We start from the raw sequence: 65,644 nt of genomic DNA, 5'->3' as shown, positions 1-65,644 counted from the left end.
GTATCGATTTGCATTCTTTTGGGTAGGCCACTATCTCCTTCCCCTTTACCAAGTTAAATTCCCCAACCGTGAGGTTACCCCCAAATTTTCTGGGAGGTTTAGTATGCACAAGCAGCACATTCAAAGTAAGAGTTAAATATCAAATGCATTTTAATGGTTTCTAATAATTGTGTCACAAAGGAGACAAAGGAAGTGCAGACCGCGATGCGCTGTTTAACAGAGTTGAGCTGATCGCGCTGTTTAAACTTAACAGCTGCTTTGCTGCATCATGTATATTTTGTTGACACAATTGGGATGCCTTGTTCTGTGTTATCGCCTGAATATTTTGGAACCATTCACCAATATGTCAAGTTCTATAGAACGCAACATGCTGTATTCGATGTGTATTTTCGGCCCCGACGTGTTACCGGAGAACCAAAACATACCGGTCGAATATCAGCTCTCAGAAAGTTGGCCAATTTACTAGCCGCCACGTTCGGGAGAATCCTTTACATGCGCCGACCTCCACATAGACGAGAATATCCAACAGAACAGCACGAACACGTGGCGATCGACACGACACGAATAAACCGATGATGCTGGTCGTCCGAAACTGATCAGCAAAACAGCATAAGGGGTTTCGGACATGTCTATTGCGAATGGTGCGCTGTAGTTTGAATCCCTCCGTGTGACTTCTGCCGGGGGTTTCCGTGGCAACCTGCAGTACTCGCGCCAACTTACACCCTCTATTTCTAAAGCAACATTTATTTCCAAAGCATCTATTACCCGTCCAGCAACATCTAAAGCTACATGACATCGACCCTCCGTCAGGCGCCCCTCTCGTCGTGCGCTGAAGGCTCTGTCATGCAGTTTTAACACGCGGTCAGGTGGGGGTCAAACTGACCCCAGAGTTTTTTCCGAAATTGTTTCCAAATTTTGATTAGCTGTAGATTAGTAGCCTAATTTTGACTAGTTGTAGAAAATTTAATAACGGATCGTCTGGCACCAAAAACTTACATGTGCTTTGTAAGGTCGCTGACCTATGGTAGGTCAAAGTCAGGCCATGGTTTCAGCGAAGGCAATGCCTAGGAAATCGCTCAATCTCATCCAACAAGAGAGTGTTAGACGAATCCATACATCAATGAGACACTTTCTTTGGCAGTGCAACAATGGACGAACAAATAGCATTGACTTAATGTCAGGTATAAAGGTCTGACCAAGGTCAAAACCAACCTGCTTTATTTCTCAAGAGCCGCCTGTATGGGGTAGTTCTTGGTGTTTATTTCGAATTTCTTGAGAACAGGAACCGCATTATACACCTTTCATAGACCACCTAAAGGTAAGAAAAGGTCACTGACCTAGAATGACCTAGGTCAACATTTTCTTTTTAGGAGCATGCTGCCTCCCGCAATCTTTGTCGCTTATCCAAATGCAAAACTCAAAGCGGTCTTGTATGATTTCGGTAACCATAACCTTTAAAAGGCCAAACAAGGTCAATGACCTTAGATGAGCATGCGAACTTTTGCTTGGAACACTTATCTAGGTTCTAAGGGCCCTTCGGAAACCAGGGTGGGATTTGACCTTGTTTGACATTATTTGACACGAAGTTGATGACCTAGGGACCTCAAACTTTGATCTAAATGAGTTCACGTAAAGGCCGGAGATCTCACAATCGCTGAAGGGTCGGCGATTCCCCCGCCGGGCCTACATTTTGCTGAGGCGTAGGCGCTGAACGCCCAGTCGCCGGCTCGCCAGACCGATGTGATCTCCCCTCCCCGTGTCTGTGTCTATGTCCCCCGACAACCGACTCTCACTGTTACGGTACTGTCTAAACGTGCCATGTACTGTTTGAACATGCCCCACTCCGACGGGGTCGGTGTTTTAAAGATCCGCCCCCTCCCCCTCCCACTGATCGTCCTGGCGCACATGTCCGGGGCGAGCACCCGGGCCAAACGTAGCAAACAAAAACCGTACTCGAACATTGCGAGTGGGAACAGCCTGTGGCCCGCGGTTGACAAATACGCCGCGCACTACGTCTGAAGCTAACCTGTTCTATCCCATCCATGGGAATGCAAAGAAAAACAAGTCGAAAGAACAACCTGCTAGGCAAGCTAGGCAAAAAGCAGCATGTGGCCCGCGACGGATAGATAAGCCACGTGCCACATTTGGATGGTTGAAACAATGTACTACCAGCCCACCATAGGCGTAGGAACGCTTCAGAAAGTGGAAGGGGGGGGGGGAGAAGCTCAGGGCATACTTCAGAATTTTTCTGGGAAGCAAGCCCGAAGACCGGGGGGGGGGGAGGGGTTAGAGATGGAGGTTGTTATCGCTTTTCATTCAGATGTCATGTTGCTATGCTAGATATACATCCAGAGCTGTTCCTCACTGGTGTGCAATCTTGCCCACTCGACTGATCTATGTCATTCGTCAAATAAGGCTATCCAGCTTCCCAGGATTATTCGTCCATTTTAACACTGACTTTTCTGGGGACTCAAAATCCAACGAGCGGGTAGGCATTTTGGGCCATTGAGGGGGCATCTGCTTTCACAGGGTAGATGCCAAAATATGGCCTGGACATACACTGTTGAGAATTTTGAACGTGAGGCAATGGCTCACAGCGCGAAATATTTTTCATGGGTCTTCATTTCGCTGGCTGTCCTTCAAGAGATAAGGCTTGTCGTAGCATTTTAGGCGGAAACAAAGTCGGAAACTTTAAACTGCCAAAAACACTGTCACAAAAGCCATGAAACCGGAGATCCTGCTTTAACAACCAAGCCACGGAATGAGGGCTCTTCTGTCATATATTGCTTATGTGAGCCCTGCTCCCTTCCGCCATCGGTGGCCACTGCCCAGGCTCGGCTGTCTCCCTCATGACTAATGGCTGCTTTGTTGCATATTTCTGGATCAGCATTGCTACTAATTGGTGTATCAAACATTTTGAACACCTGCAGCAGTATCTTTTTCCGAACCATTTTCCCTATAAATAGTCTCCGGGAAGTTGTCTCCCTTAGGTATAAATTGGACCAAGGGATATTTAATTGCCCATCCATCAACGTAGACGACTTGATCTGCTTCTTGGTGTAGGCAGGTGCGCAGCCAGAGCTTTGCTAAGGGGAGCACGGGGTTGACAAAAGCCCCTTTTATGGCGACCCCACCCCCCCCCGAAAAAATCCCCGGATATAATTTACCTGTTAACAAGGGTTGCGGTTTTCTTCGTTTCATTGCTATTTTTTACTTGCCACCAGAGCAGAAACCAGAAGCTGCCGTGACATTAAATCTGTTTGTATTTTAAAGGTCAATAAACTGCAGTAATCAGGCGTTGAACGACCTCATGGAATAAATCACCGGTGCTATAAATTTACAAGGGTTTAGTGGGCTCTTTAGAAGCCGACAGAATTCAGAAGATTTGTCAGAGTGTTTTGCTTGGGTTTTACAAACAATGAGGACATCGCGAAGGTCGATTGCAGATCGATATGTTGATCGAAATTTGAAGATGCAAATTTGGTTGTAGATCGAGTGGTCGACAATGTGTTTTACGACGGCCAAGCCGTGTTTGTCTAGAAGTGTTCAACATCCAGTCAGAATCGATTAGTGATACAATTTATGTAACGTGTTTTTTAACACGCGCACTCGCAAATCTTCGCAACAAAAACCTCGACACCAGGCGTTGCAGTCTCCATAGTCGGCGGAGCGTTAGTCTAGCGCATAACTTTTTGGCGTGGCCTACCGGTGAACGAAAATGATGACGTCTCTGAAACAAATAACCTTCAGCACTTGTGCCAATTAGTAATACAAGTTGTGTGATGTAATTTTGAGCATGCGCACTCGCAGGTCTTGGTAACAAAAGCCCCGATGTCAGGTGTTGCAGCCTCCGCAGGCCGCGTAGCGTTGGCCCAGCTGCTTATACTAAGTCGTGCCCAACGTGCGGACGAAAATGAAAGGAAGCACTTTGAACGCTTCAGGACGTCAAATCTTACATGCAAAAGGAAGTCTGGGTGCATACTTGATGCGTGCGATTGTTAGACTGATGATAACAACGGATTGACCCTTAAAGCATCGCGGAGTGGTGCTGGAATCTGGTGGTAGAACTAGAAGAGTTAGGATAGAATCTCTATTTTCGTGTTTCTACAACTATTAATCTGTCCAGAAGACAGATTAACACGGCGCTCCCAGTCTGGTGGCATGTGCAGTGACCGCCGCCGTTCGGTTTTACGGAAGCTGCAACTCAAGCCATCGCTGTCCTGTCTCTCGAGGCTGCGGGCGGGCATGTTCAAACCTTTTGATGTAATTTTTTCACTAATCCATTCTGAAAAATAAACATTCTCAAGCAAGCATGTGATGACCCTATTCGTTTTTTAACAATTTGTTTCGACCCACTCTAGTCAACAATAATGATAACTCTACTCACCAATAATCAGATCCCTTTTTTCTCCCGGTCAAGGGGCCCTTAAGTAGGATGCAAGGGGCACATTACCGGCTCCGGTCAAGGGCTGCAGGGCCAATCCGTCCCATCGCGAAGTGTCTTCTGGCTGTCATTCCAGCGACACGGGGCGGGATCTCCTGGTCGATCCGGAGACCATGAGAAGGATGCATCATATTCACATTGTTCTCCTCTCTGACACGGGAGGTCTTCTGACCCGCACACTTGGCCCCGGATCAGCATGGGAACCCTCACTGACGCAACAACATGCCCGATTGTCGCAGGTGGTCAAATAATTTCACATAGACTACCGCTCCATATTTTTCTTCTGTGTTCTTCAGAGATATTGAAGACTCCCTGAACGTAGATTGCAGATAGAATGGGGTCCCATGGTTAACCCATGTTCGCCTTAAGATGCTCAAGATTCATTCAGACTTGATTACTGATAAAAAACTACGCAATATGGTTCTGAAGATGCGCCCTCGCGAGTCATAGCAACAACAGCCTCGACGCCCGGCGTTGCAGTCTCCATGGCCCGCACGATCTCGGCCTGTGGCCGTGACACAAAGCGATCGCCAATAAGCAAACGGAAAAGATGACACATCTTGATGAACTAGGCAAATCGGCATGTATATTGAACATAGTGCAAAAGAAAGCTAAACGCAACCTTAATCTGAAAATTGGGGGAGAGGGTCAGTTAACACTGCTGGCCCCACCTTGGAAAATGGGGGGCCATGCCCCCCCCCCCCTGGCCCTCCTGTTCCTACGCTCATGCAGCTCACCATCGGTGAGAGCACATACTAGCTTCCGTCGTAGAGTTCGGACCTCTCTAGGTCACCCTTCAAGGTCAAATCTCGACTCAACGGATGAGAACACTCTCCAATATCGCCCAAATGCTGCCAGCCGAGTTCAGATTTGTAAGGATCGGAAGATGTGCCAGCGCGTGAACTACCGCCATGCAAAAAGTTTCATGACCTCTCAAGGCAACACTTCAAATATCTAATGCAGGTTGAATGGACGGGGAGCAGAATACCAATTAAAAACTACAGACTGGTTTCAGATTTTTTGGCACCAAAATATTCACTAGTGTATGAACTAGAGCACGTCAATCAGTCCTGCCAACTCCAGATCACTCTTCAAATCAAAATTAAGAATATCCCTGTACTTAGCGATTTACTGTATGGGGTATTCCGATTTAGCTACAATACCGGTAAGGTGGTCAATAATTGAACGAAAACAACTCGAGCCTGACACGTTTTTTGGATTGCCATGCAACCAAGGGCAAATACATGGTGAAATAGAATGCCCCACATTTAAAGATAAAACGAGCGTAATATATGATGGAATCAGCTAACTTCTAACCATGCAAGAAAACATAGCGTGTGTCCGCCTGGGCCCGTCCACAAACCGACGGTCGCCTGCGGGCGTCGGGTCCCTGCCGCCGCCTCAGCGGCCGACCCTTGACCTCCGGAGAATCGGGAGACCCGCTGTCACGTGACGCCCCCCGGCACCCAGTCAGATGTAGAGCTCGGAAGACAGCCAGGGCGAGGGCGCACACCCCGCACAATTGCCCCCACCAGCCAACTGCCCGCACCACGCAAACACTGCACGCCGGGCGAGCTCGGTCGGCGTTGGAGGCACATTACTGTCTCGACACCACCGCAGCTGATCCTCCCGAGCCTCGACTCGAAGGCCGAGCATTCGTGCTCCATCCGCGACGCGCTCCGGCGGCTTGCAGGCCAGCCCGTGCCTCGCAAAGAGCTCCACCATCTTGCCGGCACTGACCACGTCTTCGTCGGCGAGCAGGTCGTCTGCACAGGCGAGCTCTCCCCGGCAGATCTCCTCGTTCTCCCCGGCAGATCTCCTCGTTCTGCCCGGCAGATCTCTTCGTTCTCACGCAGCACCGCCTGAACAACGGCCTTCATAATCAACGGCGCCATATTGAGGCCGAATCCGAGCCACATGAGGCTGTAGGTGCGGCCCTTAATCTGCACCGTCTAATACGGCCACAGTCGGCGCTCCAGACGCAGCTGCGAGTACGCTTTTCGCAGGTCGACCATGGCCAACCGGGCACCATGCTGGCGCCAGCGGCGCAGCTGCTCGGCGCACACGTCGGCATACGTGGCGTGCGCGGTCACATGTCGGTTGAGTTCGCGGTCGTCCAATACCGGCCTGACCTTCCTCTTGTGCGGTTGTTGAGCTGCCATCAAGGAAATCAGGCCCCGAGCGGGCCCGTCCTCTTGCTCGTCATAGGGCCGGGGCCATCCGTTTGCCACCCATTCAGCTAACTCGCGCTCGTGGGCCTCTCGTGCTTCAGCCGGTAGAGCGCATTCACTCACGGTGTTCGCCAGACGTTCGGGACCACGTCCGTGCGCCCACTTCCACGCCACACTCCAGTGAGCGCTGTCGAACCGAGCTGTGATCTGAGACCACCAGCGCCGCGAGCATTACTCGCTTGCCTCTGTAGTCGAACGTCACTTGGGCGGTTCCCACGCGCCGCAGCACTCCATCGTTCACCGTTCGCATCTTGACCGCGCACGGGCGCCACGTGCGGCAGCAGCTCACGTGATCCAGGGTGTACGTACATTCCGTGTCGAGCAGGGCACGCTGGGGGCCCTGGTCCACCAGCAGTATCACGACTGGTAGAGCGCGCGCTACTGCTCGGGAGACTGCGCTGGCGCCAACGCAGCGCCTGGCCGTTTTGGGCATGCCGCTGCCAGGTGACCCGTCTGTTCACCGGTCCAGCACTTCCGGACGGGTCGCCTTGCCGGTCGCGCCTGTTGGGTTCCTCGTTCTTCGTGCGCTCTAGCCGCTGCCGCTGCCGCTGCCGCACGTTCGTCGCTCAGCACTGCGCGGGCTCGCACCAGGATGTCCGCCAGACTCAAAGCCTCCACCTGGGAGCCTGTGCGGACAGTCCTTCGCACCTCGTCGGGCAGGCCGGCGACAAAAGCGCACGTGAGCACGTTCTCCGGAACCCCACAGTGCAGAGCTGCGAGACGCTGTAGGTCCGCCAGGAACACGTCAGGCGACTCACCAGGCAGCAGCCGTCGGCTGGTATATGCGTCGTACTCGGCAAACCGAATCATCGCAAAGACGTCATAGAGAGCGTCACGCACGGCGTCACTCGATGCGCGCGCCTGCCCCGGCATCTACAGCCAGACGGCAAACGCGCCACCCGTGAGTCGCGCCGGCAGAATGCTGGGCAAGTCCGCTCCACGATGACGGCAGAGCACGGCCGCCCTTGTGAAGCACTCTACGACGTCGGCCGTGCCATCGCACTCGGGGATGACTCGCGCGTCGAATGGACCTCCACCAGTCACCGCGGCCCCTCTGTCCACTCCGGCCGTAGTAATCGACATCACTGGCGCTGGGACACTCGCAGCAGTCATTGTCACAGCGTGGCAACTGGCCGCGGCGATTTCGGGCATGATGGCCGAAATAGCTTGTAATAGAACGTAGCATGTATCCGCCTGGAGTTGTCAAAAAACCGACTGGCGCCTGCGAGCGTCGGGTTCCTGCCGCCGCCTCAGCGGCCGACCCTTGACCCCCGGCGAATCAGGAAATCCGCGGCTACGTGACGCCTCCTGGCACCCCGTCAGATGTAGAGCTCGGAAAACAGCGAGGGCGAGGGCGCACACCCTGCACAATCACATCACAAACCATTTGCATATTTTGAGTGGAAAAGACTGCTCTGCACAACACTTTTTCTCTGGCTAGCAAATGTGCTTCTCGACGCGTTATTATTTGATTACGGGACCGTGCCTTGCACAACATTGATTGGGAACCAATTGACGGCCGTTTTATCTGTAAACCACGCTCACGAACGCCGGATATGAGTGGCTCGACAATTTATTTTTTGGCCTGGATCGCATGGCCTAAGAAATGCCAGGGTCTAATGACGTTATAATGACGTCTTGGATGCCTAGGTTACCTTTAAATAGTCTCCCCGAAATAGTCTGCACATCTTAGTTCAGAAACTAGAGCGATTTAGGTCTTAAGAGGGGCAGGGCTGCGAACTGCACCGAATGATCTCCGTGATCACTATCCATTTCGAAGCCCCATACAAATGTCGAACACTCCCTTTAAATGTTACCCTTTAAAAGCTACAGGCTGATTTTGGATTTTGAAGCCCCAGAATGTCCACCAGCGCACGACCCAGCGTCCGTCAAAATGCACCACCCTTTTTAGGCTATCCTTCGATAAAGTTCAGGACCAAAGGTCGGGGAGCTCAAAATCAATCACTTCCTGGACAACCTCGGATTCGTAAACAGAACATTCCCTATCGTATGGCCTATTGTCCGTCAGGGTCCTGGCCTTCCAGCGTCACCATGCGAGGTTGACTTCCGGCAAGACAAGGACGGGAAGCTCCACTGCGCATGCAGTTCCACGTACGTCAACCGAGCCGTAATTTGACCTTGAAGGATGACTGCGAGGTCAGGGCTTCTTTACAGACGCACCTATACGCGCGGAAGACGATCTGATGCTAAGGATGAAAATCTACTGGTAACTTTGGAGTGATAAGAAGTTCACGTCCTTTGCGTGATATGCAGTTTTTGGTCCATTTGAGTCATTTAAGCCCGAATCTGACCTTAATGTGATCTTGAGAGGCCAGGAATAGAACTTGTTGACGGACCCCAGTTCATGCGCTGGTGAATATTCCGATGCACAGCCCGTCTTCCCAAAAATAATCTTCCTAGTCCTCGCTTGCCACATATATTGCTGTTCATGCGCACACTGACAGCGGCAACTGTACTTCCATCCCCAAGTGAAGGCCGCACTCCATTCATATACGAGACAACTAGCAGAGGTGCAATGCGACGTCAGTAAGTGAAAGGGCACCCCAACAGGAAAGATGGCCCTCCCGGCAGTGTTTCGGCGAAAGAGCCACCGTCGTTCTACAGATTTATTACCGAACACGGCGGGAGCTCCATGTCGACTGTAATGCACGAGCAAGTCCGTGGCAGCCAGGACACACACACACACACACGAGGCAATAACAACATGCGTATGGATTAGTCGACCCCGCACTAGCCGATCGGCAGCTGGCACCAATCCTTATTCGAGGCTTGCCGAGCAGTTCGGGCGCAGATACTGCCGCAGCCCCACTGCCGTCGCCCTGCCCAGCGGCAAATCGATGCAGAATGCCAATGAGCGATTACAACGAGCACAGGTTGTCTCTCACAGAGGAACACCACATAACATACGTCAGCTGACAACACTGTCGGCAAGTCGACACTGTGTGATCTATGTCGCGGTCGACCGAGAACGCGTAAAACGCAGACGAGACACAGTTCGTGGGAGCACCACACGACGGGGCGCTCGCCGTGCCGTGCGCTGCGCACAGCGCCGCGAGGGCGCCAGGCCCCTGGCGCGTCACTACGACTTGGGCTGCAAGTACTGTGTCGTGTAGCCCAGCCCGAAGCCCTTCTGCGTGTGCGTGGTGACGCGCGCCTGCTCGTATTGCTGCTCCATGTCCTGGAACATCTTCTTCTGTTTCTCCACCACCTCGGACGCCTCTGTGTTCTGGGAGGCCACCTCTGTCCGGGAGAGAGAGAGGCCGTCAGCACGGTGCCCAGGCAGCACCACTGTCCAGTGACGTCATAGCGCCCGGAGGCAGCGCCACTGTCCAGTGACGTCATAACGCCCACAGGCAGCGCCACTGTCCAGTGACGCCACGGCGCCCACAAACAGCGCCGCCATCCAGTGATTTCACAGCGCCTATAGCCAGCGCCCACAGGCAGCGCCACTGTCCAGTGACGCCACGGCGCCCACAAACAGCGCCGCCATCCAGTGATTTCACAGCGCCTATAGCCAGCGCCCACAGGCAGCGCCACTGTCCTGTGACGTCACGGCGCCCAGAAAACGGCGCCGCAATCCAATGACGTCACAGCGCCCACAGGCAGCGCCGCCAGCCAGTGACGTCACGGCACACACTGTCCTCAACTCTGAAGAACTCAGGATTTTCCCCATGATTTTGTCACTGTGCAAAGCAGGGATAAATAAAGACCCAAATGTGGCCACCTGATGGCCGTTCGGTAGCCTTGCCGCCGTTGGCCTCTCACCGAGCTCCGCGCAGACTGATCGGAGCGAGACAGCCATGATGCGCAGCTTGTCCCTGTCGTCCGTGATTCATACGTTCTTTACACCATTAATATGACGCGGCTCCGTGACAATTTGATGAAGTCGGGAAGAAAAGTCAGTGAGCTCATGTTGCAACCCACTGTCCGCTATTGACTGCCGCTATAACGGATCAGTGACCTATGTGCTTGGTGTAAAGTGTGTTGCCCTTAAGCTCACGTCAGGCGGCGAAATGCTCAACGGAAGGCGGATATGAACGGTTCAAAGTCCTAAAACACTGAACACGACAGTGTGTATAGGGTTATGACTATTTTGATTGGGTCGCGATGTCAGACATATTATTTTTTACAGAAAAGGGAACATAGCCTGACATACGCGCCAAGCTAGTTGCGAGTGTTTTTAACTGCTAAGTTAATACCAGTCACACATGCAAGATGGATCTTTTGAACATGTGACTGGAACATCGAAATCAGGACCTCCACCTTGCCCTCGGGCGCCAACAGGCGACACGTACCCTCGGCGTTCTTTACACCCATCAGCCGGAGGAACTTGGTGGCCACCTTGCCGTCCTTGTCCTGCTCGAACGCGGCCGTTTTCCACACGCCGGCCGCGCAGGCGCCGGGAGCGACCTCCGCCGCCGTAGCTGCCTGCTGCTGGTCCAGCTCCGCCTTCTGCCGAGGCGCCAATGCCCGAGGGCAGGTCAGCCGCGAGAACGGCTGAAGCTCGACCGCACTGACTGGATGACAAATAGCATGTGTCTGCTAGAATCCAGGGCAGTGGGCGTGGCCAAATGAGGAGCACGTCATGTTCGCGACGGTGGTCAGACAGACAGCATGCAACCAGAGTTCCGAAAAATAAAAGCTGAATGCAAACACAAAATTTCACACACAAATATATCACATATATATATATATATATATATATATATATATATATATATATATATATATATACACATCTATTCATATGAACTACACATCTACAGCCAACAAACGCCTCCGTTTTCACAGGGTGTTTTGTATTCGTTGCGCATTCAGTGCACTCCGGGCACATCCCACGCGGTGGCGGCGACCCCGCGCCTCACCTTGTTTCCCCAGAGCAGCTTCTTCTTGCGCTCCTGGTCGGCGAACTTGGCGGCGTTGAGCGCCGTCTGATTGTAGTAACGCGGCAGCATGGAGCCGACCGGCGGCTGCGCTATCCCGCTCATGATCTGCTGGTACGTCTGCAGGCCTCCTGCCAGCGCCCGGCGCCAGCCAGTGTCAGGCACGAACCAGAGGCGGACACGGACTCGAGCAGGCCACGAACCAGAGTCGGACACGGACCCCAGTAGGCCACGAACCCGAGTCGGACAAGGATCAGAGCAGGACAAGGACCAGAGTAGGGCACGGGCTGCGGGCGAACACGAACCGGCGCCGGACACGGGCCAGATTCGGACACGGGCCAGCGTCAGACACCGACCAGAGTCGGACACGGACCACGAGCGGACAAGGGCCAGAGTAGTCACACACAGGGGGCGGACACAGACCGGAGACGGACACGGACCGAGGGCGGACAAGGAGCAGAATCGGACACGGACCGGGGGCGGGCAAAGACCAGACTCAGACATGGACCAGGGTTGGAACGGACCAAGGGCGGACACGGACCAGGTGGATACGGACCGGCACTGGGCATGGACAGAGTCGGACACAAGGCAAGGTGGGACTCGAAACAGCGCCAAAAGAACGGAGGGAGGAGCCATAGACATGTTAACACAAGACAGCGCTAGAACCGAGGGGATGGACCATAGACATGATGCTGACACAAGACAGCGCCGGAAGAAAAGGGGGGGGGGGGATGGGCCATAGACAGGATGACAAGACGGCACCTGGCATTAACTCGTCGAAATAAAAAAAAAACAATGCGTGGCGAAAAGAACACGCGCCACATATTTGCACAGCAATGGAAGCTAGCAAAGGAATCTGACCAGAAAACGTCACCGCGATGCTCGAAACGGAATTGTCGCAAACTTATCTTGCACAATGGACCGCTGCCCGGTTCACCTAAACTGGTGATGATAGTGATTTGGGCTTTGGGCACGCCGACTACCACGGTCATATGGCGCCCATGCACTCGAACCAGTAATGCGTGACTATTGCACACGCCGCGAACATACCTTGCTTCCGCAGCTTCTCCAGCCTTTCTCTGACTTTGTCTTTGTCTGGTCCGGGACTTTTCTTTTTATAAGGGAAGGGGTTTAGCATGGAGGGTGCCGGCAAGGCCGGCCCCGGCGCCACCGGAAGGGGCCGCTTTCTGTCTCCACCCTCCTCGGAGCTGAAACACGTCCAGCACACAAACATCATACCTTACACATGGATGACGTGTCATTCTGAAGTGATTCTGACGTTCTGATGTACCATTCCAACACAACCCAAAAGCATCCATATTAGTGCAGGCACATATCGTGTCTGAAAAGGCAAGCACGGCAGTACACCACTCCAATCGCAGATTGATGAAATGTTGAACCGACACCACAGAACGAATCACGGGTGCGTGCCCAAACTGCGGTCGCCACACACCTGGCGTGCCGTTTGCGGTCGGGGCTGCGCGAGCTCTTCTTATCGGAGCGTCGGTCCCGGCTGCGCCGGTCCCGGTCCCGGTCCCGGTCCCGGCTGGAGTGTCGGTCCCGGTCTCGCCGGTCATCATCCCGGCTGCCGCGCCGGTCATGCACGCTCTTCTTGTCCCGATCCCGCCTGTCCCGCCGGTCCTTGTCGCTGTCCCGCTTGTCCCGCCGGTCCCGGTCCCCGTCCCGCTTATCTCGGTCGCCGTCCCGACGGTCGGTCTTGCCGCGATCAGACTCGCGCTTGCTGTCCCCCTTGTGGCGGTCGCTGTCGCCTTTGTGACGATCGCTGTCTTTCCTGTGACGGTCGCCGTCCTTCTTGTGGTGATCACTGTCGCGCTTATCACGATCGCTGTCCCGCCTGCCACGCTCGCTATCCTTAACACGATCAGAATCCCTGCCACGCTCTTTGTCTCGACTGTTGCCATGCCTGCTCTTCTCCTCTTCCCGTTTCTCCCGCGTGCTCTCCCGCTTGTCCTTTCCACTATCCCGTCTATCTTTTTCACCGTCACGCTTGTCCTTCTCAGCGTCCCGTTTGGGCCTTTCACCGTCCCGTTTGTCCCTATCACTGTCCCGTTTGTCGCGTTGCTCGCGGCGGGCGCCGTCTCTGTCGTGACTAGCGCCGGGGCCGGCCGCCGCGCCCGGAACCGGCTCCCTCCGGCTGGAGTCCGCCGGGGCCGTGGTGGTCGTGGTAGGCAGCGGTGGCGCGGTGGTGGTGGCAGTGATGGTGGAAGCGGCTGCGTCAGGTGCCATCCCACTGCCAGTGCCGGATCCACAGACCCTGAAAACAGCACAGGCTACCGTAACGGGAGCCGTGTCAGTGGGTGGTCCGGACGGGGCACACGACACGTCCATAGTCCGGACGGGGCACACGACACGTCTATGGTCCGGACGGGGCACACAACACATCCATAGTCCGGACGGGGCACACGACACATCCATAGTCCGGACGGAGCACACGACACATCCATAGTCCGGACGGGGCACACAACACATCCATAGTCCGGACGGGGCACACAACACATCCATAGTCCGGACGGGGCACACAACACATCCATAGTCCGGACGGGGCACACAACACATCCATAGTCCGGACGGAGCACACAACACATCCATAGTCCGGACGGGGCACACAACACATCCACAGCCCGGACGGGGCACACGACACATCCATAGCCCGGACGGGGCACACGACACATCCATAGTCCGGACGGGGCACACAACACATCCACAGCCCGGACGGAGCACACAACACATCCATAGTCCGGACGGGGCACACAACACATCCATAGTCCGGACGGGGCACACAACACATCCATAGTCCGGACGGGGCACACAACACATCCATAGTCCGGACGGGGCACACGACACGCCCATAGTCCGGACGGGGCACACAACACATCCATAGTCCGGACGGGGCACACAACACATCCATAGTCCGGACGGGGCACACGACACGTCTATGGTCCGGACGGAGTACACGACACATCCATGGTCCGGACGGGGCACACGCCACGTCTATGGTCCGGACGGAGTACACGACACATCCATGGTCCGGACGGGGCACACGCCACGTCCGCGCGTGGTCCCGACGGAGCACACGACACATTCTTTCTGCGATATCACGGCGCGAGATACGACGGCGTGAGACGCACTCAAGCTCAAGACGTAACACCTCTCAAGCTAAAGCTCGCCCATAAATCACGACACAACAGATGGACACTCGGCTGTATGAGGTCTAAGACGGAACACGGAAGTTCAACACAGCCTTTATTGTGACCATTGTACAGAAAACGGAAGAATGCAATACAACTGCGTGCCGTTCTGGGGCCAGCGGCCTAGCGCGTGGCGACGCTCACCTGGGCTCACGGCGGACGGCAGCGGCGGCGGCGGAGGCAGCGGCGGTCGCGGGGGCGGGGGCGGTGCCGCGTGCGTCCCGGGGCGCCGGCCGTGGCGGCTCGGCGTCGTTCGAGTCCTGCCGACAGAGCGAACGCCGTCTCCAACAGAGTCCAGGGCGGGGCCGACCAGCGCTCAGCGACGGCCCGACACCACCGACACGGCGAACAAACACAGCCAGACATGCATGTCGGCACGCTCGCTGCTGACTGTGGCCCTGCCCCTGACTGTGGCGCGGGCGGCGGGGGCCGACACGCCGACCACCCGCCCCATCAGTCGGCTGGCTAATCCTGACCGCGGCGCCCGGGAGCCATCAAACACCGGCCCTGACAAACGGCGGCACGGGTCCCCGCCAGGGGGCCAGCCCGCTGTCTCGCGCCACAACAGCACGGAAATGGTCATGACCGAGAACCAACACGAAATTACGAGAACCTTCAGACACAGTGTTAAGTCATTACGCATCCGGAAGAATTGATACCATGAACTGTAGAGGTGCGGAGTATAGATGCAATAGTCTGCCACTTAAGCTGCGCTCTTGTCACCAGACTTAAGAATGGTAACCAAGCTGCTTTTGTGACCACTTCGCCGATTCTTTTAAGTTAGACTTCCAATGCGAGAAACAGTAGCTACTTCAGGTGCCACATGGTAAAAAGCGTCAAACCTGAGCTGGTGCCAGTGTACCGCGGGTCACTGGTAACTGCCCTTCAAAGTGCTACAAATAAACCCTGTGCTCAAATTTCTATCATGGCGGCTAAATCTGTCCGAAATATATATGCCGGCTTAGTATGTATCACTTACATCTGGATTACGAACATCATTATTTACGCCAACCCAGGACTGGGAAAATGTCACCATGTCTCACCCAGCGAAATGCCCTCAAATATTTATAAAATAAATGCAAATGAACCGAAAGCCGAGGCTGAAGTTTATGCCTATGCGATACAAAACACGAGCCAACGGCATCCAAGTACATGATCAAAGGGCCCGAAGCAGATATTTATTAATTCCATCACATCCCCGGCGCGGCTCACTGTCTGTCGCTCCACCTCTCACTGGGATCGTCCCTCAGGATCGAGCCGGACGGCCGAAAACCCGGCATCTGGGCACCTCGGGATTGGCAATTCAGGCGGGCAACGCCAGGACGTCAGGATTCGGGGTCAAAATGCAACAAATTGACAGCTCACAAAATGTTACGGGCGCGGACGCCGCCGGGGGCAATAAGTCTGGTAACATGAAGTTATATTTAAATCCTTGGCATCTAACTGGATTAACTTTGAAACTACACTGCAAAGCCGCACGCGACGACCGCACCAAGACGCTGCCGAGCACGGAGAAATACTTCCCCAATGTATAGCAACAGACCAAGGTCAACAACCTTTCACTGGAGTGGAACTGTTGTGGTGGGTTAGTGGGATCAGGCTCAGGTCAGGGTCTTCCCACTACGCAATCCTCAGCCGCAGCTGATCCCAGCACCACCCCTTCAAGTATTTAAACCACCGAAATACTGTTGCAAAAGGTTTTCAATCGCAAAACGATGCCAACGAAAACCACACCGTTAGTTCCCACAACTTTACATTCTAAATAACTTTGAGACAACACACATTAACTGTAAACATATCACTCGTGTAGCACCATTCGCCAATACTCCGGTCTTTAAGCACTCTCAGACAATGATCTCACATCAAACACACATACTTTATTGTTTAACACACGGGAGTACCGAGATCAGATAACTAAGAACCAAGTGCCACAATCTCATATTACATGTGTGCTTATTACAAAGGCCATTACAACAAAGCATATGGGCTGACTTAAAAGGTACTGATACAACTAACAGCGACTTCAAGGACAATGCGCGCGGCAATACGAGAACAGAGGAACCATTTGTGGCTGAGTTATACGTCACCGTGTTGGTACTTACGTGTCCGCAGTCTTGAACCCACCGGACGACTATGCGGCCCTTGGCCCGAGGGTTCCACAGTTGACTTTACATATAGTAATTTAACAGAATATGTTAATATCACGAACGCGATCCCGCAAACGCATACACTGATCTGCATCCCCCAAAAACAACTCTCGACACTGGCAATGCTCGGTTTCTCAAACATGAAGCTGATAATGCCACCGGTACACTGCAAGAATGTGCTCCCAACTGAACTGACTTGCCAAAACACATAAAATATTGCACAGCCATTACCTGGAGAATCCGACCAAATATTGCCTTCCCAGTAACACGTACCTGGTGTGGACACATAAATAATGATAAATGTAAAACAAAAAAACGAGTTTTACGATACATAAGGGGAAAAAGTGTGCGCATGATCTCACCTCACTTATGTCCATCTCAACATTCTCGTAGTTTGCCAACTTGTCGGTGGACATCTGCAAAAATAATGGGATTTAAATACAACTGCCCAAATCATGTTCCACAAGCAAATGCCGAGCTGAGTCCGCACATAACTACATCATTTTTACACCTCTGCAGTTTCAGAACCTGTAGACAGCAACTCCGATTTACTTTCACTTACCATTTTAAAGATATGGCAGAAATCTGACAAAGCGGGGAGTGGCAAGTCCGATTCCGTATTTCGCAAAAACGAGCCCGTGGTGAGGAAAAAAGATGGCCAAATCCCCATCGGCTTTACACGGCCGAAGCAACTTTCGCGACCACCGGACGACGGCACGACCCGCGTCCACTCCCGGAGCCATGTCTCGATAACCAAGGATCGCAGCGACATGAAACTTCCACGTTCAGATAGACAATCAAAAGTGCCATTGGATGACATCGCATTGGTGCTGCCACGCTGTACGTGGCACGTATAAATGTGGTGAAAAGATAAATTTTCCCGGTTTTGACAGATTTTTACGTTTTGGGGTATTTGTCGGCACACAGTGCAGGTAGAGGCATGTATTTTCTTCCCAGCATTTATAATTTAAGCAGCTACACTTTCAGTGCACATCCCGAGTTTGTGCAACTCGCCGCTGCGGTGTTAATTGCAATGCAATTGGCAAGCGGCCAAATTCTAAAAGTCGGCGCCGAATGCAAGCCGTTACCGTCAAAATGTTTCGTAATCTAGCGTTGAAAAATACATCGGCGTGTTGGCCGATTCATTCCCTCTCTTAGCCACCCTTTTTTGTTAATCACATTTTAAATGATTCGCTCCCAAATGAGCCTAGCCTACTGGGTTGCGTGGCGGCATTTTGCACCGCGACGAACGGCGCTGTCCACTGTCTCAGCCGACACCAGCGGTGATTCGATGTTCAACGGCCGTATGATCCCATGGCTGACCGCCGTAGTTACCTGCCTACCACCGATTATGCCTTCCCGCGCCAATATCTCGATAACGGCAGGTCGGGGCGACCTGGACGTGACACGAAAAGATGTGGCGTGTAAAATGCTGCGGTCGCACGTATTACGGAGCATACGTTTGAATTGTCATGTTGCACGGGCTGCATGTCACACACACACACACACGCACGCACGCACACACGCACGCACGCACGCACGCACGCACGCACGCACGCACGCACGCACGCACGCACGCACGCACGCACGCACGCACGCACGCACGCACGCACGCACACACACACACACACACACACACACATGAATTCGAACGCTTCCGACCGTTTTTACGTTTTGCACCTGTTTCATTTGTTTTGTACCACAATATCCAGAGCATCTAGAACCATCAATCAAACTGAAAAAGATAGGTAACTCAAAATTCTACATTTTCTCACTGAGCACAGGAAAGCAAGTGTGCAAATGCTTGTTTACACATGTTGCAAGTGAACTACTTACAGTAAAGCTGGCAATAAGCCTTGAGTCGCACATATTAAAACAACAAGTCAGGAGTACATAAACAAAAACATCATCCACAGTGACATCAGCAATGCAAATTCACATGGTCAATTTCTAGCCGACTACTTAAGAGAAATATTGCATTTCACTTCAACCATGCCTACCACAAACAGATGACCCAGGATGCTTAAAAGGTAATGATGCTGCATTCAAACCTGAACCTACTCACCCAGGAACTAACCATGACCACCCTCTTATCACACTAACTCATGGTGCACTTCCAGTGACTACCAGCACAACAGTCAAAACAGGCATCCTCATGTGCAGATGCCATCAACCCACCTTTGAATCTCCATCACTCTCATATCCAGCCAAGGCGTCCATCAACACACCAGATAGAATCCTGACCTGTAAATGCCATACAAAATACATGATAATAACCTACCGTGCGGCCAGATGCTGCAATAATCCTATGTGTAGAACTAACTGCCACCTTCAAAAGGATGTTTCAGATTTGATTAAAACTTACTCCCACAAAATAATTGCACCAATGAGGTAAATAATCAGAGCAATGGCCACGAAATGAGTCACTGGGAACATCAATGAGGTAGTTTTCAACGGCCTTTACAGCCAAATGTACCTAAACGTCACAATGGCAGTTATCAGTATCATAATGCATGATAACTATCATCTACATGATGAGATGATTGATAGGAAGGGAAGAGAATGGTAAGGCAGGATAAAGATTAGTAGGATGTAAGGATTAAAGGCTCAATATGGCAAAATAGAGAGGTGTAAGCAAAAATCCTGCTAACCAAGGCATGTCAGCCACACAATGTGTCAAGTTCAACATACTGCAAGACAACAATATGTCTCAGGGGGTATAAACAAATCAAGCATGAATACCACCTAATGGCAGCAAGTTCATTGCCATTTATAAATCTATCTCTCAAATTTTCATAGCATCTCCCACTAACTTTAAAAAGAGCAATGTTTGGTGCTCAGTAATATTAACATACCTTAGTACAGACTCACTCCTTTTCATTCCATGTTTAGATCACTAATCATCAGATTCACACCTCAGTCTTTTAGCAAAGGACACTTCCAACAAAGCACCCACTTAACTGTGGTCCAAACAATAGGACTGCCATTATGAGAATTGCATGTATTGCCTAGTCATCCTGCTGGTTGTCCTTAGTCAAAAATGTGTACTATCTGAGTCACATTTAAAAACTAAAACAATAAGATTCAACTCATTCAACACTTTTGACATCTCACCATAAGAGCAATGTTTCCTTGAACAATTTTTGAGCCTTAATTACCAAAATAAACATAATAATTATGCTGCCTCCCAACCAAACATAATTTCAACTCCACTGATTTTACACTCAAAATGTATCTAATTAATAAAACCTTCTCCCAGAAGATTTACTGTTTGCCTCTTATTTTCTTTTTGCTTGCATTTTGTCTCATTCTCTGCCTTTGCCAACCAAATTTAATTATAGACTACATCTAAACATATTGCAAAATGACCTCTCACAGATTAACATAAAAATTTCCTGATGGCAAGCTCAGGAAACTTTACATGTGTGCAAATCAGCAAGCATATGTAAATTCTGTGCAATTTCACTAGCCTCAGCCCTGTGCACTCAAGTGTGATATCTAGCACACTGGCATCACACATGCACCCGGCACAGCAGATGGAATTTTTGCAGACCGGGTTGGGGCCAGGCCAAGGCTCTCTAACGAGGTAGAACTGTCCGGTCCAAAAAAGTGGCAACATCGAGCTTGCGTGAGAATGGAGGTAGTTTGGAACCAAGGCCTGCATGACGTCAAGTATGCCGTATTTGATGACGTCAGTGGCACGGAGGCCTGTCAGCTAGCCAGCTGACTGCTACACAACCCATTGGTTTGAATAGTGAGTATGTTTTGGGGGCATGCGGCTGGCGGTTCCCCGTTGGACTGAGAAGAGGTTATCCGTCATTTTGCTATAATGCTATTCGCACACATTTCTGGAATGAACAGGGGGTCCTGGAACAGTTAAGCCTAATCAGAATGTACGATTTTTGCATGTATGATATAACTTGGGGTTGTATGTCATGCGGTGTTTGTGGTGTATTGCATTCCATGACAAGGCTTGTCCAAGGCTGGCTTGTCGTTAGATAGCCTTAGGCTTGTCTGTGCCTTTTGTGCCTGGTGGCAGATTTGAACAGCTCAACTTGCATAATTTGCTCTGTCTATAGGTATGATTATATGACCATTTGCATTACTGATTTGTAATAGCTCCCACTCCTCATATCACAGTGATGTGAGTAAAGTAAGGTAAGCACAGTAGAACCCTATGATATTGGCCTTATGATGTTACAGTCAAGTGTTTTCTACTTAAGGGTTGTACGCATATGCATAATTAAATATTCACAGACCGAGCATTTTCAATGCTACCAATCGTTCAAGACAAACTGCACAGGAGATCTCTTGTACAAGGCGTAGTCAAGGCAACTGGTTGCAACCCTCTGAAATAAAGCTCCAAACGACTGCGATATGCGATGCGCTACAAACGCCATGCGCTACAAATGCTGCATGACATTTAACCCCTAGTTATGTACACCCCATGGAAGAATACAAAATTCTGATGAGGTTTAACTATTCTGAGATTCAACCTCCCCTCCAGAATTGTGTTTGCATGACAAAACCATGGACCATTCATTCAGAGTCCAACCGGGAAGCGCCAGCCGCACGCCCCCAAAACATACTCACCATTCAAACCAATGGGTTGTGTAGCAGTCAGCTGGCTAACTGAGAGGCTTCCGTGCCACTGACGTCATCAAATATGGTATACATGACGTCATGTAGGCTTTGCCTCCAAACTACCTCTATTCTCACGCAACCTTGATGTTGCCACTTTTTGATAATGCTAAACGATACGGATGACACCCCCCTGGGCCAGGCCGCAAGTCTTCATGCTAAGCTGGACGTGTCAGGTAGAGCAAAAACACCACAGTATAACTATAAGGGCATACACACAGAAAACCTGAGCATCCAGAGCTTAGCACATAATTATCACAAATCTCAGAACAGAGAGGAAATGCTACTGGGAATAATGATGTTAGGGCAGACAGGTTGTCAGATAGACTATACCAAAGCCTTTTTCCACAAAACAAAATATTTGAAAATCCAGCACAGTTTAGGCTAGCCTGAGTCCTATGCACACACGAGCAAGGACACAAATGCCACCTCGCAATTGCCTCACAATCACGGTTCTTCCGCACGACCTCCATGTGATCATGAGGTTACATTCGTACCTTTCACAGGATATCAATGTCTTGAACGATACTCAGTTACGGATATGCAACAACAGACAAACTGCCGGATTTAAAAATCCCACTTCGACACCTGTTAATACACTACTGGCTATACTCATTCAGCGTCCCCCTCATTATACAACGCTGATCCAGAACCCCACTGGCGATTCCACTCCCGAAATCCAATATGGCGACAAAAGCGATTGCGAGTCGCTTGCAGTCAAGGTTACGGCAATCAGCTTCCAGTCACCACCAGCGCCACGCGAGAGCACCTACTGAATTATGTTGTTTAAAGACAAAATCTGGCCGAATTGATCAGTAAAAGTTGTTTCATTTCTTATGCAAAGTTTTTTTTGGCCAAATAATTTATTAATTTTGATTAAAAAGCTTGGTATTCTACAATATGCGACATCATTTTTACTGACGTCATTTACTGCAAATAATAAAGTTTGCTGATTGCTTCTTCAATGGTGGTTTTGCGTTGCGACAATTCTGACGTTATTGTGATTTGATTTACGTCGTGTCGTCGACCGTCTTAGGGGAGCTGCGGCATCTGCTGCGTTTGGGTGGGTATCGGGGGTTTCCCCAGGTGCGTTTCTTGTTTATATGGGCTACCGTAGGCTAGTTAGCAGTTGTGGTGCTGCTGCGTTTTCATATAAGCTTGTAGGGTCGCCACGATTGTATTGTCTGTATACGGAAAGTTGCAGGCATTTGTGCGCGTCGTGAGTATTGCTACGTTATCATTTTTCTCTCACAGACGGACTGAGTGCAGACGATATTTCACGGCTCGTACATTTTAATATCGCGGATGCTTCAAAATATGTTATAAGTTCTCACTTCCTGCCTAGGTACAGGTAGACATAGGCATCTCATGTTGCAAAACAGCATTGTACATAAATAACCCTTTTGGCAGTAACTGTTGTAGATAATCTGAAAACAGGTACATGTACACTCTAACCTTTAAACTTGAATGATAGCCATAGGTTACATCTAAGCACTTCAGAGACATGACATCATCACCTGTTGGCACCGTTGCCACAATGATGTTATGTGCATGCAGTTTCTCTGTAAAAACCATTTAAGGAAAATAGGAAAAAGAGCCAAAATCTAGCCTAACCTAACCCAAGCTAACTTAATCTAACCTAACCCAACCTTACCTAACATGACCTAACCTAATGTAACCTAACCTAGCCTAACCTAACCAAACCTAACCTAACCTAACCTAACCTAACCTAACCCTACCTAACCTTGCTGCCATCATCCTGCCCAATCTCCCCATTGAATCCCCTGCAGCCCATTTTCTCATTAGCAGCAGTGCCATCAGTGTGACAGAACAGCATTTGGCTGATACCTACTATCATTGTAATTGTTTTATCTTGAAGGTAAGATTTTAAGGTGTCTCAAGAATTTACCTGTTTTATGATCATTTATGGTGTCTGATATCTTAAAAAAACATCAGTTCATAAGCAAATGGATATTGCAGTGTAAGGTACCAATGTGAACAATGACCATTAATTGCAATGAACAAGGCTGGATTTTAGGGAGAGGAAATAGATGAAAGTGGTGAAAATTATGAACCCGCAATGTACCAAACATTTTACAGGCTCATCAAAGGTGTTCCAAACATGTTAAATTTTAGATATCTCCATGACCATTATCTGAAGTAACACATCTCCTCTCAAACCCTGTGCAGCAAGGTGCACTATTAGCAGCAGGCATGTAGATTTTCAACAAAAAATGTAGACTGCATTGTTTCAGGTGGAGAAGGTCAAGTCCATTCAAATCCAGGGAAAATCCAAAGATACTGACTAATCATTGACAATTCAAGCATAATCAATCATGTCATAAGCTTGAGTATGTCATTGGCTTGGCAAATTGAGCCATGCTATTTCCAGTATCAGTTTAGAAGCTTCTGATTGGTTACAGCAGTTAATATAATGTGCAACACATTAATAACAGTGTACAGCTTGAATGTAATCAGAGTCTGTTGGCAAAAAAGAAGAAGTGGACAGCTGAAGCAATCACTAACTCCCCCTCAGCATTTTGTGAGGTTAAATACTGGTAAGAAGTCACCTGTGTCCCTGCGTCATCACATGGTCTATTTTCCATTGGTGACGCTGTGTTGAGGTGTCAGTTGGCCATGGTATGTCCCCAGAGTGTCACCTGCGACCGCTGCTGGGGGTGCGAGGTGTCGGCGCCGCAGCCATGGCCGGAACTGACGTCTCCTCGGACCAGAGCAAGACAAAGCGGCCCTCCAGCAACAAGTTCAAACAACAACAGCTGCCAGCCTGGCAGCCGATTCTGACAGCAGGCACTGTGCTGCCGGCCTTCTTCGTCATTGGCGTTGCCTTCATCCCGATCGGGATCGCGCTGCTGACCTTCTCCAACAACGTCCAGGAGCTGGTGCATGATTACACATACTGCAACAGCTCGATCCCCCGCCACGCTGGTGCGCCATGCGAACAGGTCATCCGCAACAGCTCCGAACCGTGCACGTGCGAGATCGAGCTCAACGTGACCGAGAGCCTCAACGGCCGCGTCTACATGTACTACGGCCTGACCAACTTCTACCAGAACCACCGGCGGTACGTCAAGTCACGCGACGTTGACCAGCTGAAGGGCAAGGAGTCGTCGCTATCCGACTGCTCGCCGTTCGACAAGCTGGATGGGAAGCAGATCGCGCCATGCGGCGCCATTGCCAACAGCCTCTTCAATGACACGTTCGAGCTGAAGCTGCTGGGTCCCGGGCCAGAGCAGACAGTGCAGCTGGTGCGCACTGGGATCGCCTGGCCCTCGGACAAGGAGCAGAAGTTCAAGGTAAGGTGGCGAGCTCTCGGCTGAGCTCTGATTAGGACGTGTGACATGTATGTCCAGAAAGCGTTCGAACTTTTAGACATGCACGTTCAGAGGTGAAGGACATGCCTGACATGATGACATGATTTGTGCTTGATTTTTAACATTAGTTGCCTTAGTTGTCAAATGTATCCCACATTTTTCAGGACTGCAACATGACTGTATGTTGCATTGTTCATCAATACATGTGGTTTGTCTTGGTCGAATTCCCACTGAGCTGTCACGTCGGTGGTCGTTAGTTGTATCCTGTCGTGTGTGATGATGCTTGATCAGGTCAGGTCAAGTCAGGTCAGGTTAGTGGAAAAAATCGACCTGCGATCCCAGGATTTCAAACAGTTAAAAAAGATCATGCTCCCAAAAAGCAACTTTTCCACTCGAGCAAGTCCCGTATAACTGCAGTAATGCTTCGTTTGCTGCATGTCTTCGGTCTGAACGCTTTGGACGGAACATACCTGGTAAAAGCATACTCATACTTGCTGGGCTCTCAGATTGTCCATGCTGAGGCAAAGCTTTCCAAGATTGAAGGAAATGGTTCATGTTTTAAGATATTGAGGCAAGTATGCGCTGTGATGGGGAAAGTTCACTTGTAGCAAGGAAACACGAAAATGTGAAATATGTGTGCATGACATTCCGCAACTTTCTACGTACTTAACTCAACGCCAATTTTTCGGCAGCCGCTATCCATGCAATACCGTGGAGATCTCTGACTTCAGAAAACGCTGTTCCGGCACCGTCTGTGCTGCTTTCATGTGTTGAGCAATAGCTCAGTATTGAGGTAGCAGCTAGAAGCGTTGGGTGGGGAAGCGTTCTTTTAGTGATAGGTAGAGTCATCGCGGGCCAGATTTTCTCTGGGCCCACCCTGTAATCCATTTCCAAAATTTGTGTACGTATCTGTATGCCATGCCGGTCGTCGAGGGCCTCGGAGCTTACACGGGTGTGGTACGGCCACCGGACCGGGACGTGTTCCGCAGTGTCTCACGTCCCCAGCCAGGGGCTTGTGGCTGCCATGTGTAAAGGCGCCTGCTCATGTGACACTGCTCTCGCTCGGCAGAACCCGCCGGGCACCCTCGACAGCACGGGCGCCTTTAAGGACACGGTGAAGCCGATCAACTGGGCGAAGCCGGTGTGGCAGCTTGATCCCGAGGACGCGCACAACAACGGATACGAGAATGAGGATCTGATTGTTTGGATGCGCACCGCCGCCCTGCCCACCTTCCGCAAGCTCTGGGCCCGCGTCAACGACTCTGCCGAGACGTTCAAGCACAGCCTGCCCAGCGGCCTTTACCGCATAACCATCGACTACAACTACCCCGTCTCGTCGTTCGACGGCACCAAGCGCGTCATCCTGTCCACCACGTCCCTGCTGGGCGGCAAAAACCCGTTCCTGGGCGTGGCGTACATCGTCGTTGGCTGCATCTGTCTTGTGCTCGGCGTCGCCTTCCTCTTCATCCACATCAAGTACGGCAAACGCGGGACCGACACCATCACCAGCCACTCCAACTGGAGCGAGCACTAAGCGCGCTGTTGCCGGGCTGGCCCGCCAGGCGGCGCTGCGTGCGCCGCGCGCGTCACTGCGCGCCGCCTGGCCGGGCGCGCGGGCAACCGCGGCCCGGATGTGCAGCCGTGGCTTATCTCCTCGGCGGCGGCCGGCCCTGCTGCCAGCGGACGCGCCGGCGCTGGTTGGCCGCCGGCGCCTCAGTCGCGCCTTACTAGTCAACGCACGCCCCAGGGGTGCTGCTATTGAGCGCTGCTCGCGACGTGCTGGCTTACCCGATTTTACCCCGTGTGCTCCTTGATTTGATCGGGTGTGCGTTGTACCCACTCTTTAAGTGATTGGTGACGAGGATGATGCTGACCAGTGATGGAAGCTCGTCAAACCGTGGGTGATATGCACTCCTTTTACGTCAAATCAGGTTTTTGCGGACATTCCAAAACAGATCGGAGATACGCACACTGAGAATCTTTCCTGCCGATGCCATAACACCAATGTCCAGTTTCTAAAAGCGGCGTGACACGTCGCCTTCATGGATGAGAAAGCTGCGATGCGCGACTACCCAAAGAACGCTATCGCCTCTCGAGTGACATGATCTCTGTCGGATCGGCATAATCTTAGCGTGTCGAGCTGGGAAGATGAGTGCGGTATGTGGTCACTATTGGTCCATATTGTTTCGATGCAGAGGTTTCGTTTCACACCGGCTACGGTCGAGGTTTTGGTGAACTACTACAACTTACGGCCTTGCTTACGGACGGCTGATGTCCCCCTGCACGGGTCAAGAACGCTGAGAAACGGTTATGTGGCGAAGCTACCGAAAGGAAGCTGTTTGGCAGCGAATACCAGAATCGCGCTAGTTCCGGTGAACGATCGTGTGGGCGCGGCCTCACCTGAACCGGGTCCCCTACCCCCCACCCCTCCCCATGCACTTAGAATTAATGTAGGCATGAATGTAATTTTTGGCTTGTGTTAGCCATAGTGCTTCAGTGTCGGTGCTGATGTTGATGTGCTTTTCCGGGTGATTAGACCAAGCCTCTGTCACGGGCGACCCGAAAGGTCAGTTTTACTACCGTCAGCTTTAGAAACGGATTTTCCCATGCGAGGTCAAATATATCGAATGCGTTAGTTGGAAAAATAACGTTGGTGTTACTACCGCCGCATGAAATCATTTGCCGCCCACATCATTTACTGCCGCCTGAAATCCTGCATTTCTTTGCGACTTGAACTCGCGGGGTAAAAACATAATTCCGCCCAGTGGTTCAAGAGTCCAGACCGACTGTCGTGATGCACCCCGGAGCATTAACCTAGTCGAACTATGTTTCCGTTTTGTCATGCCATTTTGAAACGTGACGTGAATGGGCTGACCGTTTGTAGTGTACTGCTGACTACGTCAACCAGAAGCTGGCCACCGACCATGCGGACCTGTTGTGGCGGTTTATGAAACTTGTTTGGTATTGCATTGTTCACATCGGTAGTTCAGTTGCGTTGTTTCAGCCTATATTGGTGTTGCCATTGAACTTACGAAATGTGCCGCGTTTCAGATTTCATCTCCTGCATAATTACGCCACCCTTTCGATGTGCATGACAGATGGAGGCGACAATCAATATCATGTCGCAGACGCACGTACGCTGAAATATATCGACTGCGGTGATCTAGTGATGCTGTCCCTCGTTGGTTAACTAAGGTCCTTGCTTGCCTTTAGTCTGCCTAGAATGTGTTGCTTAGAGCGCGTCCGTCCTTTGATGGCGTAGTTCCTCATCTCGCCTAGCTCGTGCTCGAGTGTTCGTTCAACTGGCTGCTGTGTTCGTCCAACGTCCAGAATTATGCGTTGTTGCCTATGACGCGTCGTCACTGCATGTTACGTTATGTGATAAACACGCAATGAGCAGTCGTTCGCGCACCAATAAACTTTATTTCCATTGCCATGTCTCACTACGATAAAGACTCCAAAAGGCGGACAGCATCACACGGAACAGGCCGCAGGCGGCAAAATTGCCGGCAAGCGCGCCGCAGCGGCCTCGCGAACACCGACGGCACCCGCCCTCCCCGCCGCATAGCCTACTTGGGGCCGAGCATGTCCTCTGGTCGCACCCACTCGTCGAACTGCGCTTCGGTCAGGTAGCCGAGCTTGATGGCTGTCGCCCGGAGCGTGGCGCCCTCCTTGTGCGCCGTCTTGGCGATGTGCGCCGCCTTGTCGTACCCGATGTGCGGGTTGAGGGCCGTCACCAGCATGAGGCTCTCGTGCAGCAGCTGGTCGACGCGCTCGCGGTTCACCTCGATGCCAACCACACACTTGTCAGTGAAAGCCACACACGCGTCGCCCAGCAGCCGGATCGAGCGCAGCACGTTGGCCACCATCATCGGCTTGAACACGTTCAGCTCGAAGTGGCCGTTACTGCCACCGATGCTGACAGCAACGTGATTGCCCATCACCTGGGCAGCGACCATAGTGATGGACTCACACTGGGTAGGGTTGACCTTGCCGGGCATGATGGAACTGCCAGGCTCATTCTCCGGTAGTGACAGCTCGCCAAGACCACAGCGCGGCCCGGACGCCAAGAAGCGCAGGTCGTTGGCAATCTTCATGATGCTGCAGGCGATGACATTCAGTGCACCTGAGACCTCCACCATGGCATCATGCGCGGCCAATGCCTCAAACTTATTTGGAGCAGTGACAAATGGCAGGCCTGTCAGTTCAGACACTTTTGCTGCCACCTTCTCAGCAAATCCCTTCCTGGTGTTGAGGCCAGTGCCCACTGCTGTGCCACCGGCAGCCAGCATGTACACACGGGGCAGAGTGGCTTTGATTCGGTCAATACCAAATGCCAGCTGCTGTACATAGCCACTAAACTCCTGCCCAAGCGTAAGAGGAGTGGCATCTTGCGTGTGAGTCCGACCAATCTTCACGATGTTTTCATACTCTTTGCACTTGATTTCCAATGCATCATGCAGTTTTTGCATGCCTGGGATCAAAGTGTTGTGTATCTCCACAGCAACAGCAATATGCATTGCAGTTGGGTAAGTGTCATTGGAGCTCTGACTCTTGTTGACATGGTCATTTGGATGAACAGGCTTTTTGCTTCCAAGCTCACCACCCAACATCTCAATAGCTCTGTTGGCAATCACCTCATTGGTGTTCATATTTGATTGGGTCCCTGACCCTGTCTGCCAGATTACAAGAGGAAAGTGTTCTTCATATAGCTGACCACTGATAACCTCATCTGCTGCTTTACAGATTGCATCTGCAATGTTTGCATCCAAGCCAAATTCCTTGTTCACCTCCGCTGCAGCTTTTTTCAGGACACCAAATGCTTTGATAACAGGCTCAGGCATTCTTTCATTTGACCCTCCAATTGGGAAGTTGAGCATAGATCTCTTTGTTTGAGCTCCATAATACTTATCTGCAGGAACGTCTAGCTCACCGAAGGTATCAGACTCCTTCCTCACACCTCTAGAAGCCATTAAGGAAGATGTGCTGAACGCTTGCCCACTCTTCCAGTTCCACAACGCCCGTCCCGATCCACGTAGGCTCCCAGCCAACGCCATCTGCAGGCCTGATTCTCACGATTTCCGGCCACAGACGTCACAGACACCCGAAACCTCCTGGCAGGCAATACGTACCGCTCGATACGGAGAGTAATAGGGGTCAGGTGGTTACAAGATGCGGAATGCAGCCAAGTGGGGCAGCCCGCCAGCAATACCGGAATTGACGCCGATCATACACTCCCAGATCTGCGCAGAGCGGTGCGCAGACGGATCTCCGACTGTCGCGCCGGGCAATTTGCCAAGCCAAGAATCGAGATTACGCGACTAAGGCCTGAAATGCCTGCATGTATTTCTATCACTAAACCCAACAGCACCCCAAATATTGAGAATTATGCGTCGTACGGCTCCCACAGGCTTTTGAGAATCCAGACAAGTTATTTTAGTACGCAGCAACCAATCCTGCGCTGTATTTGCGAGCGGAGATTTGCTTTCGTAGCCGCGTATTACTGCCAAATCCTTCTAGATAAATAATTCCATTTAAAGTAAAAACTTTACCGAATTAGTTTATTTTTGCTCAGTAGAATGGCACAAACCAATGTATTTTACCTTAGATTATCATTATTTTCAGTGCTCATGATGGAAGACACGGAGCTATAAGCAATTATGCCGAATTTCGTGAAGAGGCTCACTTATATTTCCTTTTGAGCTGGTAGCTATCTTACGTTTATCACGCAGCTCAGACGAACTATTGGCGCATTTTGTTTCAGGTCCGTTTGTGTTTCACTTCAACGATGGACGCCTGAGCCCGAGAGGCTATGCGCCCTTAACCAACAACAACAACAACAACCGTTTGTGTTTCGGTTTCTGATAGGTGGGAGGGAGTATGTGAATCGTAGCTGTGGGGCTGGTTGATCGCATTGCCCGGTTTGGACTTGCCTTGAGCACATTTCCAAGGTAAGTTAGACTTAGCGAGCTCTTGTCTCATGGAGACATGACTTGCTGATGCAGAAATTCGGTGGATGGGTTTTGTTGTGCCTTTGCAAATCGGTATTACAGACAATGAAATTCGTTCTGTCTGTTCATGTGTGTGTGCTTTACCTTCTCCCCATCGGATTCTCCTCATCCCCTTGATAGCCTTGACTTTTCCTTTCATGACATGCTAGCCAGCCAAAGAACATGCCCATGGTGCCAAATAGTTACACAGCACCAGCATGCTGAACCTTGGTACCAAACCGAGGCCAGGACATATGTACTCTTTTAAGATTAACTCAGAGCTTTAATTTTTTGGAGGGTAATTTTGCATACAGTCTACTTCTCAGCATCACAGTTTCTTCAAGTATTGGTTCTCAGCATCAAAGCTGGTTTCACAGCACACCAAATTCAGCTATAGGACATGCCAAATTAAGTGTTTGTGCACTGCCATCATGGCTGCATTGGACGTCTGAACAGCTACTTCTCCAACCATGTTAACATAGCAGTCATGTTCAGTGTAGCATTTTTTTTTTGGCAGGCTAAGGGATAGGCAACAGGCCTGTCTGCTTCTCACCCCTAGCCCATTTAAGGGCCCTTTCCTTTTTTGGGATTTCCTGTTTTAGATATTTATTATTTGGGATGTTATGGTTATCAGATTATAGCAAAGAAGCCAGTCTACAAAATGTAGCATGCCAGTCATCAAAATATTTTGGGAAAGTGTGATCCTGCTCTAAATAGGGTACCCAACCTATTTGTTTGGGGCACAGCTGATTATTTGATTGCCTGGGGTCTGAAAAAAGTTTTTGTTATCTTATTTCTGCCAACTAATTGTTGATAACCCTGCTATTCTATCTGGGATGTTTAAGAATCACACCAGATTTACCACTAAATGCTTCACATTAAATCTGAATACTACCAGCTTTACAGCAGTTAAGAGAGTGGTCCACATTTATACAGGGGTTTGAACCGAAAAAGCCATGTTGAAGGCCTGAAACTCATCTTAGCATTCATTATGTCATAAAAGCATCATTCATAGTCTACCATTCCATAAGCCACTTGGTGTTTGTTAGCATGATTTCCAGATATGCTGGCTGCCAATTGGCTCAATCAGTGTTGTGCAAGGTAATATGATGAAACCAAACCATGACACCTCAGGGAGCATATTTAATAAGCAGATAATTGTGCTGTGTAGAGCAGTCTTTTCATATGGAAGCTATACTAATAGTTATAAGTGAGCTTATTTCATCATATCCAATGCTTGCTTCAATATCTTCAAATGTGAAAATCACACATTTGAAAAAATACATTGAGCAGATCACAACATGAATGATAAAAAACCTCTCATACTGATGCATGCTTTTCTGGTGTGCAGCTGATTAGGCTGGTTTACCTGTCCAGCGCAATCAGTAGAAGTTAGATTGAGCAAAATGGGTCATGCTTGATCAATGTTTTTGTTTTGTTTGAGCACTTCAACATAATTGATTGTTTTCTGGCCATAGAGGGGTTGCATGAGCAGTCACATCTATTGCCAGACAAGATGATATTGCAGAAATAAAGACAGCTGTTACATATTTATGATAAACATGGCTTATTCTGCCTGTAGGCTGTCTGTGCCTTTACACATTGTCACCTATCTGCCACCCCTATGCTTTCACTTTGAATGCTGTGCAGGGAGGATGAAAGAAGGAACCAAATTCTGATGATTGTTGTAAGCATATAACATGTAAAAACTATCCATTTAATAACATGCAGGCAAACTTGTAGCCAACTTGTTTCTGATTAATGTGGCTGTTTTACTTTACCTTACACATTTTGTGCTATTATTATTTTTCATTTCAGTATGGTTTTGTCATCAAACCATATCTTGTTAAGTTTCCAGCTCTAGTGACTGTCTTCTGGGGGATGCCCATAAGTGTCATCATGAGTCTTACCTGCAAGTCCTATATGTCAAATTACTTCATTTTTTCACTTGCAAGAAATAAGGATTCCACATACAGCTCTTGTGCCGGTTCATCAGATTCATAATAGTCCTTTTAATACAATACTTTTACTGCCTCCAAGGGTAGTGAGAGGGATACTTTTGCTTCATTATTTTCCCTACTGGTAAGGATAATGCAAGAGTACTTGAATCTGACAGGCTTGAGGTATTGCTCCCTGGTGTTTAAGTAGGCTGCATGGTACATTGAAACAGACTGCAACCATAGGGTGTCTGGGAATTGCACCAGTGTATCAACTATCAAAGCCCTCATTGGATCTATTAGCTGGTTCTCCATAAACCCTGCCTGCCTGCCTCGGATAAGCAGGGCTTCGCAAGGGCTCAGGATAAAGCAAGGGAGGGGGTGGGATGTTCAATATTCAATCACCTTTTATGCTACGTAAGATACAAAGTTGAAAAGTTGCTACTTGCAGAAATCAGGCTTGTAATGGAATAACATAGAAATAGTGCCATAACCAGGTATGCACATGCAAGTTAACATCTTAAGCTCTCAGATAAGAACACCATGAGAACACCACGTAAAAACACCATGAGAAAGGACCAAAACACGAACACATGGTATTTGGCTCAGTGAACCCTTCCAGTACCCCCACTGCCATCTCTCGGCGGTTTGGAGGAATGGCAAAGGAGCACCAGGGTGGCAGTTTGGCATGAATAGTTTGGCAACACCTCAACATCAATAAAGGTTTCATGGCACAACCAATCATTGGTGTGTTGAGGAGCATATTTACTTAACAGAAAAGCTTTGCTGTCTAGAGCAGTCTTTTCCACTTTCCATGAAGCATACTGAAAGTTATAAGCAAGCTTATTTTATCATATGTCATGGCTGCCTCAACATTCTAAAATTTGGAGGACTCCCTTTATTTGCAGTGATGACTGCATACCCAATCACGTAAGTCATCACTTCATCAATGAATGTTATAGAGATAATCGGCTTGCATGGTGCCATGTCCAGTTGCATTATACTATGCCTAATTTTGCACCAGATGCAGCTTTGAAAGTTGGGCCTGTCAGTGTATCAGCGCCATTTGTCGTTGTTTCTGTAACATGATTCTGTCATGACATGCCACAGCAAGACAGAATTGCCAAATTTACCAACCCATCTTTTTTTACTGCGGTCAGGGCACGAGTTGGGGTTGTGCTTGTTGGTATGGATGTTTCAAAGGAATGAGCCTTTGGTCCCAAACCTGGCCAGAGGCACTGTTGCTCGTTACGGCTCTTATGCGACCCACAAACTCTGTGGATTCATCCAGGGCCATGTTAGTTGCTTGTCTGACGCCATTGGGCATGGAGAGTGTGTCACCAGTCTGAATCTGGTCTGTGTGATGAGCCTTCTGCCTGTCTCGTACTTGTCTGCGTGCAGGGTGGGCGGGAGTTCTGACTGGTCTGTCTGCAGAATCTGTGGGCAGTCTGACTAACCCGTCTGTAGGGTCTCCAGTCTTCTGACTGACCATCTGCAGTCTGTTGGTGGTGTGGCTCTGACCTGTCTGCAGAGTCTGCCGGCGGTCTGACTCTGGCCCGTCTGTTAAGTATGCCAGCGGCCTGGCTCTGACCCGTCTGCAGAGTCTGCCGGCGGTCTGACTCTGGCCCGTCCGCAAAGTATGCCGGCGGCCTGGCTTTGTCCCGTCTGCAGTGTGCCGGCGGTCTGAGTGACCCATCTGCAGAGTGTGCTGGCGGTCTGACTCGTTCCCGTCTGCGGAGTCTGCCGGCGGTCTGAGTGACTCGTCTGCAGGGTGTGCCCGCGGTCTGACTCTGGCCCATCTGCAGGGCCTGCCGGCGGTCTGAGTGACTCGTCTGCAGAGTGTGTCCGCGGTCTGACTCTGGCCCGTCTGCAGAGTCTGCCCGCGGTCTGAGTGACTCGTCTGCAGAGTGTGTCCGCGGTCTGACTCTGGCCCGTCTGCACAGTGTGTCAGCGGTCTGACTCTGGCCCGTCTGCAGAGTCTGCCGGCGGTCTGAGTGACTCGTCTGCAGGGTGTGTCCGCGGTCTGACTGGCCCGTCTGCAGAGTCTGCTCGCGGTCTGTGTGACTCGTCTTCACAGTGTGTCCGCGGTCTGACTCTGTCGCGTCTGCAGAGTCTGCCCGCGGTCAAAGTGACTCGTCTGCAGTGTGTCCGCGGTCTGACTCTGGCCCGTCTGCAGAGTCTGCCCGCGGTCTGGCTGACCCGTCTGCACAGTGTGTCCGCGGTCTGACTCTGGCCCGTCTGCAGAGTCTGCCCGCGGTCTGAGTGACCCATCTGCAGAGTGTGCCCGCGGTCTGACTCTGGCCCGTCTGCAGAGTCTGCCCGCGGTCTGAGTGACCCGTCTGCACAATGTGTCAGCGGTCTGATTCTGGCCCGTCTGCAGAGTCTGCCCGCGGTCTGAGTGACCCATCTGCAGAGTGTGTCCGCGGTCTGACTGGCCCGTCTGCAGAGTCTGCCCGCGGTCTGGCTGACCCGTCTGCAGTGTGTCCGCGGTCTGACTGGCCCGTCTGCAGAGTCTGCCCGCGGTCTGAGTGACTCGTCTGCAGAGTGTATCCGCGGTCTGACTCTGTCGCGCCTGCAGAGTCCGCCCACGGTGGCGAGATGAGCGGTCACTCGGGCGGCGGTAAGGCGGCCGGCACGGGCCAACCGCCGCAGCAGCAGCACCACGGCGCTATCAACCTGACCAAGTCGGACGAGCCGACGGCGCCCACCACTACGGTACGTCCCTCCAACCTGTCCCCACCACCGCTGTACGTCCCCTCAACCCTCTCCCCACTCCCACCACCACCGGACGTCCCCTCTACCCTCTCCCACACCCCCGGCCCGAACAGGCCTCCGGTCGACGGCAGGGCCGCTCGAATACCGTGCTGCCCGCCAGCAGAGAAAGCTTTTTGGGACAGCTGGCACCCCATGTAGGCGAGGGATGGGTGACACACCCTGTAGGCCACTGGGTGGGCGTTGTCCATTTGTCTTGACCGCGTACGGGTGATCCGGACAGAGTTTTCTCCATGTAAACTGTTGCTGGCAGGCAAGAGCTGTCCAACGACTTACAGCGCCCGCATGGCAGCTGTAGTCAAGGTTAATATTAAAGGACCCACTGCGTGTGGGTGCGTTGCTATGTAACGTATCTGTTACCGGTTGTAGCTGCCACGTGCGGACACCCCAACGTCTACGTGCCGCTCCTGCGTTCGCTGGAAATGATACACGTCTTTCTGGTCTTTTCGAATGCGCCCAAGCACACTGTGCGTGAACAGCCGCTGCGCGCTGTGTCAGACGAGGCGGGACAGCGTCGCAGGCTTGCGCCGCCGTCTGCCGCCTCCCCACTGACACCGGCCGTGGTCGCTAGGCGTGGCTGTCGTCCGGCAGCTGGCCGGGCGGCGCCGGGCCAAGCGGCGGCGGGGCCCGGCCCGCCCCGGCTCGCCCGGCCGGGCACGGCCTGGTGCCGCTGTCGCAGCAGCAACAGCAACAGCAACAACAACAACAGCAGCCAGCCGGCGTCAGCCAGAAGCCAGGTGTGTCCCGTCCAGACGGCTAACGGACGGGCGGGGAAGCCCTCTTCCCTGCTGGGGAGAGCGGAGGGAGGAAACCGTCATTCGCAACTGACCTGCCTGAATGCGGCGAGCTGGAGAAATGTCTTGACCGTGGCCATCGACCTTGACCCCCTTGTCGTGTCAGTTAGGGTAGCGCCGGTCTCGTCGTGTGTGTTATGGTGCTCCTGCTATGCTGTAAAAACTTGCAGTGTAATTCGGCCACGGCGTGTTCACCTTGCATGCCTTCTGCGATCTGTACGCGAGGTCGTGCGGTGCGTGTGCACGTACCCTATGCAGGCGCCTGTGACGCCGCCGCCGCCTCCGCAGCCGAGACGGTGACCGTGCTGAGCCACCCGTTGCTGACGGTGAACCGGACAGCAGTGGGCGTGCAGGGCGGCGGCGCCATCGCGCTCATGGGGGCGCGCCTGTCGCGGCCGGCCACCCCCGGTACCGCTCACATGCAGCCCACCTATCACGTGGCCAGAGGTGAGTGTCCGGTCCGGCACTGACGATACCGCCCGTCCCGCCTCCGCGACAGCGAAGTCGCTACGAGCTGCCCTGCATCGTGAATGGGGACCGGCTGGATCGGTGTACCCAGGCTGTACACGGAGGTGCGGTCCCAGGGCCGTCACGTGGAGCTCCTCTGCTCAAACATAAATAAGATCGATAATTATTCTAGATGAGTGCGGCCCCTTAGACGCTGACAGTAAGAAATTGTACTGACAATATTTTAACTTTGACTTTGTGTTGATCATTGACGTGTAAGCCGTTTCTCTGTGCCTTACTTTTTTATCACACCTAACAGCTCTGGCACCAGCTTTTTGAAATGGAGCTGGCAGTGGACCACCTGGTCGTTGCTGTTTTAGATTACGTTGGCGTTGTTCCCCCTGCTGTGGCACCTGTCCCAAGTATTCTCACTGATGGCCTGGCTGCGCCCCGGCCCATCGCCCCGGCTGAGCCTGTGACGTATCGGCTGACCCGAACTGACCTGAGCCGGCTCGGCAGGCTCGAGCTCGGCCACCTCCTCGCCCCGCGTGATAGGTCCTCAGGCAGTGCGGACCGGCCACCTGCCCATCTCCAGCATCGTGGCCAGCGGCGCCCACACCGTCAGGTGAGCCTCGCCGGCTGCCGCGGCCCGCATCGACAATGGCGATTGGTTTCTGTGAGATGATTTGCCACTGGACCATCAGGTGGTTTCATACGTTCTGCGGCAGATGTCTGTTACAGCTGTCACGCTTCCAACATCGTGCGTCTGAGGAGGGAATGCACACTTAGCTACATTCTCAGACGCAATGTAGCTGTTGGATGCGCTTTTTGGGTTTGTGGTTTTACAGAATTATACGCCTGACTAACGTGGTGAATGGGTGTGGTTTTGGGCGGTGATTTTGGTTTTTAAAGGCTCGCCAGCGTCGAGGGCACTGTGCGTCCATGACATGTTGTTTTCGTTGACATGTTGTCGTTGACAACATGACATGTTGACAACATGACATGTTGTTTCGTGTTCCGCTGTCGTGTCGTGAGTGATCTGAGCTGACGACGGGCGGGTGCAGTTACCAGGTGAGCCACCAGGTGGCACCAGCCGCTCTGCCGGCCAGCCTGGTGGTGCCGGTGACCTCGGTCGGTGCCGGCCCGCCGGTCCTGCCGCGAGCTGCGCCCGCCGCCCCCAGCCCAGGTCAGTGCCGCCAGGAGCAGGAGCCAGGAGCAGCTGTGCCAGGCCCAACCGAGCCCCGCCCCGGCAGCTGGCCGTGGGGGTCCGTTGGTATTTGGCGGAGCGCTCAGTGGTGCCTGCCATAGTTGAACGTTAGGGCTGGTCATTGTCGTGGCTGTGGTCGGAGCGCGAGGCTCGTGGACATAGCCCATTGCTTGTAAAGGGTGGCATGCGTCTCTCAGCTGTCGTCGCAGATGGCATGACCCTTCCGCCGATCCACCACGAGGTGCTGCCGCTTCGTCGATCAGACCAGCGGCAGCGTTTGCTGAGCATTTGTCGGCCGTTGTGCTGGCCTGGCGGCGTTAGCGGCTGGCTCGCGGCTACCACCGACTGCGTGCTATGGTCGGGAGCCGGCCTGACCGTGCCCCGCCAGCATTACTGACCCGCAGCAGTGTACTGCAGCAATAGACTCGCTGCCTTGTTGACGTACAGCGTCCCGTTCCGTTCACACCGCTCTTGTGAAGGCTTCAGACAGGTCCCGGTTGTTCACAACAGTCGTTCGTACGTTTACATTGCCCACTTTCCTCTCTGCCTGATGGGATTGGGCACATTTCGTCTGCTCGGTGTGGGCCCTCGTTGCTCCTCACCTGCATGGTCTCTGGCACTGTCCTGCACGTTATGTCGTCCAGCGCGGGCTCTCACAACATAGGTCTCAAGGGTCAGCCACGGCGCGGCCATGGTCTCTTCACAGGCACCCCTCGAAACGACACCTCCCCTGACCCTGTCCCCCCCCCCCCCTCTCCACCGCATCTTCCACTCGTGCTCTCCGGAGCATGACCACCTGACATCTTGCCTCTGTCCCCAGCTGGCGGACCTTCCAAGATGGCGGCGAAAGCGGCCAAGCTGTCAACAGTGACGATGACACCGGCCGGAGTTGGCGTACGGGGCGGCGGGCCTGCGCGTCTCACTCTGGGTCCACACCGGTGAGCCGGGGCGGCCGCTGTTACATCGCTAAATTCGATTGACTCGTTTACCTCTCGTGTTGCACTTGAACGGGCATGAGGCTGTCGCACAGTATCGAGCGGTCGTGCTGTTTTGTCCCAGTGACAGGCCGGCTGTACTGAGCCGGTGCGGCTGGCCGAGTTGCGGCGCGGCCGTGACCTGACCGTGACCTGGGCGGCAGGGAGTGCGGCCCGGACCGTGTCACCACAGGGGCGGCTGGTGAGTCCGGCCGGCTCGGCGACGCCCCGCCCCCTGCACATCACCCACATCACGGCCGAGAAGCTGCCGCGCGCGCTGGCCGGCGTCGCGTCCCCAGCGCTGCGCCAGGGCGCGCCGCTCACCTACTCCATGTGAGTCGGCGTCGCGGTCTGCTTCACCTGTGAGACGCCCTCGTTCCTGCGGCAGCTGTAGGCGTCCGCTCACTTGCTCCGCCTATCGTGGCGTCCGCTCACTTGCTCCGCCTATTGTACAGCGTTAGCTTACTCCCCGTAAATCGCTGCTGACATGTGCGTGGCCGCTTACCCTGTCCATGCTAGTTAGTTACTTTTTCCTGCACATGAGTATCGGAAGGAAGCGAGATCGCTGTATGTTACCGGAGTATCAGGCACGGCTGCCCACAGGCCATCACCTGTCCTGCCCTTAATGAGCAATGCATCACCGGCACTGTGGTCAGACCTGCCCCCATTTTTGCATGCTGTTCCGCGCCATGCGTGCCAGAGCGCCCCTGTAGGACTCAGAACGTGCTTTTAATTATTTTGGCAGCCTGTGCTGTGCGCAAACACTGCCGGCGCGGTCGTTTGTATGTCGGTCTGGTGACGGCGAGTCGGTTGCCGTCAGATTGCCATCCGGCCGTGGTCAGCAGCAGGTGATGCGCGGCGCGATCCACCCGCTCATATCGGTGCCAGCGCCGCCTGGCGGCTTCACCGTCAGTACAGGTGCGGCCGGCGACCGCGGCGAGCCGCAGCCGCTGACGGTCAAGGCAGGGCCCTCGTCCGCGGCCGGCGGCACCAAGGCCGCGCCCGTCGGCCATCCGATCACGATGCCGGTGCCGTGGACCGGGTCGGGTCAGCAGGGAGCGAAGGTGAGCGCAGACACCGGTCTCACCAACCTTATGACGATGACAGGAAACAATGTCAGTGTGTCTTCCTTAGGTAATGAGCCGGGGCTGGCATGTGGATGCCAGCATGCAGCTGCCCTCTCTTGGGCCACAGGAGCATAAGTTAGCTTATCGACGTTTGGTTCTCCCCTGTTCGTGTTGTTCCGCATCCTGGTGAGTGGGCCGACCTGCACGGCTGCCTCTGTCGGCGCCTGGCCGTACATCGGCGGGTTGTGAGGACGCGCGTGCCGTTGTGCTGCGGCAGGTGATCACACAGCCGGCGCACGGGCCGGCACTGGCGCTGCCGCAGTTCCTGCCGGCGCACAGCGGCACCGCCGTCCGGCCGACGGCCGCCAGCTCCGCCGGCCAGCCGCCGGCCTCCGTCCCCGCCGCTGCCGCCGCTACCGCCGCTGCGCAGATCACCGCCATCCCCGTGGCCAAGGTGGGGGCGGCGCGGCACACGCAGCGACGTGCTCAGCGGCCACGCTCCGGCCGTGACTGAAGAAGCCCCTGTGTCCGCTGGGATGACCGGAGACGCCCCCTGCAAACGCTGGGACAACCGGACCCCCTGTACTCGCTGGGACGACCGGAGACGCCCCTCTACCCGCTGGGACGACTGGAGACGCCCCTGTACCCGCTGGGACAACCGAACCCCCTGTACTCGCTGGGACGACCGGAGACGCCCCTCTACCCGCTGGGACAATCGGATATGTCCCTGTACCCACTGGAACGGCTGGAGACGCCCCTGTACCCGCTGGGACGATTGGAGACGCCCCTGTGCCCTCTGGGACAACCGGAGATGTCCCTGTACCCGCTTGGACGGGTGTCGTGTTGGATTGCCAGGCGTCTGGCGAAACAGTAGTTTTCATGTTTCCCCTGTTTTCCACAACTGCATTTTAGCATGTTCTGTGGTGAGCGTGATTTCCGGTCTTTGCATATGGTTACTGTCTACAGCTGGTAAGCTTTAACTCACGTTACACGCATGTGTATATCACCATTGGCGTTGTGTAGCGATCGCTTGCGTACTGTGGCCACGGTGCACATTGTTCCGCATTGACGCTGTGTGTGTGCCAGCAGGTGCTACCGCAGCAGCAGCAGCAACAGCAGCAACAGCAACCGCAACAGCAGCAACAGCAACAGCAACAGCAACAGCAGCAGCAACACCACCCATCCAGCCGCGAGCCGCCCCCAGCCAGTGACGCCCAGAGGCACCCAGGTACGCCTCGTGTCCGCCCTGCGGTCATGCTCGCCGCCGCGGCGCCTCCGTCCTGTGAGTCGCCCCCGGCTCCGGTTCCGGCGCCCTCGCCGGCTCCGGCTCCGACGCCGGCTCCGGCTGCGGCGCCGGTCTGTACCGAGTGGTCGGTGTGTGTGGACGTGGAGCGGCGCTGGCCGAGCCTGCGGCCGCCGCGCGCTGACGGCTGCGCCGCCTCATCGGCAGGCGAGCTGCCGCTGGCGCCGTCGGCACTGCGCACGACGCCGGCCTACGGCGTGCCGGCCGGCGTGGTGTACGAGCACACCGGCTACGGCGCCGTGCGGCCGCCGGTGCCAGGTGAGGTCGTCCGCCGCAGAGGTGTCCCGCCTGGACGGGGCGGCCCGGTCTGCTAGCACAACGCATGGCTTACCAGCGTTTGCGACGTGGCTTGGCATGTTTCCGTGCCTTAATTTTCTAGGCCGCTGCTGTAGCCAACGGGAAGTGATGCCTCGAGCAGCATGGCTGGGGACCAAGGCAGCGCTGTTGAGGGCCAGAGCAGTGCGGCTGGGGACCAGGGCAGCGCTGCTGGGGGCCAGAGCAGTGCGGCTGGGGACCAGGACAGCAGCGGCTGGGGCCCTTGGCAGCGGCGGATGGGGACCGGGTAGCAGCGGCCTGCAGAGCCGCCGTGTCAGAGCCGATTGATAGTACGGCGGAGCCTCCCACGCTACGCTACCGCGACAGGCGTCTATGTGTTAGATGCAGCTTGTGCTGGCGCTCCTGCCGCGCCGTGCCCATGGCCTCAGAGCATGCGCTGGCACCGGAGCCTACAGGCGTGTGCGGAGAGCCGCCTCCGGGGCTGAGCGGCGCAGTGCGTGTCTGCTCTGTGACCGACCGGCGATGTGGCGACAGGTCCGAGCGGGACGTCACGTCTGAGCCGGCCGGGGGAGGGTCGCCCGCAGCCGCACGCCGCCTCGCCGCAGGCCGTCAAGATGACCTCCCCGCGACCCAGCATTCTGAGGAAGCGCGAGAGCGAGATGTAAGCCAGCGGGCCGCGGTAGCTGGCGTCGCTCCGAGCCTTGAGCGCCCGGCTGCCGTGTCTAGTCAGACAGAGCGTCCCTGGATGACTCATTCTTTAAATCTGCTTGGAATTGCGAAGCTGGCGTTGTTGGACCCACCAGCGGCACCAAGCATCAGAACATCATCTTTGTCGCCGAACATCATACGGCTCACTCACCACTTGGCGGTTTTCGTGCTCTAGCGGTCTGTCCGTCTGTGTGGGATCCACGTATGGAAAATGTTGTGTGTTCTGGGCGTGGTCCATCCAGGGCCGTTGTGCGTCTCATATCCGGTGTATATGCGGTCATTGTTCGTGAATCCGGTCTGCGACTGACTTGCATGAGCGGATCTGGCTCTATTCAACACTTCGTGTCCGCTACCGTGGCTTATGACCTTGTGTATGAGATGTCTTGGGTGCCGGACCGCTGCACACCCTAGATCTGGTCCATCTGACCCCGCGTGTGCCGGGCCGGCTGCAGCGCCGTTCAGCTCCTGCCCTTGAGTCCACCTCGTGTCTGCCGGCCGCAGGACGGCTGGCCGGGCCGTGCGCAACCTCAGCCAGCAGCTGGCCGTGGCCGTGGGCGGCGGCGGCGGCAGCAGCAGCGGCACCGGCGCCGGCGCCGCCGCCTCGCCGGCCGGCTCGCCCCATCGGCCCGACTCGTCTGGCCACTCGTCCAGCACCATCTCGGCCTCGTCGTCGCCCGGCGAGCCGGCGGCGCACGAGCCGGCGGACGAGTCGACGGCGACGGCGGCCGCGGCCGCGGCCGTCGGTACGCCGCCGCTCGGCCTCAGCCCGCGCAAGAAGCCGCGCAAACAGAACCTGTGAGTGGGGTCGCAGAGCCGGCAGCGCTGAGGAATGGTCGCATGGCATAGCTGTCGGGACATATTGTCAGAAGTATCTACGAGCTGGCTAGCAGAGTGTAACTGCACCTCCAAAAGGACCCTGCGTTGCCACCAAGCCCATGTTTGAATATTGTGCACAATGTGGTGCTAGCCGCTGCTTGCGAAGGGGCCTTACGTGATCAGAACGGGCTCGGGATCTTGTCTTATGATCCGCCGTGCGCTGTACGACCAGGGTAGTCGGTGCGCCCTAAAGGCCAAATCATCACATAATTCGCCGCCTGACGCCGCCGCCGCGCTTGCTGCAGTGCGTCCAAGGCCGCCGCCGCGCCGGCCGTCTCCTTCCCGGCGGCGCCCTTCGACCCGCACGCCGCCAGCGACGACGAGATGGAGTTTATCCGCGAGCACACGCGGCAGCCAGCGGCGGCGGCGGCTACGCGAGTGCCGGAGCCGCCGCCGCCGCCGCCGCCGCCGGCGCCGCCGGCCAAGCGGCCGGCGATGTCGCTGCTGAACGCGATGGGTCCGCGCACCTGGCGGCCCGCCGCCAGCCACTTCGTCAAGTACGCTGATGTCCGCGGCAGAGACGAACGGCGACCCACCATCGCCGACCTGGCCAGCCAGCGTCACATCGCGCAGAAAATCAACGGCTGGAAGATTCACCACATCTCCGGTGAGTCCCGGAGGGGGGGGGGGGAGGGGGCTCGCGAGGCTGAGAGACCTTGCCAGGTGACATTTTGATGTGCAGTGTCAGGTGACGTGGTTGGACGCGTTTCGTGTGGGTGCGCAGATCCTCGGTGTGTGAGGTACGAATGTATCACTGTCTGCTCTATGATGAGATAAGTTTGATGATGGCTCGATGACTGATGCTGGGGCATCATGCAAGCTGTCTTCGACTGGACCAGTCTGATGGTCGTGGATGGACTATCCGGGGAGACTTGAATGGCATGGGGTCGCCATCTCAAAGCACTGGACCTCACAATTCCCTCTGTAGCCCTAGCTAGACAAAATGCACAAAGCGAAGCTAGCTCCGTCCTGACTTTGTTCCTATTGATTGCTGAGCTCGGTATACAGACAAGCAGACTCTCTTAGTATGTTATGTGGGCTTGAAGGTTGGTCACACATTGCGTGGGATAATTTGATGACAGAACATGGGAGTACATGTACCGAAAGACCAATACCAGGGCTCTGCGACCATGTGTAGACGCATGCAACGGAGGACGCCTGTTTTGCAGCGTATCTGCAGTAGTTGGCTGGCTGGGTGACTCCGATGCCCCTGAGCCGATGGTCCAATCCCGGCTCATCAGACGGCGCAGCTGTCTCGCACGGGCCGACGGTCGGTTCGGTTGTCGACGCGGCTTCGGTCGCCGGCCAGCCGGTGGCGGGGCTGGAGGCAGTGTTCGGGGGTCAGCGGGCCCGATTCATCGCTCAGACCGCCGCCCGGTTGTCCCGTCCAGGCCGGGGGGAGGGGGGCCAGCCCGTGCCCGAGGCTCGCTTTCTGATGCGATTGGATTGGATCGCCGACGCCGGCTTTGGTATCTGTTCGCCGTAGCTGAGTGCTGATCAGGGAAATGAAGTCTGTTGCCGTCGGAAATTCGGCGTAACGATTTCTCGTTGCATAGACCGACGCTCCTGTAGATAATGTGCTCGATCTTCGGCCCACTCGGCAGCGAGCCGGCGCGGCGCCTCGGGGGGCCGCGGCATCCGGTGGCATTATGGAGTGCATGCAGATGCCGAGGGTGGTCATAACTTGGAAGCTGCTGCCATTCGAAAAGTTAGCTTTGCTGTCCGTCAAACGTGGGCTTCGCATCAAGACTTCGCGAGTGCTGCAGTAGAACGCTTGTTAGTGGGCCTTTGTAGACAAACAAGGCCATTTGGAGTTGGTGAGTGGGGCACTGTGCGCGTTTCGGAGAAATGTCGTGTTAAACCCGCAGACGCAAGTGGGACAGTTTTCCCGCGGTGTAAAACAGCCGCCGCTAGTTAAGCGTGAGTTAACTGCGTGTCGGCGAGCAGCGGCCTTGATGGAACGCAGTTGTGGGGAGACGCCCGAGCATCTAGCTGATGACGCCCCGGCCGGGCGCGTGTGCCCTGCGTGTCGCGGAGCAGCGGCCTTGATGGGACGCACTTGTGGGGAGACGCCCGAACATCTAGCTGATGGCGCTCCGGCCGGGCGCGTGTGCCCTTGTGGTGACGGCCCCTGCCACGGCTGCCCCCACATTCTAGCGACGTCCTTCGCCATGCTCTCGTAGAGCGTGCGTACACTTCCAGACGCACTGTCAGGCCCGAGGTCCGTCTTCGGGGCGCCAGGAAAGGGGTGCACATCAGCGAGCGGGGGTATGCGTCAGGAGGGGGACGCCACGTTGGGGAGGGGGATGCGTCGGGAGAGGGGCGCCTTGTCAGGGGGCTGCGTCAGGAGAGGCGCCGCGTCAGGGGGCCGCGTCAGGAGAGGGGTGCCGTTTCAGGAACGGCCAGTTGGGCTTGGACGCTGGTGCAGGCTACGGCCCCCACTTGTCTGGCCGCGACATTGTGGCGGCGCGTGTGTCTGCCGCCGCCGCGGATCCCCCGGGCGCTGCCTCAAGGCCGACCAGCTCCCTGCCCCCGCCCTCCCCCGCCTAACGCCTCCTCCGGCGCCGCCAGGCCAAATGGAAGAGCTGGCCGAGGTGGAGCGCACCGTCCACCGGCGCCTGAGCGAGATGCTGCGCACCTCCGAGCGCATGTCCTTCAGCCGGCGCGAAGACAAGGAGATCACAAAGCTGAACGAGCTCATCAAGGTGGGTGCAGTGCAGACTAACGCCGCGCCTGCCGTGCTGCCCGGCGCGTCCCCCTGACCGCGTGATTCGCTGTGCCGTGTGATGCCCGCCATGCCCGCGCTCATGGTGGAGACAGCTCTGATAGCTCGATGGGCCTGGTGCCTGTTGGCGGCGTATGCGGCGCGCGCCACGTGCGTGACACATATCGGCGAGATCGATGGCGTTTATTCGGCGTCTTCCCTGTCGTTGCGTCGTCCGCTATCCCATGTAACGCTGATCTAGCCGCCTGTTCACCTCCTTGGTCGATGCAGTGTCGATGCAGCTATGATGGTCGATATCAAAGTCGATGCGTAGTCTTAGTGGCTTTGTCTATCAGCTGCTCGGATGGCTCGGCCTCGCTGGGAGACCAGCAGGCAATGTCGAAAATGAGGTAATTAAAAAAAATATTGCGTGAAACCGGACTACGGGCAGTGGGTGGCACATTGATTGGCCCATTTGATGTGCAGATAAACCCACAGAGTGTTGGATTGTTCTGTGCCCACACTCCACAGAGAGTGTCGTGTAACGATATAGATTGGTTAAAATGAAAGGTAATGAAAGCTAGCCTTGATGCTTGAGGTGACCAAGTATGCACAGTAGTTGGGGCATTTTGTGCAGTACAGTCAGTCATGGTCGCTGGGTTGTGACTGCTCTAGGAAAAGACGAGACATATCCACTTGTGCCAATCGCAAAGAAAAATGACATCAATCAATGAGTGGCGTTTTTTTCGTTTCGTTGGGTGTCGTGAGAAAGCCCATCTTTTCTGCACTTAGTTCTGCTAAACCGCGTACGTGGATACTGTTATGACCTACGACCGGGCCGGAGGGACGTCCAGAGGGTGTGTGTTCGAATGTGCATATGTGTTGGGGGTCAAATCATTCCATTGCTCCCGTGCATCACTACATGGATGGATGTTATCCTAGAAAGAAAAGTGGGCGCACAGCGCTCGCCGTCTCCCCCGTTCCTGCGTTTTCGGCCACTGCATTCAGTCGTGTTGCATATATGCCGGGATGCCCTCATGAATGTCGCGTAATGCAATATGCAATATGCAATATGCAAAGTAGTGCAAATGCAATGCCTGGACACCCTCCGATGGATCGCCACGGCCAATGCTCGCATTCTACACCCGATGATACTGCTTCCACCTGCTGGTTCCGGCCGCGGTGCCGCCGGCCTCCCCTGACCTCCCTCCCCCCTTCCACGCCGGCAGGGAAACGTACAGCGCAGCAAGATCCTGCGCGACCAGCTGAGCGAGGCCAAGGTGCAGATCACATCCGTGTTCGAGCACAAGCCGAGCATTGAGCAGGCCATCGAACGGTACGGGCGCAAGCGGCCCTCGCGCAAACGTGACCGACGCTGAGCCGGCCGGGTCTGCCGAACGGATCTGGTGGGCGGATCCGGTGGTGGGCCGATGGTCGGAGATACCAGGAACGGAGAGGCCTGCTGGCGCGGCGTCGGTCGCGCGGGCCGGCGTCTCTGGCCAGCTAGAGCTGGGGTCGGAGCCCCCGGCCGGCCCGCCGCTGACCGGCCCGCGGGCCCGGCCGCCGCGCGCGACTGCGGTGGCAGAGGACAGCGGAGCGGGTGCAGCGCCGGCCGGCTCGCGTGCTGAGGTCGCTGGCGCGCGCTGGGCCGACCCGACGCCAGCCCAGCCGTCGGTGCCGGCCCGTCGGCGGGAGCTAAGGCCATGACGTGACGCACCGGGGTGTTATGCGTTTGACCTGAACCACAGTGACCGCAGTGACGAGCTGACGCGTGATTTAGTGTCAACACGAAGGTAGTGAGTGACTTGACGATGCGCTGTAGTGTTGTGTAGTGTTCTGACCCGAACTTCGGTGATGACGTAACGTCGTGATGAGTTGTCCGGTCGGTGTCCGGGCCCCCAGGGATGACCCGATACGGCCTGTGTGAGCGGACCCACAGTGATCTGTGCCGGCTGGCATCATGACCCGACAGCCAGTCGCGAGTGCCCTGTTTGCAGACGGTGATGCACGAACGGGGTGATCAGTGTGACTTGACGCAGTGACGTCACCACATCCCAGCAGCGGATTTCCACAGGCTGGTGCGTTGGACACGTCTGAGTCACGACGCGCGGCCGCCACGCTGCTGTGCGCGCCGGCTGCCGCGGCTGCTCCCGTCTAGCGTTACGTAATGCTGACGTGCGTGGTCTGGTTTGATGATCTGCGTGGCGGTGTTCACATATTTGGCAGACATGGGTGCCATTCTGAGTCGGTTTTGCGCTCTGAGCGCAGCTGGACGCCGTCCCAAGCGTCGCGTTTGCCGCCCGCTGGGGTCGTGCCGGCGGCACGAGCGGCGCGCGGCAGCTGGCTCCATTACGCTGCGGAGTGGGGGCACCGGTCAGGCGCGGTCAATGCGCGTCTCGCTTCTAAATGGCGCCTTGAGGTTTTAGGTAGTGTGGCTTTTTGTAATAAAGACCTTTGTAAACATGTTTTTCATTGTTGACTTCTGATGCCGACGCATGAGTTTACATTACCGGCCAGGTTAGCTCGCGTGATACGCATGTGAGTACACACGAAACGGATCATTGGTGGTAATGTTCGTTATATTGTTCCTGGTGCGCCGTGTGCTTTTTACTAGCGCACCACTGTTCGTCGGTCGGCGTCTCCGTTCAAGTTAGTTTATGGCCTCCACCACGGGGATTTCTCAGTTATCGCTATCATTGTGACAACAGATGGTTCGGGATGCACTTGCTTGTCGTAACATGTATTGCCATGCATGCCCCTTCACGCCTCCAATCCCCGCCAGTTGACCAATGAATGAGTATGACACAAGCGCGCGACAACGGACAAGGCACACACATCGACCCACAAACGTAGCCACAGCACTCCACACACGAAGCCGACCGCTGCTGCGGTCGGAGGCCCAGCGCGTCGCCGACTGCTGGTAATTCGTGACTCAGTGCTTCACCTTGGTAGGGAACCCTGCAACAAACGCCGCCGCTTCAGCACACCGAGCGTCGCGCTGACGCACAAGGCCGCTCTCTGCCAGCGGCGACAGCCCTGCGCCGCAGCTCTATGCATCATGCTGCGAGAGAGTCCCTGGGTCTGACATCGCGACACCGACAGGCAGGAATCCGTCATCGGAGTGGACCCGGCGCGCTACATTGTCCATGACATATGTCCGGCAGTGGCCGGCTCGAGATAAAGCTGGTCGGTCGGACGCCGGCACCGGTGGTCACGTGAGCGTGCCGGTCCAGTACCGGCTGCGAGGCCAGGGAACCTACCGAGGCGGCTTGACAATCAGGTACCTGGTTATTCATTCTCGACGGAATTGGTTACGCGCAAGCTGATCTTCAAAACACAGTGATCGGTGCGATGATGTGAGCTATTTTCACGTGTCTGGACATGTCTGTATCGGTGAAATTTTTGGATGACGCCAAATTTGGCACGCTTCGACACTTTTTAAACCCTCCCGCACCACGGCTTAGGTCAGTCGTGTCTGCATCAGTACTTTCTCCTATCAGTGACGCTACTCAAAAGGTAATGCACGTCGCGATCAATGGAGAACTAAACGTGCCGTGAAAGTATTGGCCTCCCCTCTCCAATACAGATGAAATATAATGAGGATTCAGCTTCGCCCTTAAGTCCGCCTTGTTCGCGTGTGAGGCCCCCACCCTTCCCACGCTCACACGCCCGACGCGGCCTACCTGCCACGTCGAAGGCCTTGACATCGGCCACGGACACGCCCTCCTCGGTCTCGAAGGAGCGGCGCCGGGTGCGCGTGGCGGATGAGCCGGCCACGTGGCCCTTCGCCACGCCCGTGGCAGACAGCTGACTGTTGGCGCCCTTGTAGCGCTGCTGCACGTCCGAGCCGGAGCCAGCACGTTTCTGCCGGCGGAACTTGTTGACCTCGGTGCCGGTGGTAGCGATGGTGGCACCTGCCGGCGCGCGGCGAGCAGGGTCAGCGACGGATGGGCGGCGCGGGTCAGCGGCTACGACCACGGCACCCCGGGCGCCTGTATCGGGCGGCCGGAACGCACGTCTGACACAAATGGATGACATGTCGTTGGAGTCAGGGGAAAGCTGACATCAAGAGGCATGGGCGACTCGTGTGGTGTGTGTTAAAGGCCGCCTCATGACTGCAGATCAAAGTGCAGCAGCTGGCACTCAAGACTGCGCCCGCGAGGTATGGAAGTCCAGGTACCCGTATCTGGCCGCGCCTCTTCCGCATACTGATTGCGATTATTCGGCGGGTCAGAGCAGGGCAAAGGTACAGGACCTCGGACCACGCGCGTCACCCGCAGCGGTCCGGTCGGCTAGCCTGCAGTCGTCACGGCGTGCGAGACACCAGCAGCGGTCCCACCTTCGCCGGCCCGGCCACGCAGCGAGCGTCGCACGTTCTTTGTGCTCTGTTCCTGCAGCTTCTCCTTCGAGCCACCGTACGTCCGGCCAGTTGTCAGCTCTGCAGGTGGGGTGAGGCAAGGTCAGATAGGCACCGCGGGTCAGCTCTGCAGGTGGGGTGAGGCAAGGTCAGATAGGCACCGCGGGTCAGCTCTGCAGGTGGGGTGAGGCAAGGTCAGATAGGCACCGCGGGTCAGCTCTGCAGGCGGGGTGAGGCAAGGTCAGGCGAACTTCGCGGGTCAGCTCTGCAGGTGGGGTGAGGTAAGGTCAGATAGGCACCACGGGTCAGCTCTGCAGGTGGGGTGAGGTAATGACCGCGGGTCAGCTCTGCAGGCGCGGTGAGGCAAGGTCAGGCGAACGCCGCGGGCCAGCTCTGCAGGTACGGTGAGGCAAGGTCAGGCGAACGCCGCGGGTTAGCTCTGCAGGTGGAGTGAGGCAAAGTCAGACGAACAACGCGGGTCAGCTCTGCAGGCGGGTTGAGGCAAGGTCAGATGGACACCACGGGTCAGCTCTGCAGGTGGGGTGAGACATGGACCGCGGGTCAGCTCTGCAGGTGGGGTGAGGCAAGGTCAGATAGGCACCGCGGGTCAGCCCTGCAGGTGGGGTGAGGCAAGGTCAGTCGAACACCGCGGATCACCAGGCCGGTGTTTTTGAACATGTGTATGCGGTCTCTCGAGATTGTCCGCGGGTATCTCGTACTCTTCGACAGCTTCCGGAGTTGTTTCGTCCACTACTTGGGCCCCTCAATTCCTGCCTCGGCATTGAGTTGTCCTTACTCTGCAGTGTGCTGGTGCAGTGGCGGCACTTCTTGCCCCGTTTCTCCAGAGTGGCGAACTCGCCCGAGGAGCGGGTGGCCGTGTTGGTCTGCCGCTCGCCCTGCAGCGAGCTCACCACGTCCTGGTTCAGGCCTGGAAATTGCAATTGTGTACAAGGGGCACGCTCGACCAAGTTCACTACATTGATCAACATCAGAAACCGGTTTGAAAATAGGTATTAATTATAATGTTGACATATTAACCTCTTAATAACCAAAGTGAAATACCATGTGAAACTGCCCAAAAATGGTGTAAAAATGCATGAGGCTTTTTCATGTACGGTATCCTAAGAGAGAGAGAGGAGAGAGGAGAGAGAGAGAGAGAAGAGAGAGAGAGAGAGAGAGAGAGAGAGAGAGAGAGAGATAGAGAGAGAGAGAGAGAGAGAGAGAGAGAGAGAGAGAGAGAGAGAGAGAGAGAGAGAGAGAGAGAGAGAGAGAGGAGAGAGAGAGAGAGAAGAGAGAGAGAGAGAGAGAGAGAGAGAGAGAGAGAGAGAGAGAGAGAGAGAGAGGAGAGAGAGAGAGAGAGAGAGAGAGAGAGGAGAGAGAGAGAGAGCGAGAGAGAGGAGAGAGAGAAGAGAGAGAGAGAGAGAGAGAGAGAGAGAGCGAGAGAGAGAGAGAGAGAGAGAGAGAGAGAGAGAGAGAGAGAGAGAGAGAGAGAGAGAGAGAGAGAGAGAGAGAGAGGAGAGAGAGAGAGAGAGAGAGAGAGAGAGAGAGAGAGAGAGAGAGAGAGAGAGAGAGAGAGAGAGAGAGAGAGAAGAGAGAGAGAGAGAGAGAGAGAGAGAGAGAGAGAGAGAGAGAGAGAGAGAGAGAGAGAGAGAGAGAGAGAGAGAGAGAGAGAGAGAGAGAGAGAGAGAGAGAGAGAAGAGAGAGAGAGAGAGAGAGAGAGCGAGAGAGAGAGAGAGAGAGAGAGAGAGAGAGAGAAGAGAAGAAGAGAGAGAGAGAGAGAGAGAGAGAGAGAGAGAGAGAGAGAGAGAGAGAGAGAGAGCCGTACAGTTAGCCCCAGCTTGTTCTGTAGCCTCGTTATCGTGTCGCAGGGCATTCTTTCGTGAACGTTCAGATTTGGCCAAATGGAGCTCACCTCAACTGTTAGCTATTTTCTGAGGTGCAAAGGAATGACACTGTTTGAGGCTGCACTTACTTTCGGTGGAGTTGAGGGCCCCAACTGAACGTTAGAATGTCCCAACACAATAATAATTAGTTACGTCATGCATTCACGCGTCACACTTAACGGTTACGGCTTACATATGGTTACAAACGGTTACATACAGCCAATCGGCGAAGAAAACGCCAGCTACAGCCACTAATCAACATTTGGGTTGACGGAGTCTACGCCTTAAACATGCACATGAAGAAGAGGGCAGTCGGGCCAGTTATCCGGTTTCCGTCCAGGGACAAAACTTTATACCAGCCACATATCAAAAGCTGCGACATGCCAGCGACCATGGTTCAGCCGGATTCATTGGAAAGCTTCCATATCACCAGCGGGGCGCTGCTGCCAATGTAGCCGGTGCGCTGGACCGAGCAAGAAGAGGGCCGTAAATCCGTTGCTGGTAAACCTATGGGGTTTCTTTAACATTTCCGGAAGATTCAGCCCCCAAATTTACACCACAGTCACCTACATACGTGAAAGTCGGTCCACACAATGTTCATGGATAGTGTATAGACTGGTGCACGTGTCGACTGAAATGCGTAATCATACATACCACTTTGCCAGCGATCTGCGGAAAGGGAGGTACTTATCATCCCTGTGAACATACCTCGATCAGTGGCCACTTGACGTAGCTTCTCCTTTCCCAGCGTGCGGCCCCTGACAGCCTTCTGAACGTCAGTCCGTTCCTTCCTCCGACCTTCCAGCGAGGCAAGCTCAACCCCGTGAGGAGCTGCAATCATAGAACGTCTCAATCAGCTACAGTACATCGACTTACGCACCATCCCGTGAGATCGTTTAATTCATGCAGCTCAGATGTTTAGAGCAACTGGGTATAACCCAAACAACGTAACGTGCGAACTCCAGCATCAAGTAGCATCCGTGATGTTACCAAATTGGCTAGAGTAGCTGCCCTATACATTCATATAGTTGTCCATTGGTCTGTTCGGTCATCCTGCGCGCGTGGCGACTGACTGTATCCCCATCCCCACCGGCAGGACGGGTGGAGCGCCGCCTGAGAGCTCTGTGGCCGCTGGCAGCGAGCGGCTGTGTCGTTCCGAACTTACTGACGCGGCGCAGGTTCTCCTTGATGGTGCCGCCGGACAGCCGGGTGCCCTGGCGCAGCTCGTTCTGCGTGCCGGCTACAGTCCGCTTACGCTGCAGCAGCTCCACCGGGCCGCCCCCACCACCTGACGGTCGCGCCAGGCGTCAGGCCGAGGGCAGGACGCCCGGCGAAGAGGAACAGGTGGATAGGCGCAGGGCGGATAGACAGGCGTGGGGCGTAGAGGCAAAATGCAGGCGTGGGACGGAGATGCAGGTGTGAGGCGGAAATGCAGGCGTGGGACGGAGATGCAGGCGCGGGGTGGAGAGGCAGGCGTGGGGCGGAGATGAAGTTGTCCGACGGAAAGGAAGACGTCAGAATGAGGCAGACGTAGGGTGAAGACAGGTGCTCTGTTCTGACCGACTGAGACCGACGAGAGAAGGCGGCGGATAATAGGCTGATGCTCAGCCAGCCGTGTTGGACCGAGGATGCTCGACACCCACGCGCAGGTTAGCTGAAGTCTTCTCGCCACACTTGAATATGGTCACTTAATTTAAAGGTCTCTTGTGTTTTAAGGGTCACCACGAACTGTAAAAGGGGTTCACCAGCGTCCAGGTTTTCAACAGAGATCACTGATGAATGAGATGTCTAGCATGCAAATCCGCAATTAGCCGCCGTCGGTGATGTATGGGTGGTCATCATTTAGGGATTTATGTCACCATTATAGAGTTCAAGAACCAGAATGATTTGATTATAAATCAAAACGCTCACCACATTCAGAAATTAGTAGAAATAAGTCATGAACACAATGCGGTTATCAACTTCAAGTAACCGTCGCCGGGTGACTCTTTACCACTCCTTATATAACTGAATCGATCACATGACTCCCGGAGCCATGTGACCCCATTCGCCTGCTCACCGCCCATATGCTCATTGACCTAATCTGAGAGCAAACCACCAGCCGTGCACCGAACGTGATCATCCATCTTGCATGAGGCGGGACCCAAGAACGGCGCACTCGCGGCAGCCACTCCCACAGACGGGATCGCCTCGCGAGCCTGTTAGACTCGCCTGGGAAGCCTTGCGCGGCTGTGCCGCTGAGTGACAGCTTCTTGGTGACCGTTTGCGCCTTTTCGGTGTCGGCGCGCCGGCCTCGCTCCGACAGAAGCTCACTGCTGCTTCCGCGCGAGACGAACGACCCCCTCTGACCTGCCGGCGCGGGGCGGCAGGAGGCGGTCAAGCCCCGGGACACAGGGGAGGCCAGTTCGAGACCCACTGTTGGCCTTGCTTCCATTTCGATGCTGGAGTTGGTATGGTAAGACGGCGATGGTCTCATCAGTTGCGCGCGTTGCAACTGCAGCCTGCCACTGCAGCTCGTGACTTGTGCGAAATTGGGAGTTACTTAATGTAACCTGGGGGATGAGGGTCTAACCCTCTTATTATGGATATATATATATATATATATATATATATATATATATATACAGGGTGAACAAGACATGCAGAATACACCTGCATGGACACGTTTGAAACCTTGGCTGGTTTGGGGAAAATCATGTGAGGGTCGTAGGAAGATTTAGGTTCCCTTTGTCTGATCGAGATGGCACTTACATGGATCGGGTATGTCAAAACTGGTTCTCGTTTTGCTTTTCTTAGCACAAACATAAATTCTTGATAAAAAACAGCCTTTTCAACTCGAACAGATCACGACACCACACATTTTGTCACTTTCCGTTTTGCCTTCGTTGTGGAGGTCAAACTGGTGGGAAGTAAATCTCCATTTGTAACGAACGGCTGATGGCGGCGGCGGATGGCAGATTTGTATTTGGTTCTGCTTCTGCGGAATCGATTCCAACTCTAACTCACAATGCTTGGGGCTGATTCAGACCTTGATTTAAGCAACTCGGCGCAGTTTCGCATCGACCGCGTTTTTCCACGACAAGAAGGACCACTCATTTTGAAATCAGATCTCATTGGGCGATTCCGATCACAAAACTTTAGGAGGCATCCCGTTCTACGAACTCGTGGTTTAAACACAAAAATGGCCCAGCCTGCTCAGCAGTTACTAGGTTTGGACCCCACCAGCCCCAGTGGCGGTTATGGCCATCGCTTCGCCAAAATTTGCCTGACTCCACCCCGATTTCGACTTGCAAGGCAATTTTAAAACAGTCACTTTTACCCGGTCTTTCGTAATCTTTATTAATTTCGGAAACAATATGGAATCCATCTGAAGTCAAGCAGAAGTTTGCAGGAACTAAATAGTGCTCTCAAAAGCACCGTTACTGGTAGAAAGAAGGTCGTAGCCATCTGACGTTAGGACTTGCTTCAAAACCGAAGCTTGGCAGAATTAGGACGGCGTAAGGAGAAAAGTTCTAGCACCAACATAAATGCAAATAAATCAGGATATCACGCCGGAACTTTCCGCACGCTTAACAAAACAGGGAATCTGCGGTAGTCTCAATCCCTCCAACACTCATGTAGCTGCACGAATCCTTTCCCATTTGTGATGTTGACTCTGCAAAGAGAGGAAGTTTTCCCATCAACATCGAATTTTAACCAAATTCAATTTCAGAACATTTCATTCACATTTTTGGTATTTGCGCTGCGTTGCCCGAAAGTCAACAATGTGTCAGAACGGTGTTGGGTTGAGATTAGCTCCGGTTCCGGTGGGTATGTCCTACGTGCGTACCTGGCCCCAGGACGCCCAGGTCCTGAGCGAAGTTCTCCTGCTTCTTCTTGGCCAGGCGTGATTTGGTGTTCAGCAGACGCTTCTTGTCCTCCAGCTGGGTCTCCTCAATCGCCTTGATCTCTCCGTTCGGGCCGACTTGGCCTCCATCTGAAGCGTCCCGTGACCGTCAGGGCGTCACCGCGAGTTGGAACCGTGACCGTCGGGCTGCCACCGTGAGTTGGAACCGTGACCGTCGGGCTGCCACCGTGAGTTGGGACCGTAACTGCCAGGCCGTCACCGTGAATTGGAACCGTGGCCGTCGGAGCGCCTCCGTGAGTTGGGACCGTGAACATCGGACCGTCACCGCGAGTTCGGACCATAACCGTGGGAGCGTCTCCGCAGTTGGGACCGTGAACATCGGACCGTCACCGTGAGTTCAGACCATAACCGTGGGAGCGTCTCCGCGAGTTGGGACCGTGAGCATTGGACCGTCACCGTGAGTTCAGACCATAACCGTGGGAGCGTCTCCGCGAGTTGGGACCGTGAACATCGGACCGTCACCGTGAGTTTGGACCATAACCGTGGGAGCGTCCCCGCGAGTTGGGACCGTGAGCATCGGACAGTCACCGTGAGTTTGGACCATAACCGTCGGAGCGTCCCCGCGACTTGGGACCGTGAACATCGGACAGTCACCGTGAGTTCGGACCATAACCGTGGGAGCGTCCTCATGAGTTCAGACGTGACCGTTGGACCGTCACCGTGAGTTCGGACCGGGCCCGCCCCTCGCCGTCCGCCAACCGTCGGTCAGCCGTCCCCGCAGAACGGTGCACTGACGGCGGGCATGGCGCGGTCTGGAGACCGGCCTCGACGGGAGGGCGGCGGAGCAGGCAGTCTGCCGCCGACCGACTGCAGCCCGACGCCTCGACGATAGCGTCGTCCGCCGGGTGTCTGAGAGGCCTCGCGCCGGGGAATCACAGCAGCCGCAATGTCGACAATTAGACGAGGATCCAGGGACGGCACAGCCCTGTCAGGATATGGCCATTTTAGGAGTTCAGGAATGATCCAGTGGTGTGAGCGATCGCAAAGCTCTGGCAGATGAAACTTCGGAATTACGTCATAGATCTCATCCCACACGGTAATAGCGATAATGGATTCGTTTTGTGTTTACACCCATGTCTTTATGAACTGCAGATGTCTTAAACGGAGTGTTCCGAACTTGTATGGGGTTTTGAACTGAGATACCCATTTTGCAGATCATTCATTACAACTCACGGCCATGTTTTTAACACTCCAAGCCCTCTTGTTCTAAGCGTGACGCACGAGGACCTATGCAGACTATTTCGCGCAGCCTATTTGAAGGTAAACCAGACATACACGGGATCATAGCAACGTTACGCCATCACTGTCACCTCAGTCGCCACGAAACGGTTATGGTTCGTGGCATTAACGTACCTGAACTGGCCTCTCAACCAGCTTAATACGCTGGCTGCAAGTTTCGAACCTGAATCACGTTTTGCACTACATAATTCAGGACTTTGGTAGGTGAAACTAGTTATGATGAAAATGAGACTAGGAATCGAAAAGCTTGCGAGAGCCTCGTAACAAACGATGTGAATGCAGTAAAAAAAAGAAATAGCGGACAAATATACAAGACGACCACGAGCAAGGATCGCACACGAAGCGATATTCGGGTTCTTGAAGCGCACATTAATTAACAAGCCACCTCTCGGCAAGTTTAAGTACTACAAGTGAACCAGCCTGTTCACTACAGTAGCAATCCTGCACGTCCAGTCTGCCAGCGAATCTTACTTTATACAAATGCTCCATGACGTTATCAAACGATGACCTATCGGGTGACTTATTCACAAAATAATGAAATTGTATGGTTAAGCAGTCTACACTTAAAAGTATGTCAATAACTACAAACCAGCCTTTTTATCATATCTGACGCTCGCCGCACTGCCTACAAATGTGTAATATTCTATTTAACGGTCTATAGTTTCTTAACGGTTGGGACCATTGGTAAAATTTTCAGTTGCGTTATGTCTGGAGCGAACAGACAGCTTTTAATTCAGAGACAGCTTTGCAAAATTAATCAAGGCAGGGTAACGGAAATCTATCACCTGTGCGATGAAAGCTTCAATTCATATGCTGTGTTTTACAGCTCATCCGCGAAGCCCAAACTTCGAAGTCTGTTACGAACATTGCTCGCATCAGGCTTTGCCAGTTGTGCTCACGGCATCCTTACGGATACCACGTACCATGTTACCATGTTAGATGCCCTATATATATATATATATATATATATATATATATATATATATATATATATATATATATATATATATCATGTCCAACCATGTCATGCCACGTGTGTTATATTAGCCATGCTACAGTTAAGATGTAGCAGAGATACTAGAATAAGAAAAAAGCCGCTGACGCGAAGACACCTTATGAATCAGGAGATGCGAACAGTGCATGCGAGTGTGGCAGGAAGGACGTGTCACCCCGTCCGTCTAAGCTGTTGATGTTCAATCTCATGTGGAACATAGGATGCGATGATGAGAAACACGCATGCCTCTCCTTTTTTGTTTGGTCCGTGCGGAACTCGACACGAACGGACGCTATGCCGCCTCCTGGATGTTGTCATCATGTTTTGCACCTTTCTATGATGATAGTCGCCACCAAGATCTTACTCACATCCCGCGACAGGCGATCCAACGAGGAAGTTCTTCCCACCGTGACCCTCTGAAACACAGAACAGGTTAACAGCACGGGACGAAAACCGAAGCTTTAAGCTCTTAAGCCTAAGCCTAAGCCCTTAAACCATTCTTTTCAAATAGGAGAATAAAGCATAAATGGCAGCCCCTAATGCATATAACACCTCTGATCACCAGCTACGCTGAAATCGGCTGCCATGCATTCAAAGCTTTTATTACCGTGTTTTACAATATTCCGAAAATGATATCGGGCGACGCCTCCCAGCTGTGAGGTGTTAGCACATGTGCAAATGCGCCAGATCTTGAACTCTGCGATTGAGGCGACAGTGCCCGTTACACGCTCCCTTATCCTTCAACACAAGTCCCCCATACAGGGAGTCATTATTGGGGGAAATGCAGGCGCAACGTACTGCCAAATCCGCCGAAGTTCTCAGTAGAAACTGCGGATGTGACCCGCTTTGTTAGGACTTTTGCGGCGTTTCTTTCTTGTGCCGTCGATTTGCCCGACTGCAGAGTTGTGATGGCTCCGGTTCCACCTGCGAAGTGCATCCTGTTTCTCAGGCTGGTGGCCCTGGGCATCGCATGCTGGCCGCACATCGGGTAAGCGAGCTAACAGGCCCAGAGGCGTGGTACCATGAGTTCATGTGTAAACGCAACTCCCGCAGCGAATCTAGACATATTGCGGAAGCCGGGCTCCACAGGAACGGCCCAACGTGACGGGGTAGGAGGCGTTGCGAAAGCAAGCCTGGATCGTGTTCACGGCGGATCATGGTGAATGTCACAACCTTTCCCGACGGTGAGCAAGCCAGTACTCGTGGTGGGCCTCCGCCCTGTACGGGTCTCCGCAAGCCAAATGGGCTTTAAAACGGACAGCAGACGTGCCGGTGCCTCCGACTACCACGCCTCCAACACATCTGCGCTACCGATACTCATGTCCCTGAAGATCAGTTACCCCCTCAAGCACAAAGGCCTCCGCTCAGTCGCAACAGGGACCTGCTTCTGGTCGTCGAGAGATCACCCGGACGTGTGGAGGAGGCCTCCTGCCTTGCTGCTCCACGACCGTATCCATATAGTTGGGGGCTTAAAACCATCTATCTTATCTAGGGGCGTAATTTCCCATTTAGCTGGGAGCTCTTCTTCCATCAACATTTGAGAAGAAATTGGGATCAAATTCGATGAAAAGCTCATTTTAAAATTGCAGTCTTAGTCATAGGTCGACGAGTGTAGTCATATCTCCTTTTCCGTCTCTCTCTCTCTCTCTCTCTCTCTCTCTCTCTCCTCTATCTCTCTCTCTCTCTCTCTTCTCTCTCTCTTCTCCTCTCTCTCTTCTCTCATCTCTCTCTCTCTCTCTCTCTCTCTCTCTCTCTCTCTCTCTCTCTCTTCTCTCTAATCTCTCTCTTCTCTCTCACTCTCTCTCTCCTCTCTCTCTCTCTCTCTCTCTCTCGCTCTACTCCTCTCCTCTCTACTCTCTCTCTCCCTCTCCTCTTCTCTCTCTCTCTCTCTCTGCTTAGTTCCCAACCCCATTCATTTTGCGAAACACTTTTGATCTCATTTGAATGAAAGCCTGTGCTGCACTAGGTTAGGGCACCTATCGTACCTTGGTTCTCAATACTTAAGGTCCTTACGTTACTGACGTTACGCCTTTTCTCCTTCGCGAAAGAAGCCGCCCGCGGTGCGATCTCTCCAGACCATGTCCGACCCTCTCACGACTGGGGCCTCCTTTCCACAATCATCACGCTGTTGTCGGTCATGGACGAGGCCTGACCGTGTCGTCACTGCTGATCACCTGCACTAGGCTAGGAGCCTCCTAAAATGTCAAAGGTGAGCAAGGGACCTTACGCTTGACGAATGACCGTTACGCCATAGGACTAGTTATTCATGACAATGCGTCTGAAACTACCTGAGAGGTGTGCAGATCATTTGGCTTGAGCATATTCAAATATCTCAAAACATTTTTTCATGGTGGTGGTGCATGCGATGGTATTCCGTCGCTTGTGTGGGGCCATCATGCAGATATTAGCGCACATGTTCGCCCACTCTGCCCACCTCGAAGTGCCGCCCCTGCCGTGGTGTTCAGTAACTTTCAACCATCACCATTTCCATCACCATTACCATTACCATTTCAACCATTACCATTACCAAACAGTAGCGGAAAGCCTGGTAGTGTATGTTCCCAGCTTTATAATCACCCGTCTATCTTTCCTAAAACACGCACGATATATTACCCGTCTGTTTTTAGAATTCAGTTAGCGACTCACATATCACGGCAAATTATCGCCAACGGGTGGGCGAGTTATAAAGATAGTGTTACTGTATTTGTAACTGAAACTGATGATCCAAGTGCAACAAAACACTGGCCCTACCTGGGAACATTCCCATTTAGCGAAGCACCCAGATATAGATATTGTGGGAGCCGATCCGAGGTTTACGGGCCCAATGCGGTCTGACTTGGGCGACACTAGATGTGGCGTCGCCTACCGGTGGCCTTTGACGACGGCTGCAGCCATAACTGCTCGGCCGGCTAGGCAGCCGCGTAGCCCTAGTGCCACTCACCGAGCCCCGTGTTCCGGATCCCCGCGCCCCGCTCATTGAAGACCTTTCTCGCGCAGCTCCTCCTCGGCCAGGTTCTTCTTGGTGATCTCGGTCTTGGTGCCCGCCTGGATGCCGCCCACGAACGGAATGAGGAAGCAAGTGCCGGCCTTGTAGCAGGCGGCACACTGCGCGCCCACACCCGTCTGGTCACACGCGTACTTGGGCCGCTTGCAGGCGAAGAGACCCGCTCTGCCGGGCCGGGGCACGCGCGGGTCAGTGCGACGACCCCAGGCACGTGCTGCCTGCAGCGCCGTCCGAACGTGCAGTCGCGGGAAGGGCGTCCAGCCAAACTCTTCTAGTGCTGACGCCATCATGCGTGGTGCTACGATGATGGTGATTTAGGTTGTTTGGATTAGAGTCCCTTTCGGGTGGTCATGAACATGTCAGGGCTATGAGATGAAAGGGTGTGACACCCCATTTCGGATGGGGCCCCACCTAGGTGCGCTTGGGCCCAATCCAGGCTGATGCATGTGGCCCGCCCCGGACAAGCGGAGTGTCGCGAGGACGTAAAATAACGCAAGAATAAGGGAAGTAGGGCGGATGAGATGGTGAAGTCACTGAAGGTACCACATGTCCCTGAACACATACACGCTGCCACATCACCCCAAGTACGCGGATCACGCTAGTCTACGAGCGGCGCCGGACTGTGGGACGGCTCGGGTCGACGCAGCCTTGCAACCCAGTGCTGACCGTGGTCCCGTGTTCACTCACCCGAGCTGACCCCGACCCAATGTTCACTCACCTGAGCTGACCCCGGCCCATTGTTCACTCACCCGAACTGACCCCGGCCCAATGTTCACTCACCCGAGCTGACCCCGGCCCTGAGCTGACCCCGGTCCTGAGCTGACCCCGGCCCCAAGCTGACCCCGGCCCCGAGCTGACCCCGGCCCTGTGCTGGCCCCGGTCCGATATTCACTCACCCGAGCTGGATCGGCTGCAGCTTGCGCTTGCCGCAGAAGGCGGCGCAGGCATCAAGGGTGGTGATACCCTTCAGAGGTTCGATGGCCCCTATCTTCTTGCAGCATATCGTGCGTGGGTGAATGCCTGTGGAGTGCGGAACGACTGGGGTCAGGCGGGTCCGCTGCCTGGCTCGTCGGCCTCATCCGCCCTGATAGCCGGGCTCACGGGGGCCTCCGACCTCGTTTCCACATCACAAGGCATCAGCCATGAGAGCCGGCCGCGAGACCATGGCGTGAGCATTGCACGAAGTTCTCCTAGTCATGTCTGTCGCGCAGCCAGAACGCTCCGATGTCCCAGAAGCCGATTGTCATGACAATGTCAAAACATGTTGACGCTGTTCACCCTATGTTTGAGAAGCCGAATAGCTCTGTTTTGACTGGGCCAGTCGATTTCGGGGCCGTCAATTATGACCGGCTGACGTTGGGTATGCAGTAGTTGGCAATCGGTGGGCGCTGAGCCGACATGATCATCCACTGACCTTTGGCAAGCAGCGTGGCGCCCCAGACGCTGACATCAGCCAGCTGCAGGCCTGCAACCGGCGCATAGTTATGTCTGTACGTACTCACCGCGAACACAGGCACACGCAGCCTCGCGTCGACCTGCTGCTAAACGGGCCACAGATGATTGTCAAATGCCAGGGAACATGCGCTGAAGCAGCCTTGCGCTTAGCCCAGGGTGAATGGGCTGAGCAAAGCACTGAAGCTGTTCCTCATCCTGCCCGCGCTAGACTGCACTTGAATGCGCAACAACGCACGGGCACCCTGCGCTTTTGTTACGGTCGGACGTGTCACCGAGCTGACTGGAACGTCTTTGGTTATCATGGGCAATATCCGACGGTCCTGACACATGATCTCATGAATGCGGCTGTTTTCACTGTATATTTCAGCTCGGGTCTCCTCCAGCCAACTCCACCCACACTCTCCCGGATTGCCTGATAATTAAAATGCGTATGCGTATGTGAAACACGCAAGTACACGCTGTTCAGAAAACGGATTTTGCGCACGTTTGTGTGCAAAGACCGAGAATTGCATATAACGTACTTTTCAGAATTGCGCGCCAGAGACAAATTGGTGGGCTCGATCCGGCCTGGATTGCCACCAAGAACTTCACAAAGTAATGTTTCGTCCACGCCAAAGTGTTGCTAAATGTGTTCGTAATCTGTTCCTGATCAAACAAATAAGTAGGAGCTGACGACCCCGCTATTGGGTTTTACAACACCTAGCACTTGTCATTAAGGCACAATGACCACGTACGCTGTCGCAGATTATGTCGAGTTCATATGTTCATTGGCATTCTGATTTATCTCAAGAAGGCCTTGCAAGGTGCGCAACCAGCGCTTGGTGTCTGTACATTGAACTAATGACGCCATTAAAACCACGCAAAACTGCTGAGATCGTCCGCATCATGCTTAAGAGAGCCTCAGAAGTCACTGGCAGCTGCCCAGGTTCGCTGCACGCGCCACCGCCTCTAACCGTGTGGCCACCGGCGCCGCGAGCGTCGCTGGCGTGTAACTTACCCAGGAGCAGGCACAGCGCGGCCCGCGTACTCATGGTGGAGCGCTGTGAGCGGCCGACCGACGCCGCCGGCGCTCTTTATACGGCCGGTCCGCCGACGGCTGACAGACGGTAAGTGTTTTGTTTGCGGCCTGGCGGCGGTGCTGACCCGTCAGGTCAGGTGTGGGCGGCGGGTGACAGGTCGCCGCCTGTCACCCATGTCCGGCGGCGATCGCGGAGCTGTGCGGCGCGGCGGAGTCGGTCTCCGCCGCCCGCAGCGGCTCGGTCGGCGCAGACCGGCCCGCCTCGTGCGCTTGTCCTGCGGCTAGTGCGAGTATGTCTCTTGGCTCGGTACAATGTTCGGCCGTGTCTGTCTGTCCCATCCAGAGATTTGTTACAGCTGTCTTCAGAAATGTAGTTATACTCTGCCCAGTCTAGGGCATCATCTGCATGACAATGAAAAGTTGGTGTTATGGTTACATACGTTATAAAAAAATTGTTGCTTTATGTCAGCAAATTTATTCCACCGTAAACGGGCGGCGAGGGGCTAAGGAGTTTGAGTCTGAGGCCTAGTAAATATCCTAAACGTCATCTGCTCCAATGCGAATGGAATTCTTCAGATTGCCAGATGGAGCCCAGGCCAAAGCGCTTGTGCGGAACAACCAAAGTTGTTGAATTAGAACACTGTGGTTTGTCATGTTACACACAAAGGAGTGTGACGATTTCCAGCTGTGGAGTGGATAGTGACCTTTCGCGAACGGATAAAACCAGGACACGGGCAACTTCAGCAAATTTTGTCAGCACTGCTAAGAGTAATGTGTGGTTGCCGGCTGAGGGCCAGTGCAACAGACGAAACCACAAAGCCCGAAGTTTGTCCGCTACTTGAGCCGGGCATCTTCGGTATGTGAGACGCTAATGCTCATATTGCCGCAATGAAGTTCTGGTGAATTGGTTCTTTCTTCTTTCTTGCTTCTTTGAAAACTAAAAAAAGCAATTGAACAGTAATTGATCTTCATGGCAGCCCTTAACTACGGTGACGAAAGATTTGCTGAGGAGGTGTGAAGGGGGGAGGGGGGAGGGGGAGAGGAATAGTGATACTTATCTCGTTTCTTTTGATGCGACGCCCTGGGGCCAGTATTAATCTTTTCCAGGCGTGGGCCTTGTTTACAGTGTCTCCTCACTTTCCTGCAGTCATCCACACCCCCAAGCTGGTTCAAGACCAAAATGTAGATGAAACAGGTCCCACCAGAGCCACAAAATCACCGCTGGGACCGACAGAGTTGCGCACGTCGTGTATGGTCAGATGCGCCGCAGTTGCGGGGTAGCCTGCGTCCCCTGAAAGGGCCTGGTGTAAGTGTGCAGCATGAGCCTCCTGGACATGGCCTGCCATGCTCTCGAGATCACGTGGAAATGGCCCACCGTGCAGATGACGTGTCCTGACAATGTCCCGCCGTGCAGCCTGCAGCCCGTGGCCATGCCCGGGCTCCGGTGTCGCAGCGCCACAGGATCAGCTCGCCGCTCTCGGCGCACGGTCCGCGTTCAATTATACTGGCATGCCGGCTGCAAAGGGCACAGCACAGCTCCGACGTCCGAAGGCGCATCGACTCCTTTGTCAGACGAAATGTAGGGCGACGATGGATTCCTTTGGCCGTATTTGACGGATTGCGAATGCTCGGCAGCGCACCGATGGCATTGCTCCACCGACCGGCGGACACGTTATCAATTCATGGCCTGATCATCGAATCTGTCAATGAGTTATTGAACGGCAGATGCATATCGTGGACTAGACAAGTGACTATCAATGCGAAACAGATTACAGTCCCTACGCTTTCCCCTCGGTCCGTGCTCGTACAGGCCATCAGACAAAC

General features: G+C 54.0%; 5 protein-coding genes across 11 annotated transcripts; 3 read left to right on the top strand and 2 right to left on the bottom strand.

Annotated features, from left to right (window-relative positions):
- Positions 1 to 9,287: 9,287 nt before the first annotated feature.
- LOC119109500 (arginine/serine-rich coiled-coil protein 2) lies at positions 9,288 to 22,259 on the bottom strand. Of its 5 annotated transcripts, XM_037233131.1 has the most exons (9): positions 22,074 to 22,259; positions 19,114 to 19,179; positions 17,298 to 17,351; positions 14,933 to 16,954; positions 13,033 to 13,854; positions 12,630 to 12,787; positions 11,562 to 11,710; positions 10,992 to 11,148; positions 9,288 to 9,936 (listed from the first exon to the last, which is right to left on the bottom strand). In XM_037233131.1, the coding sequence occupies exons 5-9, from the start codon at positions 13,824 to 13,826 to the stop codon at positions 9,776 to 9,778; spliced, it is 1,419 nt and encodes a 472-aa protein (XP_037089026.1). In that variant the 5' UTR covers positions 13,827 to 13,854; positions 14,933 to 16,954; positions 17,298 to 17,351; positions 19,114 to 19,179; positions 22,074 to 22,259; the 3' UTR covers positions 9,288 to 9,775. The 5 variants fall into 5 exon arrangements, 4 of the variants coding, with proteins under 4 accessions (XP_037089026.1, XP_037089027.1, XP_037089024.1 ...); XM_037233132.1 differs by lacking the exons at positions 17,298 to 17,351; positions 19,114 to 19,179; positions 22,074 to 22,259 and having other exon boundaries at positions 14,933 to 17,283; XM_037233129.1 differs by lacking the exons at positions 14,933 to 16,954; positions 17,298 to 17,351; positions 19,114 to 19,179; positions 22,074 to 22,259 and having other exon boundaries at positions 13,033 to 14,159.
- Positions 22,260 to 22,586: 327 nt separating this feature from the next.
- LOC119109445 (cell cycle control protein 50A) lies at positions 22,587 to 26,484 on the top strand. Of its 3 annotated transcripts, none has more exons than XM_037233065.1 (3): positions 22,587 to 22,639; positions 24,229 to 24,890; positions 25,978 to 26,484. In XM_037233065.1, the coding sequence occupies exons 2-3, from the start codon at positions 24,279 to 24,281 to the stop codon at positions 26,440 to 26,442; spliced, it is 1,077 nt and encodes a 358-aa protein (XP_037088960.1). In that variant the 5' UTR covers positions 22,587 to 22,639; positions 24,229 to 24,278; the 3' UTR covers positions 26,443 to 26,484. The 3 variants fall into 3 exon arrangements, with proteins under 3 accessions (XP_037088960.1, XP_037088959.1, XP_037088961.1); XM_037233064.1 differs by having other exon boundaries at positions 22,604 to 22,662; XM_037233066.1 differs by lacking the exon at positions 22,587 to 22,639 and adding an exon at positions 22,720 to 22,795.
- A 1,817-nt stretch (positions 26,485 to 28,301) lies between these two features.
- LOC119109444 (fumarate hydratase, mitochondrial) lies at positions 28,302 to 30,379 on the bottom strand. The gene has a single exon (XM_037233063.1). It carries the CDS (start codon positions 29,963 to 29,965, stop codon positions 28,478 to 28,480), a length of 1,488 nt encoding a protein of 495 aa, XP_037088958.1. The 5' UTR covers positions 29,966 to 30,379; the 3' UTR covers positions 28,302 to 28,477.
- A 5,931-nt stretch (positions 30,380 to 36,310) lies between these two features.
- Positions 36,311 to 42,858, top strand: LOC119110073 (translation initiation factor IF-2). The gene is made up of 11 exons (XM_037233815.1): positions 36,311 to 36,344; positions 36,690 to 36,848; positions 37,368 to 37,473; positions 37,913 to 38,034; positions 38,876 to 38,993; positions 39,194 to 39,362; positions 39,850 to 40,093; positions 40,137 to 40,144; positions 40,527 to 40,550; positions 41,552 to 41,657; positions 42,836 to 42,858. The coding sequence occupies exons 2-11, from the start codon at positions 36,776 to 36,778 to the stop codon at positions 42,856 to 42,858; spliced, it is 993 nt and encodes a 330-aa protein (XP_037089710.1). The 5' UTR covers positions 36,311 to 36,344; positions 36,690 to 36,775.
- Positions 42,859 to 43,685: 827 nt separating this feature from the next.
- On the top strand, positions 43,686 to 47,507 carry Sap130 (Sin3A-associated protein 130). Its single transcript, XM_037234103.1, has 3 exons — positions 43,686 to 43,866; positions 45,831 to 45,964; positions 47,193 to 47,507. The coding sequence occupies exons 1-3, from the start codon at positions 43,695 to 43,697 to the stop codon at positions 47,340 to 47,342; spliced, it is 456 nt and encodes a 151-aa protein (XP_037089998.1). The 5' UTR covers positions 43,686 to 43,694; the 3' UTR covers positions 47,343 to 47,507.
- Positions 47,508 to 65,644: the final 18,137 nt, after the last annotated feature.

The sequence above is a fragment of the Pollicipes pollicipes genome, unplaced genomic scaffold (genome assembly GCF_011947565.3).
Source record: "Pollicipes pollicipes isolate AB1234 unplaced genomic scaffold, Ppol_2.1 Scaffold_7231;HRSCAF=8579_pilon_pilon_pilon, whole genome shotgun sequence".
NCBI classification, from domain to species: domain Eukaryota; kingdom Metazoa; phylum Arthropoda; class Thecostraca; order Pollicipedomorpha; family Pollicipedidae; genus Pollicipes; species Pollicipes pollicipes.
Note: the sequence above shows the minus strand (reverse complement) of the source record. Positions and strands in the feature narration are given on the sequence as shown.

Coding starts and splice junctions, on each gene's coding strand:
- LOC119109500 (XM_037233129.1), bottom strand. CDS start 14,156: ATGTGTTGTGTGCCCCGTCCGGACTATGGATGTGTTGTGTGCCCCGTC. Junction 12,788..13,032: donor GACCGCAAACGGCACGCCAG/GTGTGTGGCGAC, acceptor GACGTGTTTCAG/CTCCGAGGAGGGTGGAGACA. Junction 11,711..12,629: donor GGAGAAGCTGCGGAAGCAAG/GTATGTTCGCGG, acceptor GGGCGCTGGCAG/GAGGCCTGCAGACGTACCAG.
- LOC119109445 (XM_037233065.1), top strand. CDS start 24,279: ATGGCCGGAACTGACGTCTCCTCGGACCAGAGCAAGACAAAGCGGCCC. Junction 24,891..25,977: donor ACAAGGAGCAGAAGTTCAAG/GTAAGGTGGCGA, acceptor CTCGCTCGGCAG/AACCCGCCGGGCACCCTCGA.
- LOC119109444 (XM_037233063.1), bottom strand. CDS start 29,965: ATGGCGTTGGCTGGGAGCCTACGTGGATCGGGACGGGCGTTGTGGAAC.
- LOC119110073 (XM_037233815.1), top strand. CDS start 36,776: ATGGGGGCGCGCCTGTCGCGGCCGGCCACCCCCGGTACCGCTCACATG. Junction 40,551..41,551: donor CCGCCATCCCCGTGGCCAAG/GTGGGGGCGGCG, acceptor TCGGCAGGCGAG/CTGCCGCTGGCGCCGTCGGC. Junction 41,658..42,835: donor CGTGCGGCCGCCGGTGCCAG/GTGAGGTCGTCC, acceptor GGCCGGCTGCAG/CGCCGTTCAGCTCCTGCCCT.
- Sap130 (XM_037234103.1), top strand. CDS start 43,695: ATGTCGCTGCTGAACGCGATGGGTCCGCGCACCTGGCGGCCCGCCGCC. Junction 43,867..45,830: donor GAAGATTCACCACATCTCCG/GTGAGTCCCGGA, acceptor CGGCGCCGCCAG/GCCAAATGGAAGAGCTGGCC. Junction 45,965..47,192: donor AGCTGAACGAGCTCATCAAG/GTGGGTGCAGTG, acceptor CCACGCCGGCAG/GGAAACGTACAGCGCAGCAA.